Source organism: Barbatula barbatula (assembly GCF_947034865.1).
Source record: "Barbatula barbatula genome assembly, chromosome: 5".
Taxonomy (NCBI): domain Eukaryota; kingdom Metazoa; phylum Chordata; class Actinopteri; order Cypriniformes; family Nemacheilidae; genus Barbatula; species Barbatula barbatula.
In genome coordinates, this window is record NC_136769.1 from 795,821 (window position 1) to 867,369 (window position 71,549).

Consider the following 71,549-nt stretch of genomic DNA (forward strand, 5'->3'; position numbering starts at 1 on the left):
ATAATTAAAAAAAGCTTTATAGGCGCTGTGGAAAGTGCAAGATATCAACATAACATCACTTTACCACAATACCGAGCGGATTTCTGTCGTTTTTGACCTGTTTTAGACGCTCTCATGTCAGTTTCTTTCTCCCTCAGCGGAGCGCGCTCGAGCTCCCCTCCCGGCCCCGCCCCCTCTATCAACAGCTATAAGTGACCCGATCAGAAGACCCGACTGATGTGAACTCCGTCAGATCACGAGACGCTCCTGATGACACTCTGAGGGTCTCGGGTGAGCAGGTGCACGACTTTACAAATCTTATCAGGTGAGCTGTGACAGAGATTTTCTTTTAAGTAGCCTACAGTTTTATTGTTCTGTAACAGCAGTAGTTTGGCAATATAAGATCTTTGGTTAAATGTTGTCTAAACATTTTTTCATAAAACAATATTGTTAATGATGTAGGCTACATCAGTTGTGTCTTTATCAAGTGTATTTGTGTCTTATATGTGACCATGCAAAATGCAAATAAGACAAATACCGTACATTTCTTCAAAGTGTGTCAAAGTGAGATGTGTTCATGAGACGGAAGAACTTTCAACACATAACTGAAACAATGTTTGATCGGGACTTTCTGGAGAAACATGCTTTGACGTTTTTCCCATTGGACCGTAATTTCTCTCTTTATTACTTGATCAATCTATCCATCCATTGATGTTGTGAAGGTCCATTAATAAGGATGATGACGCCATGGACCCTCTTCTGCCTTCTGCTGGCGAGGATTGGAACTGCAGGTACTTGAAGGATTATTTATTATAACAAAATTATGAAAATGCACATTTTTCCTGACAGGTTTTTGTATGCACGTCTGTCTCACGTTTTCATTTAACTAATGTCATTTTTGGGTGTAAAAAATTAAGGTACAAATTTATTTACGTTAGGAATTACTTTACAATTTTAAGTTGTTTATTGCATGTACTTACGATGTAATCACATTAAACACAGTATATACTTTTAACAGTTCTGTTTAAAATAATATTAAATTGCTAAATTAAATAAATATGTTAGAATTTAAAAACAATTTGGACTATGTCATTCATTAATTTTGTGCGTGTCAGTGTCCAGCAGTGAGCTGCAGTGCTTCATGTGGCCAGTGGGGGTGCTGCATCCTGTACAGGCTCAGCTCGAGCGCTTGGAATCAGGGATTGGCTGTGCTGCCAGGGAGGGCGGACCTAAAGAGACCCATGTGATTTCAGTGGCCAAATCCTCAAACACACAGGTACAGGAAGTCTGTGTTTGTGAACTTCCTGTCTGTCTGCACACATCAGACTCAGGTGTTCTGTTTCCTGCCAGGTGACTGTGCTGCTGAGACCTTTGAACCTCTCTCGTCCAGTAAACCGGTCGGTGATTCTGGTTCTGAGTTCCCAGCATGCCGTGCGTTGGGTGGTAGAAAGTGAAGGGCTGCAGGACATTAATCTGGTGGTACAGGTGGGTTCACATTTACACTGAGAGCGGCTTCAAGTTATGTGAGATATAAATCATGCGTCTGTGTTTATCAGGTGTCTCAGAACTCCAGTGTGGTGTCCATGCGTGTGGTGCAGGTGCCGTTTCTACCTCAACGTCCTGAAGTCCTGCTGCTTTGGGTTCTTCGGCGGCACACCTCCATCTCCTCTTTCACACACATCATACATGCCAACCGTGTTTCTCTGAGGCTAGGAGAGGGTGAGAAACACACACGATAAAAAGAGATTTACTGTAACTCAGACCTCTTATTCATGTGTTCATTTGCTCCCACAGATCCCAGCATGCCGAGTGAGTGTCATCTGCAGCCTCGCTTCATGTCTCGGAATTATCAGGTTTCTGAGTTACAGGAGCAGGAGGTGCACGGCTGCGCATCATCCAGTGAGGCCGCAGACATAGAGGTTCATATCATCAGACTGTGGTCCTCCGGCTCCACTCTGTGTGGGTGAGTGATATAGCAATCAAGTGAGTGATCCAGTGAGCAAGTGATTGAGTTGTTTAGCGATCAATTGAGTTGGTGATCAAGTAAGCACGTGATCGAGTGAGTGATCAAGTGAGTGATCAATCGAGTGATTGATCGAGTGATGGATCGAGTGATTGATCGAGTGAGTGAATGAGTGAGTGATCTATTTCAATGAGTGATCAAGTGATTGAGTGATCTCGAGTGAGTTAATAAGTGATCGAGTGAGTGATCGAGTTCAGAGAGTGATCCAGTGAGTGAGCGATCGAGTGATAAATTGAGTGAGTGATCGACTGAGTGAGTGATTGAGCGATCAATCAAGTGATAGAGTGTGTGAGTGATCAAGTGAAGTGAGAGAGTGATCGAGTGAGTGATCAAGTGAGTGATCAATCGAGTGATTGATCGAGTGATGGATCGAGTGATTGATCGAGTGAGTGAATGAGTGAGTGATCTATTTCAATGAGTGATCAAGTGATTGAGTGATCTCGAGTGAGTTTATAAATGATCGAGTGAGTGATCGAGTTCAGAGAGTGATCGAGTGAGTAAGTAAGTGATCGAGCGATCGATCAAATGAGTGATCCAGTGAGTGAGCGATCGAGTGATAAATTGAGTGAGTGATCGACTGAGTGAGTGATTGAGCGATCAATCAAGTGATAGAGTGTGTGAGTGATCAAGTGAGTGAGAGAGTGATCGAGTGAGTGATCAAGTGAGTGATCAATCGAGTGATTGATCGAGTGATGGATCGAGTGATTGATCGAGTGAGTGAATGAGTGAGTGATCTATTTCAATGAGTGATCAAGTGATTGAGTGATCTCGAGTGAGTTTATAAATGATCGAGTGAGTGATCGAGTTCAGAGAGTGATCGAGTGAGTAAGTAAGTGATCGAGCGATCCATCAAATGAGTGATCCAGTGAGTGAGCGATCGAGTGATAAATTGAGTGAGTGATCGACTGAGTGAGTGATTGAGCGATCAATCAAGTGATAGAGTGTGTGAGTGATCAAGTGAGTGAGAGAGTGATCAAGTGAGTGATCAAGTGAAGTGATCAAGTGATTGATCACGTGATTGAGTGATCTCGAGTGAGTAAGTAAGTGATCGAGTGATTGAGTAATCAAGTGAGTGATCATGTGAGTGAGTGATCAAGTGAGTGAGTGATCACGTGAGTGAGAGATCAAGTGAGTGAGAGATCAAGTGAGTGAGTGATCACGTGAGTGAGAGATCAAGTGAGTGAGTGAGTGAGTGAGTGAGTGAGTGAGTGATTGAGTGAGTGAGTGAGTGATTGAGTGAGCGAGCGAGTGAGCGAGTGAGTGAGTGAGCGAGTGAGTGAGTAAGTGAGTGATTGAGTGAGTGATTGAGTGAGCGAGCGAGTGAGCGAGTGAGTGAGTAAGTGAGCAAGTGAGTAAGTGATCGAGTGAGTAAGTGATCGAGCGATCAATCGAGTGAGTGATCGAGTGATCTAGTTCAGTGAGTGAATAAGTGAGCGAGTGTGCGATCGAGTGTGCGATCGAGTGAGCGATCGAGTGAGTGAACTAGTGATCTAGTTCAGTGAGTGAGTGAGTGAGTGAGTGAGTGAGTGAGTGAGTGAGTGAGTGAGTGAGTGAGTGAGTGAGTGAGTGAGTGAGTGAGTGAGTGAGTGAGTGAATGAGTGAGTGAGTGAGTGAGTGAGTAATCGAGTGAGTTAGTAAGTGATCGAGTGATCGATGGAGTGATCAAGTGAGTGAGTGATAGAGCGAGTAAGTGATCAAGTGACCAAACGAGCGAATGAGTGAACAATGAGACACTTGAAACACAACTAACCTTCGCCTGTCTGTGTGTCTGTCAGCTCTGTGCAGGTGAATGTGTCTGTCTCTCTGCTGCCTCCAGTGTCTCATTCAGGACATCACAGAGTGGTTCTCATCCTTAGCAGTGCTGTTTCAGTCAACTGGGCTTTAGAGGCTCCAGAGGTCAAAGGTCACTTCAGGGTTTATGTAAGAGCATACTCAGCATTTGGAATTGTGTATTAAATTAAACGTGTACTTGAAATACACCTTTAACTTAAATGTTTATGTCTTTCTAAAATCGATTGAAGTGTAATGACTTGCTCCTCCTCTGAAACGGTGTTGCTCTTCAGTGGACAACATGTTATTGTCCCCTCTTAACATCTGTCATACGAGACACAATAAAATATATTTTAATGCAATGAATGTCCCTCAGCTCTGGCTAAATGTAATTTCTGACACTGAAATGAAAATAGGTTGTGAATCCAGTTTAAGTTTTTCAGTATTGACCAAAGATTCCTCTTCTTCTCTCAATCATACGTGTTTCTCCAGTTTTTCTCAAACCCCTGTTTTTTGCAGTCGTCCAGCAGTGTAAGTCTTTACTCTGAAAGTCCTGAACTCACCATGAGCAGCACTGTGACATCTGACCTCCTCAACACCCCTGACCTCTTAGAATGGGCCAATCAGAAAAACCTTTCTGAAGTGACCTCATATACCGAGGCTGACCTGGCCAATCGCTTTATCATCAAGTTAAAAGGAAACGGACATGGTAAGTCATGTGACATAAATCAACTGCATGTGTGGAGTAACTGACAGATGCTGTGTAGAGTTGTGTGTGATGAAAGTGTGTGTTGTGTTGACAGATGTGTGTGTGTATTGTAGTGTTGTGCGTGATAACAATGTGTGTTGTGTGTGAAGACACTGTGTGTTGTGTTGACAGATGTTGATGTGTGTGTGTTGTGTTGACAGATGTTGATGCTGATGTGTGTGTGTGTATTGTAGTGTTGTGCGTGATAACAATGTGTGTTGTGTTGTGTGTGAAGACACTGTGTGTTGTGTTGACAGATGTGTGTGTGTGTGTTGTGTTGACAGATGTTGATGCTGATGTGTGTGTGTGTATTGTAGTGTTGTGCGTGATAACAATGTGTGTTGTGTTGTGTGTGAAGACACTGTGTGTTGTGTTGACAGATGTGTGTGTGTGTGTTGTGTTGACAGATGTTGATGCTGATGTGTGTGTGTGTATTGTAGTGTTGTGCGTGATAACAATGTGTGTTGTGTTGTGTGTGAAGACACTGTGTGTTGTGTTGACAGATGTGTGTGTGTTGTGTTGACAGATGTTGATGCTGATGTGTGTGTGTGTATTGTAGTGTTGTGCGTGATAACAATCTGTGTTGTGTTGTGTGTGATGACACTGTGTGTTGTGTTGACAGATGTTGATGTGTGTGTGTGTGTTGTGTGTGATGACACTGTGTGTTGTGTTGACAGATGTGTGTGTGTGTGTTGTGTGTGATGACACTGTGTGTTGTGTTGACAGACGCTGGTGATGATGTGAGTGCTTCAGAGAGCTGGAGGTTTTTTCATGATGATGTAACTGTAGAGAGAATCAGAGAGGCGGTCAGCTGTCAGTGTGAGGGCGGGACTCTTACTGTTACCGTGGATACAAACAAGCTACAGGTGAAACTCACACACATCCATTCTGTTGCAAGTCTTGTTTCTCAATGTTGCACCTTTGGTACTATGACATATCGTTAATTGCTCCCTGAATTCTTTGTAAGTCGCTTTGGATAAAATGTAAATATAAATGTAAAAGGTAGAAACTGTTGAGATATTACCGAGATGTTTTTCCTTGTTTTGGTGTTGATCATACGCACACACACAGCTGATGTCTGTGATGAGCGTGAGTCTGCGCGACCGCCGCTGTAGGGCGGAGTTTAACGGCACTCACTTCCTGTTGGATTTCCCTCTCATTTCCTGTGGCACTGAGGGAGAGATGGATGGGGTGAATGGAAGAGTGCATTACACAAACACGGTGAGACACATATCTTTATTATAAGATAATATTATCTTCTGTTTGTAATATCAGCGTTCATATGATATCACCCTATAAAGAGGTTTAAAAACAACCGTGTGTGCGTGTAGAGGTTTTGAGTTCTGAATGTTTGTTTTGTTTTTATAGTACAAAGAATCTTAAAGATAAATGTGATTTCTCATTACGTGACCCTGTCATCTAACTGTGGAACATCTGACCCGGGTCACACTGTCCGGGCTTTAAGTGTGTGTGTGTGATTTAGGTGTGAAGTCAAACACTCCTCTCGCTGGTTTTATTCACACAGATAGAATCACGCTGAATCTCGTCGATCGAACCACTGAACACACGTACAGTAGTCATGTGTGTGATCTAACCAGTGACCTCTTTTATTTTGAAGGTGTTTCTATGGGAACCATCGGAGAGGTACAATGGGACTAATGAGATGAATCCAGTGGGTGTTCAGGTGTGTGGATGTGTTCAAACGCTCATTTTGTCACTTTTCGCATGAATGTAGCACACATGATGCACACAGATGTGTTGCAGTGCATTATGGGAGATTGGCTTTTCCATGATGGACACATGCAGTGCTGCCTTAGAATGTTGCTTGTTTCTCTTGACTCAGATCAGCTGTGAAGCTCTTCCGTCGAGTCCTGCGAGGCCGGTGGATGTGAATCCAGAAGAGGCGCTGAGGTACCGTCCCGAGCTCCAGAGGTCTCACACGCCTCCGCTGATGTTCATGGAGCTGTTTGTTTCCGACGCGCATGAGAGGAGATCTGTGGGTCCGTGTGTCCTCACAGCACACGAGCGTCTCTATGTTCAGGTCATTATTATCCTCCCGTCATCTGTCAGTTTCTGCTGTTTGTTGTGTGGCGCCTCACGAGGTCACAGCTTATGATAACAGCTGCTGAGAGAGAGAGAGACTTACTGAAGCTGAAGACATTTCATAACAACAACATCCTGAGACTTCAGTAGCAAAATAACACACAACTGAGTTTAACAGCTGTCTATCTCTCTGTTATCTGTCTGTCTCTCCCTGTCTGTGTGTTTGCATATATCTGTCTGCCTCTCTGTCTGTCTGTCTTTTATGCTCATCATCTGTCTTTTGGTTTATCTGTCTGTCTCTCCATCTTTTTGTCTCTCTCTCTCTCTGTGTGTGTCTGTCTGTCTGTCTATATTGGTTTGTTTTTCTTTCAGTCTGCCTTTATGTGTGTGTCTCTTTTGCTCACGGTCTGTTTCTCCCTCTCTCTGAGTCTCTATTTACATCTGAACCCAATGTAAATTCTGTCTGTCTGTCAGATCTCAGTGGTGTCTGGTGCTGGAGAGGCTGTGGAGCTTCAGTCGTGCTGGGTTTCGCCTCTATCAGACCCGCAGGCTCACAGCGACTGGTACATTATCAGACACTCCTGCCCACACGACCCGTCTCTAACACTGACAGACAGACAGACGCCTCACAGACACCACGCTGAAGAAGAGAGACTTGAACCAGGGAATGAAGACAAGACAACACAGAACTATGACAGAAATGAGAGACGTCTGCTGTCGCGCTGGAGAGTGAGACGGTTTGTAGACGTGATGAAGCCTGCAGAACGCAGGAGACGGACGAGAGAAACGAGGGAGAACGAAGGAGAAAACACCCATATGCTGCGTTTCAGTTTCATCCTCAGGCCTGTGTTTAATAACTCCATTCAGTTTCTGCACTGCAGTGTGCGTCTGTGTGTGTCAGGAGAACAAACACACGAAGAGTCCTCGACAAACAGAGACTGTGATCACGGGCCCCGAATACCTGCTCTCACACACACGCCTGCATCGCAACAGGTACACACACACATGTGCATCACAACAGGTTCACATACACATGTGTGCATCACAACAGGTATTCAGACACACACACACACACACACACACACCCACATGTGCATTACAACAGGTACACAAACACACAAGTGCATCACAACAGGTTCACACACACATGTGTGCATCACAACAGGTATACAGACACACACACACACACACACACACATGTGCATTACAACAGGTACACAAACACACAAGTGCATCACAACAGGTTCACACACACATATGTGCATCACAACAGGTATTCACACACACACACACACACACATGCGCATCACAACAGGTACACACACACATTTGACTTAAATGTGGTTGAATGGTTAAATATTTGGTTGAACTTAACTTTAAAAACTTGCTGATGGCTGATAGTTTAGTTTTTACACAATCACAAGATTCTCTCTCTCTCTCTCAGTGTGAGGACAGAAATCTCTCTCGGCCTGTCTTAGTCACATCTCCAGTGGAGTTTTTGGCTCCTCCTGCTGGTTTGTGAAGCTTTTTGACAATCATAAACCTATGTTTAACAAGTACACAGTTGTGCGGGTTTAACTTGTGTTTGTGTCAGGTAAGCGTTCTCAGAAGCCAGCTGAGATGTCGAGACAGACTCCCTCACAGAAGGGTTTGTGTTATTCTGTGTTATTACTCATTCATAGTGTTTGTGTAAAAATATATTGTGTTATTAATGTTGTTCTTTCTGTGCTTGTGTTCAGAATCAGACACGGGTGCAGTGCTGGTGGTTGTGTTTGTTGGGTTTGTGATGGGTTTGGGTCTGATGGGGGCGCTCTGGTGTATCTACAGTCACACTGGTACAAACACACACATACACTCCAAAAACATCAACATTTAACACACTGTTTACTGACATATCTACACAACACAAAACTCACAGATGAGATCTCTTTCTCAATTATTGAGACATGAGAGCAAATGGAAACTTTTGCGTAATGTAAGTCTCATGTGTGTCTCAGATATTTCTCCTGAGAAAAAGAGTCAGATGTGTCTGTCATGAGAGTTTGAGAAGAGATGTCAACTATGTGTCACGTCCGCAATCAAAAGTCAACTTTATTGAAGATCTCAATATCAACTCAAACATTTCTCATCAACATCACCTCTACATTTTACATTAATTTACACCTCCACAATATTCATGGGTAAGCAATTTTAAGAGAAACATCTGAGGCTAAGTTGATACTTCAATGAAACATAATCGAATACTCCGTCAAATCTCCTGAGCTATAAAAGAGAATCATCTGAGCAAAACCATTTGTTTAGCATCATGGTGTATCAATGACACACTTCATCTTTATTGTTCATGTATAACTGTTTGAGAACCTTTCTCCCATAATAACCACAGTCTTGCATCACTGCTGTTGTTGGTTCCCAGGGAGACTCAGAGAAATGCCACAGGAAGATGGTTGCCTATAGACCGTCGAACTGAATGTGACCTCAGAAACCTGACATCACCGCCGGAGGTGAAATAAACACGCAATGTAATTTGTGTGTAGGCATGAATCAACAACAAACAATGAGACAATGTGTGTTTCACGTGTGTAGTTTTATTCACTGTTAATGTAACAACAGAAATAATCTTATTGTCTGATAGATTTGTAAAGTGTGTAAAGGTGAGAGTCTTCAGTGTCATAATACTGCAACTGCATTCTGTCCTTCATGTTACATTACTGTGTTTGCTATTAAAGAGAAGAAAATCACATAATTTCATGCAGTTGTCATAACAGATTCCATAGGTCCTAAAGGTTTTCAGTATAAAAAATACTGCAGAACTTCATATAAAGACAGAGAACTCACAAGTTCATCTATACAGATAATAAAAATAGCAGGAGTAAAAGTGTTCAGGGTGGTGGAGGGATATATGGGATAGCTGGCTTGAGCTGATAGGGTGGAAGCCGTGATTGCTGATGCGGATCTGCCAGGCTTGATTAGATGCTCCGGCTCCTCCTGAACTTTATTATTAAAAATAACGTAATAATAAAACATCATTTGTCAGTGATTGTTGTGCTGGTTTCTCTCGTTCATGTGATAGAAGTTTCCGCCCTGGTCTTGTTGTTGTCGGTGTGTTTCTGTAGGTGTCGCTGTAGCTCCAGGTGCTGATTTTCTTTCTGAGCTCGAGACAGCTTTCAAATGACATGGGTATTTAGCTATGGTTCATATTTGTAGTCAAATACAGATGGTAATGAATACAACAAACAGATGGCCTCCACACTTTACTATATACAAGAACCTTACTACTTACTGGTAAATTTCTGCTAAAACTGGAAAAGGGAATAAACTGAACAAAAAAACACTGCTCATAAATACATAGGCCTAGGGGACTAATGAGGCTAAATGATTATACAGGACCATATCTAAACTAATCATATAAAGCTCATAAAGGAGTAGTTCACTTCCAAATTTGCCCCGTTGACTTTCCCTAGTAGGCATAAACATTACTATTTGAAATCAATGGGGTCAAGTTTTGAAGTGAACTACTCCTTTAAAACCACTGATAATGTGAGCTTCAGTGTATCAGAAGAAGAAGCTATATGACAATAAAACAATGCACCACTGACGTAAAGGAAATTTACTTTTATTACTGGAGTACTTTTAAAAGGACATACTTTTACTTAAGAATCTGTCTCTACAACTTTTACTTGTAGTGGAGTAACCAGTAGTATCTGCACTTTCACTTCATTTGTGTACCTCGTCCACCTCTGACAAACACTGTTTTAATAGTTAGAATGGATGAATGGATAGCTTAGATGGTTGCAGTTTGAACTGTAATAATGTTGTAAATAACATTCAGTTTCTTACACAGTTCGCTAAGACGACTGTCCAAAGTCGTACCTGGAGGGCCAGTGTCCTGCAGTTTAGCTCCAACTTGGCTCAACACAACTGTCTGGAAGTTTCAAGTCTGTCTGGTGTTCAGGTGTGTTTGATTAGGTTTGAAGCTAAACTCTGCAGGACACCGGCCCTTGAGGACTGAGCCCCTGTATCGTCAGGCACACATATTACTGTATTTATATTACTGTTGTGGCCTGTATTTGTATTTTTAAACATGGACCCTGTGGACTTTATGAATGACAATGCCTGGACCACAGCCAACTCTTCTTTAGAAATGTCCACATGATAACCCAATTAAATCTTGGTTAAAACATTTGAAGTTTTTTTGCATGCAGTATTTATGGGATTTATTGATGAATTCCTGCTTACTGGGGCCTAGTACACATGGTTGAACAGAACTTGAGATAAATTGTTAAACTGGAAAACGGACCCCTCATAGTGGATATATTGATTGATAGATATAATTTACTTTGTAGAATTCTTCTGTAATCTTTTCAAAATTAACTTTGAATAAACTGCTAAACCTTTAGAATCAGCTTCTGCTGTAAGTGATCACATTTAAATAAGTGACCCGTCCAAGACATGTTAGCAGCAGTTCACAAAGTTTAAGACCCTTGCACACACAGTTGTTTGTTTGCAGTGCACTGAAAATGTTAAAAAATCGTTTTTAAACGGCAATTTGTGTTATAAATCACCTAAAACAATCATGTAAATAAGATTTATACTTACATAAGAAAAACACAATGAACAACCACGATTTATTGTCTTGTGTCTGTACGTACTGTACTTATTTTTCTTATGTAAATATTCATTAGTTTTTCATTTTATTTTTATGTTTAATATTCTTGTGGTGTTTCTTGTCTTCCGTTGAGCTCTTAATGTTTTTATACTGTGCACATGAGTTTATTAAGTGCTTAGGTAACAAGTATTGTTTTTTTCCCAATGTGTGAGCTTTACATCACCGTCAACTTATTTTGTCTTATTATGAGCGCGTGTGTATAACGATCATTACGGTAATATCATGTAAACACTATCACTGTGTGTTTACGGTAATATCAGTAACATCACAGAGAAGCTGCGCTTACAAAGCGGAAGTTTTCCCGGCAATGTTTGAGGTAATAGTCGAACAAAATTTTACGTTTTCATGTTATTATAAAGCAACAACGAGCCGGTTTGGTGTATGCCCCCCCTCCATTGTGGTTGATGAGCGCAATTGTTGGTTATCAATGTCGTAAACACTGTCGCTGTATAAGCTTCCACGTGGGCAGCGCAATACACGTGAATTTGTTGACCAAGTAGAAACCACTTTTACATCATGTCACTTTATGAACTGTGTGCATGTACCTCACCAATCCCGCTGGTTATACTACTAGCTCAAATTAGATTCTGAGGTAGCAGCTGGTTGTTAGCCGTTAGCACAAAGCGTGCTAGCTACATAGCAACGTCTCATCTGAAAGACTTTGCTTTTTGACAGTAGCCTATAGTAGGTATGATAACAATATTTCCAAACACCCCTAAGCTCAAAATGGATCACATGTCTAGACAGAGCTGAAAATTCCCTTTACGACGACACCCGAATTGTGAAAATCAGTTTAGGATTGCGAAAGTTATGATATTTATTATCGCCGATCCACACAAATCTTCCGAAAGTTGCGGTGATCTGCAATCATCTTAGAAATTAAATGCTGAAGTTTCCAACTCTGCAGGGGTTTGCACTCGATGTAGTTCCCATCGTATTCAGGAAAAACATACTCTCACCATGCGGCCAGGAGTAGATATTAAAAGATGCGCACATTTCAGTACTACGCGGTTTGGAACACATTGTTGAGACAGAATGTTCGCCGCGAGTGGTTGCCATGTCGTCATACCTAAAGTACAGTGTCCTCATCACTATACTGGGGCATTAGGACCCAAACAGACCACAGGTTGAGCACCCCAGCAGCAACCTAGTTTTCCCAGCAGTTCTCCCGTCCAGATACTGACCAGGCTCAGCCCTGCTTAGCTCCAATGGGCAACCATCCTTGGGCTACAGGGTCATGGAGAATGGATATACAACAGCTCTTTCACAAGATGTTTAGAAGATGTTTTTAAACAGGAGATTTTTTCCAGATCTTTAGCAGACATCTAATAGATGTACTTTGGTAGTCATCTTTTACAAGCATAACACAAAATTTGTGACAAGGCTACATAAGCTATTGAGACCCGGTAACATTACATTATCTCGAGTCTAACTGACGGTTATAAATTGTGAACCAGTTAGGTTAGTGCGCCAATAAACAACCTGAGCACAGCCAAATTACTACAGGACAGTTAGAAATGTACATAAGACTTTCACGTTTTGCAGCTCGCCTCACCGAGTGCAAGTCCGTCAGATATTGATTTGTGTTTGGGCTTGTGTCTGATCACTCTCTCTCTTTTCATCTTTGTTTTATTTGCTGAATCTGCCATGGTGATGGTTTGGAGACTTGCGTTGAACTAGACCATTAAGCGTTATTGTTAGATGTTGGCTAACTTCAGTGTTGCCAACTCTTGTCAATGGAAAGTTGCTAAAGCCTATCGGGAAAGTCGCTAAATGTCTCCTGATGACGTCACGCTTAAGATGGCGCTTAAGGTCTGCTTCATTTCTCTACTCTCTGAGCGGTTGTATACAGTATTATATTAAAACAATACACCCAAATGCACAATAAATAGGTTATTAATTACTTATTATTCTGTTTCCGTTGGCAGACAATAAAAACTTTGTAACAGTGAGTGAACTCAACCACTTGAAACTACACACCAGCAGTCACTTTCGTTGAGTAGCTAAAAGCCATCTGTGTTCATGTTTATGAGTCCATACAGTCATCACGTTTTAAATCATAAATGCTCAAATGAGCTCAATAAGTGATTAGTTCTTGTTTGTACATGCGTTTCTCATTCTGGCTTCAGTGTGGTTTGAACTGAATGTGCTGCTACTTCCTGCCGCTCACTGAAAAGAGTAGACAGAGAGAGGTTGAGCTGCACTGGGAAGGCAAAAACTCACTCTCGCAGGGCAGTAGAAGTGAAGCAGAATGTTCCGCTAAGTCGCCAAGGCTTATTGAGAAAGTAGCTAGATTTGTCCCTAGTAGCTTTTTGAAAAATAAGTCGCTAAAGGGGTCTAAAAAGTTATTAAATCTCATGAAAAAATAGCCAAGTTGGCAACACTAGCTAACTTCACACAGGCTATGAGTAAAACGTAAAGCAGGTGATAGGCGGGGCTTTTGAACCTATCCGCCCACCAAAGTTAGAAAAGTGTGATTTCAGCCGATAGAGGGCTGCTTAGGTAGCAGCGGCAGTAAAATACGACCAGTTAAGAGTTGTCCTACACCTAAAATTATGTTAAAAGAGATTATTTTAAGGGAAAAAAATGCTCGTTGTTGCTTTAACTGGTAGGGTTGAGACTGAATCATCGTCAAATGATTTTCAGTTATATCTATCTTTAAAGACCTCTTCAAGCGATCTGTGGATGTGATTTATAATGACAAAGTTATTAGCTAAAGTTAGCCAAATTATTTTAAGGTAAATTTTTTGGTGTTTTTGCCTTAAACGGAAAACTCAGACCCTGCTGCCTAATTTGCATATCTGTCCTAATTAATCGCTTATTCAACCGTTTTGTTCAAATATTTGGTTAAAAGTTGTTAATGTGAAAATTAATGTCTTTATTTATTTAGGAAGGTCTGTTCCACCATACCTGATGTTCAGTGAAGCCATGAATGAAGTTCAGGAGAAACATCAGACTCTTGTAGAGCTAGAAATGTCTTCTAGTAGTTTGCAGAATAACAAGATTTTCTCTCAAAAAAGGAAGCAAAGAACAGAAGCAGACGAGCCTTTCACCTGCTCTCAGTGTGGAAAGAGTTTCAAACAGAAATGTCATCTTCAGGTCCACATGAGAATTCACAATGAAGAGCGCCCATACGAGTGTACTATTTGTGGAAAGAGTTTCAAACAGAAATGTCATCTTAAGAGACACATTAGATTTCACAATGAAGAGCGCCCATACGCATGTACTATGTGTGGAAAGAGTTTCAAACTGAAATGTCATCTTCAGAGACACATTAGATTTCACAATGAAGAGCGCCCATACGCATGTACTATGTGTGGAAAGAGTTTTAAAGAGATATCAACGCTTAAGGGGCACATGAAAATTCACACTGAAGAGCGACCATGCACATGTCCTCAGTGTGGAAAGAGTTTCAAACATAAATTAACGCTAAAGGGGCACATGGGAATTCACACTGGAGTGCGTCCATACGCATGTACTCAGTGTGGAAAAAGTTTCAAAAGCAAATCAACGCTTAAGGATCACATGAGAATTCACACTGGAGAACGACCACACACATGTACTCAGTGTGGAAAGAGTTTCAACCACAAATCAACGCTCAAGGATCACATGAGAATTCACACTGGAGAGCGACCGTACGTGTGTCCTCAGTGTGAGAAGAGTTTCAACCGCAAATCAAATCTTGACGAGCACATTAAAATTCACAGTGAAGAACGACCATATACATGTCCTCAGTGTGAAAAGAGTTTTAAGCAGAGATCAAATCTTGAGGTGCACATTAGAATTCACACTGAAGTGCGTCCATACACGTGTCCTCAATGTGGAAAGAGTTTCAGACAGAAATCAGCGCTTGAGAGGCACATTAGAATTCACACTGGAGAGCGGCCATGAACATGTCTTCAGTGTGGAAAGAGTTCTCACCATAAATTATAGATTTGCTGTTAATTTACTCAAGATGTTTTTTGCTGTTACCCTTGGTATCAAGACAAGTAAAAATGTGTACAATTACAAAGATATAAATCAGTTTATTTTTTTAAATTAAATTGACAATAATTTCTCTAAAAATGTCTCTTGTTGTTGTCAGTTAGTGTCTGTATGTTACTGTAGCTCCAGCTGACGGTTTTCTCTCTAAGATTGAGACAGGTTTCAAATGACATTATTATTTAGCTATGGTTTATGTTTGTAGTCAAACTATGGTAATATTTACGTACTTACTCCTCTTCACCCCCTATGGGACAAAAGGCTTTAATGAGCTCTCTCCATTGTATGCAGTCGTTGACAGCATGCTGTGCTCTTCCCCATGACACGCGGGTCCTTTGGACCTCCTGTACCACAGTTCTACGCCAAGTGTTTTTAGGTCTCCTAGGTTTTCTTTTGCCAGGTTGTGTCCATCTTAAGGCAACTCTTGGGAGCCGCTCTTACTCCATCCTTAACACATGTCAAAGCTATCTCCACCATCTTAACATGATGTCCTTGGTAATGTTTTGATTGCTGATTTTCTTACACGGTTGTTCATTTGATATTTTTTTGGGCCAAAGTATCTGGCATATACAGTGGGTACAGAATGTATTCAGACCCCCATACATTTTTCACTCTGTTATATTGCAGCCATTTGCTAAAATCATTTTAAGTTTATTTTTTCTCATTAATGTACACACAGCAGCCCATATTGAGAGAAAAACACAGAATTGTTGACATTTTTGCAGATTTATTAAAATAGAAAAACTGAACTATCACATGGTCCTAAGTATTCAGACCATTTGCTCAGTGTTTAGTAGAAGCACCCTTTTGATCTAATACAGCCATGAGTCTTTTTGGGAAGGATGCAACAAGTTTGTCACAACTGGATTTGGGGATCCTCCGCCATTCCTCCTTTGCAGATCTTCTCCTGTTCTGTCAGGTTGGATGGTAAAAGTTGGTGGACAGCCATTTTCAGGTCTCTCCAGAGATGCTCAATTGGGTTAAGTCAGGGCTCTGTCTGGGCCATTCAAGAACAGTCACAGAGTTGTTGTGAAGCCACTCCTTCGTTATTGTAGCTGTGTGCTTAGGGTCATTGTCTTGTTGGAAGGTGAACCTTCGGCCCAGTCTGAGGTCTTGAGCACTCTAGAGAAGGTTTTCGTCCAGGATATCCCTGTACTTGTCCGCATTCCTCTTTCCCTCGATTGCAACCAGTCTTCCTGTCCCTGCAGCTGAAAAACACCCCCACAGCATGATGCTGCCACCACCATGCTTCACTGTTGAGACTGTATTGGAAAGGTGATGAGCAGTGCCTGGTTCTCCACACATACCGCTTAGAATTAAGGCCAAAAAGTTCTATCATGGTCTCATCAGACCAGAGAATCTTATTTCTCACCATCTTGGAGTCCTTCGGGGGTTTTTAGCAAACTCCATGCAGGCTTTCATGTGTCTTGCACTTAGGAGAGGCTTCAGTCGGACAACTCTGCCATAAAGCCCAGACTGGTGAAGGGCTGCAGTGATGGTTGACTTTCTACAACTTTCTCGCATCTCCGGACTGCATCTCTGGAGCTCAGCCACAGTGATCTTTGGGTTCTTCTTAACCTCTCTCACCAAGGCTCTTCTCCCCTGATAGCTCAGTTGAGCTCTAGGAAGGGTTCTGGTCGTCCCAAACGTCTTCCATTGAAGGATTATGGATGCCACTGTGCTCTTAGGAACCTTAAAAAATGAACTTAAATGATTTTAGCAAATGGCTGCAATATAATTAAGAGTGAAAAATGTAAGGGGTCTGAATACTTTACGTACCCGCTGTACATCTGAGACATCTGTTATGGAAGACTTCAAGTCTCCTCATATCTGTACTGACTACTTGCCAACACTCTGAACCATACAGGAGGAAAGACTTGACATTACTGTTATACAGGAGCATCTTTGTTTTGAGGCTGCATTGTTTAGAACTCCAGATGGAACGGAGTTGGGAGAAGACACCCTAACTGTGTGTTCACACCAAGCGCGACTTGCGCAAATAAAACGCGATATTCGCGAGTAGTTGTAAGCTTGAACATTTAGATTTTACTCGCTTCATTCGCTCGTGAAATTCGCGTCATGGGAGTGGCTTCTGCCAGGCGGCTCCCGTCTAATTGCGAAATGGCGGACATGTATTTTGTTGAAAGGGTAGCTGCGCATTACGTGCTATGAAAGGCTGAAGATAGACATATAGACTCGTTCGGCACCGTGTCTGGGTCCTTCGGAGGCGCAGTCCTTCATTGTTGTTTCAGATTTCTGCCTCCACTCGCTATGTCATAATCACGTCACTACGAGAGCAGGCTCCTGATTGGTTAACGCGGCGCGAATTTTCGCCAAAGATCTGCTTTTTCAACTCAAGCGAATAACGCTCATTTCGCGCAGATCGCGTCATTCGCGCCGACTCATTCGCGTGGATCGCGTCATTAGCGCGGATCGCGTCATTCGCGCATCTATCGGGTCTTTGCATTGACTTAACATGTAAATCACTCGCGCTTAATGCTTCATTCGCGCTTGGTCTGAACACACAGTAAGCTTTTCCCAGCCTTGCTCTTATGTTCTTTTGCAATGTGCTGTCCTTGCTGACAAGGCTGCCGAGGTAGATGAAGTCTTCCACAAAAATGGTGCTCCATTCATAAATATGTGTGCTGTGGGGGTGGAGTTTATGTACATCACTTGAGTTTTTGACGTGTTGATGTTAAGTCCCACTTGTTTGGCATATTTGATGAGCCTGTCAGTTTTTGATTGCATCTTGTACTGTTTTGTTGAAAGGAGAGCCAAATCGTGTGCAAAGTCAAGGTCTTCCAGCTGTGATGACAGGGTCCATTGGATGCCTCTAGGTTTGTCTGCTATTGTGTTTGTTGTGATCCAGTCTATTGCAAGTAAGAAGAGGATGGGAGAGATGGTGCACCCCTGTCTCACTCCGGACTGTATTGGGAACCAGTCATTGAGAGTGGTGCCCATAAGGTTATGACACTCAAACTTTTCGTCAAAGACATTTATGATTGTAATTATCTTGGGTGAAATTCCATATATGTGAAGTGTCTTCCAGAGGGTGTTCCGATGGAAACTGTAAAAGGCTTTCTTGAAATCTACAAAGTTAATGTACAGGGGTGTGAAGCATTCTAAACACTGCTCCAGGATGTTTCGCAGTGCAAAGATCTGGTCCATACACTCTCTTCCTTTCCTGAAGCCTGCTTGTTCTTGTCTGAGCCTGCTGCCAATGGCTAGCTCTATCCTGTGGAGAATGACTCTGCAGAACACTTCGCTTGAAATAGAAAGAAGGCTGATTCCACTCCAGTTATCAATTTTTGGTATCACCTTTCTGTGGGATTTTGTCTATAAAACCTTTGGACAAATCTTCAGGGATTATGTCACTGTTCCAGATGTTTTGGAAGAGGTCAGTAAGGACTTTAGTTGATGTTAAGATGTCGGCCTTTAGAATCTGTGCATGGGTAGCATGCAGACCACATGCCATGCCAGACTTTAGGGATAGGAGGGCGGTTTTAACCTGAGCATGATCATAGGGGCTGATGTTAATATCCAGGATGTCATCTGTTGTTATGATGTTGTCAGGTTGGTCTGGTTCAGGATGGTTGAGAACTTCCTGGAAATGTTGGACCCTCCTGGCTGCTTGCTCGTGTCCTAATGAACAGATGTTGCCATTCTTATCCGTAATGTGGGTATTTTGGCTTTTGTGATTTTTGTGGTTTTATACTGTTCCCACAGGCTGCGGCCTTCTCTGCCGCCTTTGCCAGGTTTTCTAAAACACCCTCTTGTCTCTTCTTCACTTCTCTGTTCTTGTTTTTATAGGCCAGCTTGGCTTTTCAATTATCCGTTTCGACTTGAGGTTCAGTAGCCTTGGTTTTAGGTGTGTCCTCTACTTAAATTTCTGCCAGGTGTTGGCTGATATCCATTCCTTGGCCTCTCTTTGTTTAATGCCAAGGATCTTTTCTGCTATTTCGGACTATGTATTCTTGATGATATTCCATTTAATTCTAACAGTCCGCACTTCTGTTTCAGATTTAGCAACTAGTGTGCGGTTTCTCAGTTCCAGCACAAATACCTTTTTTATTGGATACTGGAGCTTTGCAATATCTAGCATCTTCTGCCATTGGTATGGCGCACCAACCTCTTAAATATTAGTTTAATGGTGGCAACGAGCAAGTAGTGGTCGCTGTAGGCGTCTGCACTAGTGTTGTTTTTGGCGGCCAGTTTTAATTGTAGTTTTAGTCTAGTCTTTGTGTCAAGCAGTCATTTTAGTTTTTATTAGTTTAGGTCACGTTCATTCTCTTTTTAGTCTAGTTTTTGTCAAACGAAAACTGACGACATTTACTCTAGTTTTAGTCAATGAATATTGTATTTTAGTCTCTTTTTAGTAATGCTATTTAACCCAGTCAATATAGTATCTAGTAGTACCTAGTAGTATAGATTAAACCAAAATTTTCTTTAGCCAAACCTTTTTCAAACAAATTTATGTTATTATATTATAGTTACCTTATTGACTAGTTATAAGTCTGTAAACATTTTGGATGCGCACAGATCTTGGTTGCAGACAAACCCGGAAGAAATAGCCTTTATAACTTAATGTATATGATGTATTATATGACTAGAGAATTACACGGATACGGTATACATTTACATATAAATTTAGTCATTTAGCAGACGCTTTTATCCAAAGCGACTTACAGATCAGGAAACATTGGAAGCAATTATAACAACATAGGCCACAAAATACATAAGTGCATCAAAACTAGTCCATTAAAGCCTAGCACAGTATACAAAGCTAAGAATAGTGAGGTTAGTAATTTAATTTTAAATTGTATTTATTTATGTTGAATAAGCAGGAAAGGGAAAATAATTAGGTTAAATCAATCAGCGACGTCTTGACGGAAGAGATGCGTTTTCAGGCGTTTTTTAAAGATGGCAACAGAGTCTGCTGATCTTGTAACAGCAGGTAGATCATTCCACCAATGTGGAACAGATCCAGGGCAGGTACGGGTGAGTGACTTTTTTCCGATCCGTTTGCCATTGCACCTTGTCAATGGTCAAAAGATGAAACGAAATGGCCAAGCATCTCTGGCTAGAGATAAAATTACCTGATACCGGATATTTTTTGCAACCAACATGCGTAGTTGAACATGATAGGAGTGTTTGATCAAGGTTGATGCTATGTGTTAAACCATGCAGGACACCGACCCTCCAGGACTGGCCCCATATGGAAGTGACCTATTTGTCAGTTATGGTGACCCATACCCGAAATGTGACCTCTGCATTTAACCCATCCAGAGAGTAGTGAACACATGTACGCCCAGAGCAGTGGGCAGCTATCACCGCAGCGCCATGGTCACAAGTCCGACTCTCTTACCATTAGGCCATGACACACATAGACATATGTGTTTTTTGCATGCAGTATTTATGGGATTTATTGATGAATTCCTGCTTACTGGGGCCTAGTACACATGGTTGAACAGAACTTGAGATAAATTGTTTAACTGGAAAACGGACCCCTCATAGTGGATATATTGATTGATAGATATAATTTACTTTGTAGAATTCTTCTGTAATCTTTTCAAAGGAAACTTTTAATAAACTGCTAAACCTGTAAAATCAGCTTCTGCTGTAAGTGATCACATTTAAATAAGTGACCCGTCCAAGACATGTTAGCAGAATGTCCAAAAGTTTAAGACCCTTGCACACACAGTTGTTTGTTTGCAGTGCACTGAAAATGTTGTTTTGTGTTTTAAATAACCTCATACAACAGGAATTTATATTTTTATGTAATTTATTTTAATTAAGGTAAGTTTTATACCTCTATACCGTTATAAATGATAAAATATCCTAGTAAAAACATTACTGGTGTGGAAACAAATGGCACTGACATATTTTAAGATGTTATTTTCAGTTAAGACAGCTCAAACATTAATTTTAGTCTGGGAAAACATAAAGAACAACCACGATTTCATGTGTCTGAGATTATGCTGAAAGTGTGTTTAAATGTTGAGATTAATTTTTGTTTTTTCTTATTACTTTTGTCATTTTCTTTTTATGTTTCATATTCTTGTGGTTTTTGTTGCCTTCTGTTGAGCTCTATGCGTCATTATACTGTTCGAAGGGTTAATTATGTGGTTAGTAGACAAGTATTGTTTTTCTGTGATTTTTGTGTGAGTTTTACTACCGTGTTCAATTTATTTTGTCTTATTGTAAGTGCGCGAGTATAAGAATCATTACGGTAATATCTTGTCAGCTGAAGAGTGTGCGGCAGTTTCACTGTGTTTACGGTAATATCAGCACCAACACAGAAGCAGCGCTAACAAAAGCGGACTGTTTTCTCTTCAATGTTTGAGGTAATATCAGAACAAAATGTCTTGTTTTCAGTTTATTATAACTGTCAGGGTTCAGACTGAATCATGATCTTATGTGTTTCAGTCATATATATCTTTAAAGAACTCTTCAAGCGATCTGTAGATGTGATTTATAATGAAGAGGTTATTCGCTAATGCTAGCCACATTTGACTTACTGCTTAGCCTATTTATGTTTATTTGAAAGTCAGTTTTTCTTAAACGGAAAACTGAGACCCTGCTGCCCAATTTGCATATTATATTTCCTTATTAATCGCCTATTCAACAGTTTTGTTCAAATATGTTGTTCATAGTTTTTAATGTGAAAATTCATGTTTTATTTTCTTTTTGAAGGTCTGTTCCATCATACCACACAGTGATGTTCAGTGAAGCCATGAATGAAGTTGAGGAGAAACATCAGTGTCAGAAACCTCAGAATCTTGCAGAGCTAGAAATGTCTTCTAGTAGTTTGCAGAAGAACAAGATTTTCTCTCCAATAAGGAAACAAATAACAGAAGCAGACGAGCCTTTCACCTGCTCTCAGTGTGGAAAGACTTTCATACAAAAAATTCATCTTCAGGTCCACATGAGAATTCACAATGAAGAGCGTCCATACGAGTGTACTCAGTGTGGAAAGAGATTCCACCGCAAATCAACACTTGAGAACCACATTAGAACTCACACTGGAGAGCGTCCATACACGTGTCCTCAATGTGGAAAGAGTTTCAGACAGAAATCAAATCTTGTTGAGCATGTGAAAATTCACAGTGAAGAGCGTCCATACACGTGTCCTCAGTGTGAAAAGAGTTTCAAACGCAAATCAATGCTTGAGAGGCACATTAGAAGTCACACTGAAGAGCGTCCATACGAGTGTCCTCAATGTGGAAAGAGTTTCAACCGCAAATCAACGCTTGATGAGCACATTAGAATTCACATTGGAGAGCGACCATACACATGTACTCAGTGTGGAAAGAGTTTCACACAGAGATCTACACTTGATGAGCATGTGAAAACTCACACTGAAGACCGCCGACACAAATGTCCTCAGTGTGGAAATAGTTTCAGACAGAAATCAACGCTTGAGAACCACATTCGAAATCACAGTGAAGAGCGTCCATACACATGTCCTCAGTGTGAAAATAGTTTTAAACGCAAATCAACACTTGAGAAGCACATTAGAATTCACACTGAAGATCGTCCATAGACGTGTCTTCAGTGAGGAAAGAGTTTAACAGTAAGGGTTTTTAGCTGCTACTTGTAGTATCAACCAGTAAAAATGTGTACAGTAACAAATACATAATTTACATCATTGATTTAAATAAAATTGAAAATGTCTCTAAAAGTTAACAGAAAGTATTGATTCTCAACATACATTGTTGACATCAGGGTCAGAAATTAAAAGAGGCATAGGAAAATAATTGACATCAAGGTCAACAAAACTGCTCCAAATTCAAGATAAAAGAGTAAAAGCAGTCCCTGGATAATAAAATGCTAGCTATGAAAGTCACAATCTAAATTAGATGAGAGGAAAATGAACAAATGTGGATGACAGCGTCTTTGGTCTGATACAGCTTTGGGCATAACAGCCCGTCAAGTTCATGGTATGAATATACTGGCCAATCAGACACGCTTGAATGATTCACCGGTGAAGAAGAGCTGTGCTGAAGTGCTCCAAGCTAAAAAAGTTTATCGTTAACAACCGCGCACAGATACAATGTAGAAAGAGATGAATTAGAGTAGTCAGATTCTTTGTGTATAACTTGAAGCCTTAGAGTTTTAGTGATGTTGGATGTTCTTTTTTTTGTTTTATATATATTTCGTCTTTGAATAACTGATTTTTATGTTCCTTACAGAATTGATACAGCAATAAAATAATTCATAAATGCTTCTCAGCTTGTTTTTCAGAATGTAAAAAGTGTTCCTGTATTCTAATATCTGAAAGTAATAATCAAGATTACAACATCAAGGGCAATAATCAGCATCAGTGATTTTTGTTATCAGAATTAAATTATGTTTTCAACATTTTCATTATATTTGATAATTTATTTAATCTGCATTCTTTTAGAATTAATTTAATCTCATTACATTGTTTTGTATTTGTATTGTGAATTATAATTTATACCTCTAATCAGAAATCCTAGGATTTATTTATATATAATTCGATGCCAGTTCTGGGCCTGACAGGAAAGTAGACGCTCTTGTGGTCGAATGCATTTAACAGCCACAAAAGACTGCCTGCGGACATAATGTGTAAACGAGAGGAAAAGAGTCAGGATTTAAACTTTGGCTGAAGTTTGGTTTAATAACGAAAAACGTAAAAGGCAAGCAGAATGTTTTCTCTCTATTTTTAGATTTCTAACACGCACTTTACAGTGTGTTTCGCGGCTGTCAGAGCTGAAAAAACGCTTCTCTCTGTATGTTTATATGTAAATTGTGTGCACTTATTTTGTCTTTTTGATTGAAAGATCTACTAAAATGCATCTTCATGGCAAGTAGGCTACAGAGTCCGACCCACAGGCACATTTAAGCCGGAAAGGCTGTCGAATGTGAGTTGCTCCGTCTAACAGAGGGAGATACATTTATAACACCGCGGTCAAGCCAGCCGCAGTTCGAAAATACACGGTCAAGCCAGCCGCCGTTTAGATTCATTATGCGCCCATACTTCGTAAACTACGGTACTTTCTAGAAACACCGCTTTAAAAGCTTTATTTAAATGCGGATCGTCTGTGTGTCTCCTCAATATTATATATTGCGTTTTACGTTTAGAATATGTCGTTTTTGTAGTAATTTATGTATTTTTTCGGAATGTTTGCATTATAATTTCTGTAGGCTAAAGTAGGCCTACTTTATTGTAAAAACAATGTGTTCAAAACAAGTTTAGTGGTTTTAATACACGATTTCTAATAAGTTTCACAAACGGATGGTCTCTTCCTGTTGGGGGCATCCCACACTATGTGCACACCATATATGGTCTCATTTTACTGAAGCATTTGGGAGAAATGGTCATTTTTTCACTTTAAATGCCTATAGAAACTTGATTTCTAATAAGTTTTACAAACGGATGGTCGGACTCTGTAGGGGGCATCCCACAGTATATGCACACCATATATGGACTCATTTTACTGTAGCATTTGAGAGAAATTGTATTTTTTTCACTTTAAATGCCTATAGAAACATGATTTCTAATAAGTTTCACAAACGGATGGTCGGATCCTGTAGGGGGCATCCCACACTATATGCACACCATATATGGACTCATTTTACTGTAGCATTTGAGAGAAATTGTCATTTTTCCACTTTAAATGCCTATAGAAAGATGATTTCTTATAAGTTTCGCAAGCGGATGGTCGGATCCTGTAGGGGGCATCCCACAGTATATGCACACCATATATGGACTCATTCTACTGTAGCATTTGGGAGAAATTGTCATTTTTCCACTTTAAATGCCTATAGAAACATGATTTCCAATAAGCTTCACAAACGGATGGTCGGATCCTGTAGGGGGCATCCCACAGTATATGCACACCATATATGGACTCATTTTACTGTAGCATTTGGGAGAAATGGCGATTTCCCCAATTTAAATGCCTATAGAAACATGATTTCTAATAAGTTTCACAAACGGATGGTCTCTTCCTGTAGGGGGCATCCCACCGTATATGCACACCATATATGGACTCATTTTACTGTAGCATTTGGGAGAAATGGCGATTTCCCCAATTTAAATGCCTATAGAAACATGATTTCTAATAAGTTTTACAAACGGATGGTCGGACTCTGTAGGGGGCATCCCACAGTATATGCACACCATATATGGACTCATTTTACTGTAGCATTTGAGAGAAATTGTATTTTTTTCACTTTAAATGCCTATAGAAACATGATTTCTAATAAGTTTCACAAACGGATGGTCGGATCCTGTAGGGGGCATCCCACACTATATGCACACCATATATGGACTCATTTTACTGTAGCATTTGAGAGAAATTGTCATTTTTCCACTTTAAATGCCTATAGAAAGATGATTTCTTATAAGTTTCGCAAGCGGATGGTCGGATCCTGTAGGGGGCATCCCACAGTATATGCACACCATATATGGACTCATTCTACTGTAGCATTTGGGAGAAATTGTCATTTTTCCACTTTAAATGCCTATAGAAACATGATTTCCAATAAGCTTCACAAACGGATGGTCGGATCCTGTAGGGGGCATCCCACAGTATATGCACACCATATATGGACTCATTTTACTGTAGCATTTGGGAGAAATGGCGATTTCCCCAATTTAAATGCCTATAGAAACATGATTTCTAATAAGTTTCACAAACGGATGGTCTCTTCCTGTAGGGGGCATCCCACCGTATATGCACACCATATATGGACTCATTTTACTGTAGCATTTGGGAGAAATGGCGATTTCCCCAATTTAAATGCCTATAGAAACATGATTTCTAATAAGTTTCAAAAACGGATGGCCAAAATTGTCATTTTTCTGCTTCAAAAGTTATAGACACATTAATTATAAATTGAAAGGTACATTCTCTGAAGAAATTGTAAAGTGGTGCTAATGTGGCAAAATGCTGGTGTTGGGCTAGGGGGATGACCCTTCAAACCACTAGTGAAACAGCCAACCCCCATGTCTCTACGATGTTCTGATGCAAAGATGAAGGTTTTGCTATTGGCCCTAACGGTTGCGTGGCTTGGCATTAAAATTTTTTTTTTAAAACTCTGAGGTATAAGTGAAATGAACCAACTCCCATGTCTCTACGATGTTCTGATGCAGAGATATACATCTTGTAAAATAAGTAAACCTATTTGGTTGCAATGGGCGTGGATTAAAAGCTTCACAATGATCCTGTGACAGATTAATTGAATGCCTGAGTCAAATGAGACCACCCCTTGTCTCTACGACACTGTGTGGACAAGATATCAATGTGGGCCATTTATAATGGAAGTCTATAGGATCGGTTGCTAAGTCCATGTAAATGGTTGCTATGGGCGTGGCTTCATATCTTTTTGAAGTTCCTGGGATGCTGATTCGTTGCCTGGTACTGCTAAGTTATATCATGCGGGACATTTTAACTCCTTATATGGGCATCCATTATAGTCAGTGGGGCTTTTTGGGGGTGCTCCTACGCCCCAGGGGTGCAACTTACACCCCATTGTGAGGTATGTTCTTACAGGGCCTGCCAGCCTCTTCAAATGTCGTTACCAGCATGTATCTCAACGAAATTCTCGCTCGGAGCTACGACCCGCTGAAATTTGTCGTAAAGTTAAGTCAATGGGATTTTTGGGGCGAGTTTTTGCCCCCCTATCATACCCCCAACGCCTGATCGCTTATAAAGGTCATAGCTCACCATTCCTCAATAAGCCAGACGATTTGTTACGACTAGTTACGGGCCGAAAAAAAGTCACAATAATAATTATTTGTGCATATAGTGTGGAATGCCCCCTACAGGAACCGACCATCCGTTTGTGAAACTTATTAGAAATCAAGTTTCTATAGGCATTTAAATAGGATAAATTACAATTTCCCCCGAATGCTACAGTAAAATGACTTCATATATTGTGTGCATATAGTATGGGATGCCCCCTACAGGAAGAGACCATCTGTTTGTGAAACTTATTAGAAATCACGTTTCTATAGGCATTTAAATTGAGAAAATCGCCATTTCTCCCAAATGCTACAGTAAAATGAGTCCATATATGGTGTGCATATACTGTGGGATGCCCCCTACAGGATCCGACCATCCGTTTGTGAAACTTATTAGGAATCATGTTTCTATAGGCATTTAAAATGGAAAAATTACAATTTCTCTCAAATGCTACAGTAAAATGAGTCCATATATGGTGTGCATATACTGTGGGATGCCCCCTACAGGATCCGACCATCCGTTTGTGAAACTTATTAGAAATCATGTTTCTATAGGTATTTAAAGTGGAAAAATTACAATTTCTCTCAAATGCTACAGTAAAATTAGTCCATATATGGTGTGCATATACTGTGGGATGCCCCCTACAGGAAGAGACCATCCGTTTGTCAAACTTATTAGAAATCATGTTTCTATAGGCATTTAAAGTGGAAAAATTGCAATTTCTCTCAAATGCTACAGTAAAATGAGTCCATATATGGTGTGCATATACTGTGGGATGCCCCCTACAGAGTCCGACCATCCGTTTGTGAAACTTATTGGAAATCATGTTTCTATAGGCATTTAAAGTGGAAAAATTGCAATTTCTCTCAAATGCTACAGTAAAATGAGTCCATATATGGTGTGCATATACTGTGGGATGCCCCCTACAGAGTCCGACCATCCGTTTGTGAAACTTATTGGAAATCATGTTTCTATAGGCATTTAAAGTGGAAAAATGACAATTTCTCCCAAATGCTACAGTAAAATGAGGCCATATATGGTGTGCATATAGTGTGGGATGCCCCCTACAGGATCCGACCATCCGTTTGTGAAACTTATTGGAAATCATGTTTCTATAGGCATTTAAAGTGGAAAAATGACAATTTCTCCCAAATGCTACAGTAAAATGAGTCCATATATGGTGTGTATATAGTGTGGGATGCCCCCTACAGGAAGAGACCATCCGTTTGTGAAACTTATTAGGAATCATGTTTCTATAGGCATTTAAAATGAAAAAAATTACAATTTCTCTCAAATGCTACAGTAAAATGAGGCCATATATTGTGTGCATATACTGTGGGATGCCCCCTACAGGATCCGAACATCCGCTTGCGAAACTTATTAGAAATCATCTTTCTATAGGCATTTAAAGTGGAAAAATGACAATTTCTCTGAAATGCTACAGTAAAATGAGTCCATATATGGTGTGCATATAGTGTGGGATGCCCCCTACAGGAAGAGACCATCCGTTTGTGAAACTTATTGGAAATCATGTTTCTATAGGCATTTAAATTGGAAAAATGACAATTTCTCCCAAATGCTACAGTATAATAAGTCCATATATGGTGTGCATATAGTGTGGGATTCCCCCTACAGGATCCGACCATCCGCTTGCGAAACTTATTAGAAATCATATTTCTATAGGCATTTAAAGTGGAAAAATTACAATTTCTCTCAAATGCTACAGTAAAATGAGGCCATATATTGTGTGCATATACTGTGGGATGCCCCCTGCAGGATCCGACCATCCGTTTGTGAAACTTATTGGAAATCATGTTTCTATAGGCATTTAAAGTGGAAAAATGACCATTTCTCTCAAATGCTACAGTAAAATGAGTCCATATATGGTGTGCATATACTGTGGGATGCCCCCTACAGGAAGAGACCATCCGTTTGTGAAACTTATTAGGAATCATGTTTCTATAGGCATTTAAAGTGGAAAAATGACAATTTCTCTCAAATGCTACAGTAAAATGAGTCCATATATGGTGTGCATATAGTGTGGGATGCCCCCTACAGGATCCGACCATCCGTTTGTGAAACTTATTAGGAATCATGTTTCTATAGGCATTTAAAGTGGAAAAATGACAATTTCTCTCAAATGCTACAGTAAAATGAGTCCATATATGGTGTGCATATAGTGTGGGATGCCCCCTACAGGATCCGACCATCCGTTTGTGAAACTTATTAGAAATCAAGTTTCTATAGGCATTTAAAGTGAAAAAATGACCATTTCTCCCAAATGCTTCAGTAAAATGAGACCATATATGGTGTGCACATAGTGTGGGATGCCCCCAACAGGAAGAGACCATCCGTTTGTGAAACTTATTAGAAATCGTGTATTAAAACCACTAAACTTGTTTTGAACAAATTGTTTTTACAATAAAGTAGGCCTACTTTAGCCTACAGAAATTATAATGCAAACATTCCGAAAAAATACATAAATTACTACAAAAACGACATATTCTAAACGTAAAACGCAATATATAATATTGAGGAGACACACAGACGATCCGCATTTAAATAAAGCTTTTAAAGCGGTGTTTCTAGAAAGTACCGTAGTTTACGAAGTATGGGCGCATAATTAATCTAAACGGCGGCTGGCTTGACCGTGTATTTTCGAACTGCGGCTGGCTTGACCGCGGTGTGCATACATGTAACCTAAACTATGTGGTTGATTAATACTTTTAGAATTGGAATTGGACAAGTATGATGCGCGAGTATAAGTATTATTACGGTAATATCATGTCAACGGAAGAGTACGCGTCACTATCACTGTGTTTACGGTAACATCCGCAACAACACATAAGCAGCGCTAACAAAAGCCGATGGCGGTAATGCGCCTCTTAATTTGAGCCATTAAACAATAGAAGGAAGAAGAATGAGAAGAAGAGGAAATCGGATATTTTCCACTGCAATGTTTGAGGTAATATCAGAACAAAATATCACGTTTTCTTGTTATTTTAAATGTCACGGTTGAGACTGAATCATGGTCGTATGTTTTTCTGTTTTATCTATCTTTAAAGACCTCTTCAAGCGATCTGTTGACGTGATTTATAATCGCTAAAGTTATATTTGTCCTACTTTGTAGAATATTTTAGTTACTTTAATGCATTAACACTTTTGAAAGCTCGATCTGCAGCCGTGCAACTCATGTTGTGTCCCATCTTGACTTATTTGAATATGCTGATTATGACTTTCTTCTTGAAAGTAATTCAGCCGGAGTTATATTACCACATATTGTTTTACTTCCAATTGGAAGAATAGGAGTGGGGGCCAATTTTCTGAAGCTCCTAAAAGTGCATCCATCGATCAAAGAACGTCTTGACACGGATCCTTGGTCTCAACAAAGGTCTTCTGAAGTGAATCGATGCTTGATGTTTAAGATAAATTTCTAGATAATGTCTAGCTTCTGTTATCCCTGAGGCTTGTTTTCCCAGCAAATGACGCAGTAAGTTCCGGTGAGAACACGCAGCCTTTTTTTCAAGATGAAAGCCATATTCAGTCAGGATGCCATGAGGGTGAGTCAAACATGGGGAAATGTAGTTGCTTGTCTGAAATATCCCTGTAAACCGGAAAATTCAGACCCTGTGCTCCAATTAGCATATTATCTCTACTTCATATTTGTTTTGTTCAAATATTTTGTTAAGAGTTGTTAATTTGCAAATTAATTATTTTGGAAGGTCTGTTCCACCTTACCTGATGTTCATTGAAGCCATGAATGAAGTTGAGGAGAAACATCAGTGTCAGAAACCTCAGAATCCTGTAAACAAGATTTTCTCTCCAAAAAGGAAACAAATAACAGTAGCAGACGAGCCTTTCACCTGCTCTCAGTGTGGAAAGAGTTTCAAATACAAATGTCTTCTTCAGAGACACATGAGAGTTCACACTGGAGAGCGTCCATACACGTGTCCTCAGTGTGGCAAGAGTTTCAAACGCAAATCAACGCTTGAGAAGCACATTAGAATTCACACTGGAGAGCGTCCATACGAGTGTACTCAGTGTGGACGGAGTTTCAAACGCAAATCAACACTTCATGAGCACATGAAAATTCACAGTGAAGAGCGTCCATACACGTGTCCTCAGTGTGAAAAGAGTTTCAATCGCAAATCAACGCTTAAGGACCATGTGAGAATTCACACTGGAGAGCGTCCATACACATGTCCTCAGTGTGGGAAGAGTTTTACACAGAAATCAACGCTTGATGAGCACATGAGAATTCACAGTGAAGAGCGTCCATACACATGTCCACAGTGTGGAAAGAGTTTCAACCGCAAATCAACGCTTGATGACCATGTGAGAAATCACACTGGAGAGCTACCATACGTTTGTCCTCAGTGTGAAAAGAGTTTCTACCGCAAATCAACACTTGAGCATCACGTGAGAATTCACACTGGAGAGCGACCATAGGCATCTAGTGTGGCCTTAGTGTGAAAAATCTGAAATCAGATTTTGAGGTTCACATGAATCAACACTGTAGAGTGTCCATGAACATGATTTCATTATTGAAATAATTTTCACCATAAATTGTAGATTTGCTGTTGATTTACTCATCGAGATGTTTTTGCTGTAAATCGTTGTATCAAGACCAGTAAAAATGTATACAATTACAAAGACATAAATGAGATCATTGTTTTAAATTAAATTCACAATAAAGAAACACAACACATGACCATGTTGAAGACTTTAGGAATATATATTAGATATATGTTCTAGTAGTACATTTACCCAATGCGCGATATTAAAATTTGATATGACAGTTACATCTACTGATTTTAAGTAGCGTGATGGAAAGTAATGATCCTAAAATTAGTTTTATAAACAGGCAATGAGGAAATAGTATTTTAATCTAAAAAACAGTGTTCAGTTTGTTGGAAAGTGTGTATGTTGTAACATTGTCATAATGAATGGAGGAATGTTTTTAGTTGTTGTTTTTTAAATTGATGCACCAAAATGTATTCAGAGATTTTTTGCCCATTGTTTGAAATTTTTGTACATCCCCGTGGTCAATTTATTTTTTCTTATTATGTGCTTTATAAGTAAATTTAAGTGAGAACCCGTGTATAACTATCATTACGGTAATATGTCAACGAAGAGTATGCGACTCTATCTCGGTGTTTACGGTAATATCAGCAACAACAGAGAAGCTACGCTAACAACCACGTCCTACATATGATACAGAAAGGATGTTTATGAAATAAGAACTTAATCAAATAGAATTCATGGAATTTTCCTGAAATTATATTTTGTATGATGCAAGTAGATTAGTGAATGCAGTGTGGAACAGTATACATAGAATCTAAGGAAACACTCCATCACAGCAGGTGGCGGTGTTTCAACCTTTAATTTGGTTCGCGCAACCCGCCATGAAACCAGAAGAAGAACAAAGCGGACTTTTTACCCTGCAGTGTTTGAGGTAATAGCGTCACAAAATGTCATGTTTTCAGGATATTCTAACTGTTAGGATTGAGAATTAATCATTGTATGTTTTTCAGTTATATCTTTAAAGATTTTTTCAAGCAATCTGTATTGCAGCAATAGTTTACGTTCTCTCTTTTAGAAGGTTGTGGTGGGAAGTCACAATGTTGCCAACTGCACTGAACTAACTGATCGAATGCTAATTGCAGTCACACATGAGTATTTTCTAGACACACAAGCTTCTGTTTTGGTCCACAAATCCATCTACTCGTAGATAAATGCGTAATGGTCCCGCCCCCAATACCATCGTGTGTTGGCAAACCACAGGCTGGCGATGACAATAGAGAATATCGGCCAACACTAACGTCTACTATTTAAGACAAGTATGCAAATTGGGATGCAGGGTGAGATTCATCTTACTAAGAGTTGAACGAAAACTCAGACCCTGTGGCCTAATTTGCATATCATCTGTCCTAATTAATATTTTAACCGTTTTGTTCAAATATTTTGAGTTGTTAATGTGAACATGTCATTTATTTAGGAAGGACTGTTCCACCATACCTGGTGTTCGGTGAAGCCACCTATGAAGTTGATGAGCAACAGCACTATCAGAAACCTCAGAATCTTGTGAAGCTAGAAATGTCTTCTAGTAGTTTGCAGAAGAACAAGATTTTCTTTCCAAAAAGGAAACAAAGAGCAGAAACAGACAAGCCTTTCACCTGCTCTCAGTGTGGAAAGAGTTTCAAACAGAAATCAACACTTGAGGAGCACATTAGAATTCACACTGGAGAGCGTCCATACACATGTACTCAGTGTGAAAAGAGTTTCAAACGCAAATCAACGCTTGAAGAGCACATGAAAATTCACAGTGAAGATCGTCCATTCACATGTCCTCAGTGTGGAAAGAGTTTTAAACAGAAATCAAATCTTGAGGTGCACATTAGAATTCACACTGAAGAACGGCCATACACGTGTCCTCAATGTGGAAAGAGTTTCAAACATAAATCAACGTTTGAGGAGCACATTAGAATTCACAGTGAAGAACGTCCATACACGTGTCCTCAGTGTGGAAAGAGTTTTAAACACAAATCAACGCTAAAGGATCACATGAGAATTCACACTGGAGAGCGTCCATACACGTGTCCTCAGTGTGAGAAGAGTTTTAAACACAAATCAACGCATAAGGAGCACATGAGAATTCACACTGGAGAGCGACCCTATGCTTGTCCTCAGTGTGAGAAGAGTTTCAACCGCAAATCAAATCTTGATGAGCACATTAGAATTCACAGTGAAGAACGACCATACAAATGTCCTCAGTGTGAAAAGAGTTTTAAACAGAGATCAAATCTTGAGGTGCACATTAGAATTCACACTGAAGAGCGTCCATACACGTGTCCTGAGTGTGGAAAGAGTTTCAGACAGAAATCAGCGCTTGAGAAGCACATGAAAATTCACACTGAAGAGCGTCCATACACATGTCCACAGTGTGGAAAGAGTTTCAAACACAAATCAAATCTTGAGGACCATGTGAGAGGACACACTGGAGCTCGCCGATACACGTGTACTCAGTGTGGAAGGAAGAGTTTCGAACAGAAATCAGATTTTGAGGTCCACATGAGAATTCACACTGGAGAGTGTCCATGAACATGATCTTCAGTGTGGAAAGAGTTTTCAACATAAATTGTAGAAGTAATGTAAATTACTCATCAAGATGTTTTTTGCTGTAACCCGTGGTTTCAAGACCAGTATAATGCGTAGAATTACAGATACATAATTTAGGTTATTGTTTTTAAATAATCACCATAATGTCTCTAAAAGCTTTGCCCAGACTTTGAATTTATATTTTAATGGTTACATATGTTGATATATATTGTACAGAAACATTGTAAGGATATATCAGAGTCTGAGACGCAACTAAGATAATCCATACAGGAGTTTAATTACAAATATATATATCGGCTCGGCATAATTTAAGTAATTCCCAAAAGTCTAGCTTTAATAATGCAAGAAATTCCCGCAGACATCTTCAAAAAGCGATCGTGTTCCCCTCATACCTGCTCAATATAAGCATATAACATGATGTGTTTCAAGGTTTACCTGTTTTTCTGTATGCTATGACTGATTTCCTCTCACATCTCTAATTTAAGATGCCGTTTCATGATTTAAAATATGATTTCAGGAAATCATGAAGCCATTGTGACTATGTAAACACAGCAGACATCACATGCATGTTTTAATGGTAAAAGTGTTTTGTATTCAACTATTCAGACAGATAGTATTAATGTTTGTGTGGGTGCACATTCTGTTGAAGTTGGGAGCACCAGTGCTACCCATATATATGGTGCAACCAAGGAAAAAGTTAATTTTAAGCGCTTTTTCTCTATTTATTGGCTTAAATATTATGTATGCAAGTTACCTTTGCGTACTATTCAGTTTTTAATGTAGTCACAACTTTGCAGTTATAACAGGGGAAGGTGATTGTTTACATTGTGTAGTTACAAGTTGTTTGCGAAATTTGCACAATTAAAAGGTTCTGTATTTTGACTGCAACTGTCATGTATCTTGATTCCTTCCCTTCGTCGTGAGTGACACCTCTTTATAAACACCATCATTTTGTGGGACTTGCTAACCTATACAATACTAGTGTGGCATTTTTCTACAATATCCATTCACCATATGACAGTATGAAAGGCCATTTCCTCTCTCAATCAGTATAAAAAGTGGTAAAAAAGAAATCTGGAAAATAGTGTTATATGCATTAATGGTTATACCACCCAGGCTCAAAAGGAATAAAGGGCACTTCTCATACATTCATCTGATCATGTCATTATTTAACTTGACACGGCTGTTATGACTGTACTGCTTTTGCAAATGTCGGCTAATCGGTCTCGTCCGGAGGCGTAACATTTCCGCCACACACGCTTGAGTTATTCAGCCAATCACAACCCAATGGACAACTGGCAAATCAGAGCACGCCGCACTTTGCAATGAGTTTTGTCAAAATCCAAGCATTTTAGAAAGGCGGGGCATAGAGCAGCCACAATAATGTACAGTATGTCAAAGATAATGAGTTTTTTCCAACGTAAAAGTTATTACACCATAAACACAAGGTAATCATGTTTTTATTCTTGACCCTTAAAGGCAGGACACTTCATAGTGTTCAGTTTTGCTATACATTGACTAACTTGTTAGTCTTGTTAGTTCTTCTTTTTCAAAATTACAAAAACACAAATTAGATGTTTGACCTGTTCATCTGCAACGCCTTGCATCAAATGTATGAAAATTAGCTTGTTTTAATTACTTAACGCCTGATATGCATGATATATACAGTGTATGTATGTGTCGATTTTGATGAATGGGAACATAACAGCACGCGCCTCCCGCGTTTGGCTCAACAGAACAGCGCGCGCAGCAAAACTGCATCTGACAGGACCAATCGCTTCTGTCTCTGCTGCTTCAATTAAATTCGGCTATAAGAGTTAAAATAACATTAAACCAATCAAATATTTACTTGTAGTCCGACAGATTGTCGTCTGACAGCCGTAACAACGCGTTTTTGAAGTGCCTTATCATATATCAATAAACGTTGTGAACTTTGAAATGATGTAAACTAAGGATTTAAGCTAAGTGGTATGTTTTTTTGCACTTTGTGTGAACTTTCTGTTCAGCACTGTGGTCAATTTATTTTGTATTATGGTTTATAAATGATATTGGATTTGAAATTGACTGCGGATAAGTGAAAATGCGCGTGTATAATTACGGTAATATCAAAATGTCAGCGGAAGAGTAGTATGCGGCACTATCATTGTGTTTACGGTAATATCAGCAACAGCACAGAAGCTGCGCTAACAAAGCAGAGGTAATATAATAACAAAATGTAATGTTTTCAGGTCATTTTAGCTGTTAAAATGGTTTTAAGGGTTCATACTGAATCGTGGTCTTATGCTTTATCCTTTCTATATCTTTAAAGACCCCTTCAAGCGATCTGTAGATGTGATTTATAGTGACATGGCTATTCGCTAAAGTTAGCCAAATTTGTTTTACTGTTTAGCCTATTTTAGTTGGAAGTCAGTAGTTCTTAAAACATGCCCAATTTGGATATTATCGGTCCTAACAAGTATTTTAACCGTTTTGTTCAAATACAGAAGCAGGCGAGACTTTCACCTGTTCTCAGTGTGGAAACTTGAGGAACACATGAAAACTGACAATGAAGAGCACCAATATGAGTGTCCTCAGTGTGGAAAGAGTTTCAAACAGAGATCAACACTTGAGGAGCACATTAGAGTTCACACTGGAGAGCGTCCATACACATGTACTCAGTGTGGAAAGAGTTTCAGACAGAAATCAACTCTTAAGGATCACATGAGAATTCACACTGAAGAACGACCGCACACATGTACTCAGTGTGGAAAGAGTTTCATACAGAAATCAACACTTAAGGATCACATGAGAATTCACACTGGAGAGCGTCCATATGCTTGTCATCAGTGTGGAAAGGGTTTCAAACGCAAAACAACGCTTAAGGAGCACATGGGAATTCACACTGGAGAGCGACCATACCCGTGTCCTCAGTGTGGAAAAGGTTTCAACCTCAAATCAATGCTTGAGAGGCACATTAGAATTCACACTGGAGAGCGTCCATACACATGTACTCAGTGTGGAAAGAGTTTCATACAGAAATCAACGCTTAAGGATCACATGAGAATTCACACTGGAGAGCGTCCATACACGTGTACTCACTGTGGAAAGAGTTTCAAACACAAAACAACACTTAAGGATCACATGAGAATTCACACTGGAGAGCGACCATACACATGTCCTCAGTGTGGAAAAGGTTTCAAACGCAAAACAACGCTTAAGGATCACATGAGAGTTCACACTGGAGAGCGTTCATACACGTGTCCTCACTGTGGAAACTGTTTCAAACGCAAACTAATGCTAGATGAGCACATGAGAATTCACACTGGAGAGTGTCAATGAACATGCCTTCAGTGTGGCAGAGTTCTCAAAATAAATTTGCTGTTAATTCATCAAGATGTTTCATCAGTATAACCGTATGGGCTTTTAGCTGCTGTGGTATCAAGATCAGTAAAAATGTGTACACTTACAAAACCATAAATTGAGATCAATGTTTTAAATTAAATGATCAATAAAGTTGCTAATAATTTTTCATATACTCTTGTTATTTTTTCTTTATGATTCATATTCTTGAGGTGTTTGAAGTTGTCTATTAAGCTCTATACAGTAAAGTCAGCTGAAGGATCATCAAACTATGTGATGATGTGTGTTTTTTGGAGGGTGTGTAGCTCTGGTGTGTGTTACACTCAATTCAAACTCATAGAAAATGTGTATAGATGTGGTGAGATCTCTCTTCTGTAGACATACGAGGATTGTGATGTGATCATTTAATTATTCTGAGCATTTTGAATCAGGCGCATCTGAAGAGACCTTTAGATGGCGGATATTTAAAGCAGGCGGGTGAATTTGAAAAAGCTACTTAGAAGTGTTTTTCAGTCATTTCAGTGTGTTTGTTTCGATAGTTTTCTTTAAAGATAGCCTGCATGTAAATGATGTGTCTGTTGTTTTGTTTATTTGAATTGATCATTGTTGTGTTGTATTTCTCTGGTTGGTTGCTCTCTGTTGCTGTTGGTTCTGTAAGGCTGTGTCCGAAATAGCCCCCTTTAGGCCTACCCTAATATAGTGCACTAATTGAGGAGACATCCACTTTAAGTGGTGTACAAATTCATAGTGGACATTATTCAGTGCACTCATTCAATCCTATGATGCATCATATTAACGAGTGTACAACTGATGTATGCTAGCTGCTTGCCTTATATCGTGATGCTCGTGCTGAATGAATTCCTGCGTCTCAGTCGAAGATGGCGCCCGCAGCATATCAAGAGCACCGAGTGTCAGAATTTACTCACTCGTTTTCACCTGCTCTTTAAACTGGACTACATTAGTGAACTAATTTAGGGAATAGTGAATGAGGGTCTAAGGGGCGATTTCATTCATGTTTTTTAAGTACTTTGTTGACTTCTGGACTGTTATATTTTTAGTCAAGTCAGCTTTATTTATATAGTGCTTTTACAATTTTCATTGTTACAAAGCAGCTGTACAAGAAATCATTGACTATAAGCAAAACATATGAGGTAATGCGAGTCAAAACACAGGTCAAATATCAGACACACTATAAATTACTATACGCAGTGTTAATTAAAAAACACTATTAAATTCTAGCAGCCCCCCCCCCCCCCCCCCGCCAGGCAAACAGTGCAAAACAGTATGAAAACGGTGGCGAGGAACCCAAAACTCCATTGGAGAAGAAAAAAAACCTCAGATCGAAACCAGGCCTAACCAGGGGATTCCAGTTCTCCTCTGGCAAGAGCTGCAGCCTCTGCACAAGCTCGACAGTGCTGTACAACAAGGCAAAATAAAATAAAATACAATTTTGATTCAAGATTATCATTAATAATCTAATAGCGGCTTAAATTTTTTAGCTCTATCATCACAGCTTTTGTCAGGTCTGGGCATGGACTGCGTCCTGCTCGCTCTAGTAACCTTGAACTGCGTCCTACCTGCTCTGGTAACCTTGGAACAATGAGAGGAGACTGGCTGAAAGTAGAGTATTGTTCTGCACTCTTTGATGCCCGATAATTTTAGGTGTGTTTGACTTCAAGCAACGTTGCGCAGATGATCAGCGTACTGATGTCATACGCTGATGAAATAAGCAGGCTTACGCCTGTGTCCGATATGGACGGGGGGGGGGGATTTCTGGACCCGCCAAGTGCCAGACAAACACGCACGCGTGCACACACTAACAGACACGCCACATGCATAAACCAGTGTTGCAGTGAATTCTTTCATTAGGTAAAATGCTTAGATAAACTATAGCTTTTATGCAGTAGAAAACTCTTGCCAGTACAGCCCCCTGAGCTTGAGGTTTTGCTTTGCCGACGCAGCTTGACGCAATTTGAATTCCTATCAATTGCCCAAAGATCATTTCATTATGCTGTCCTGGCCAGAGCTGCAGTGTAACAAACGGGTTTGGGTCTTCAAACACAGTCCCATCATAAATGTGACTGAAGATTGTTGATTGGTAATTTTGCTTCAGTACTTGTGATTCTGCAAGTGCACGTTAGGTCACACACCATCTAATAGATTTAGTCTGTCAACTTCCTTATTGATTTAATTCATTTTTGCTTAATACTATAACTAGTATAAACATTTTAATTACATGCAAATATTATAATTTATTTTCAGAAAATAACCTGAGGCCTATGTTACAAGCCGGGGTCTTAAGAGACTGAAATACCACAAATTTGCAAAAGGCTGGACGGACTGCATTGTTTGTATATTCCCTGCATCATATATATATATATATCATATGAAGGTCCAAAAAATTCATATTGAAAATATCTCCCTCACAAGAAAAAAATATGTTTCATTTATTTATTCATTGATTTCGGTCCTTACCGAAGACTTTTCACAGTAAATAAACATTAAAATTGCCTATATATATATATATATATATATGTAAGCGTGCTCGCGTATAAGAATCATTACGGTAATATCTTGTCAGCTGAAGAGTGTGCGGCAGTTTCACTGTGTTTACGGTAATATCAGCACCAACACAGAAGCAGCGCTAACAAAAGCGGACTGTTTTCTCTTCAATGTTTGAGGTAATATCAGAACAAAATGTCTTGTTTTCAGTTTATTATAACTGTCAGGGTTCAGACTGAATCATGATCTTATGTGTTTCAGTCATATATATCTTTAAAGAACTCTTCAAGCGATCTGTAGATGTGATTTATAATGACAGGGTTATTCGCTAATGTTAGCCAAGTTTAGCCTATTTTATTTACTTGAATGCATTTACACAATTAATGAAGTGTAACTTTTAAAGGACGTTCTGCAGCCGTGCAACTGATGCTGTGTCCCATTTTGACTTCTTTGAATATGCCCGAAAAGTTTGCGTTTTTTTCTGTTATGGAACGTATATGTTGTGCAACTAAGTAGTATACACGTAGATCAATTGTTTCTTAATTAATTATTTAAACATACTATGATCTGGGCCATAGCCTCCTATTTTTATGTCCAATACTATTTAGGAAAGGTAGTATGGAATTGGAATGCAGTGTAAATGTCAGACCACAGTTGATTAAACTTGCGTCAGTTGTTCTTAAACCCTAAAACTCAGACCCTGCGGCCCGATTTGCAAATAATCTGTCCGAATTAATATTTGAACCATTTTTCTCATAGTTGTTACTGTATGTATTTTGTTATTTTTGAAGGTCTGTTCCATCATACCACACAGTGATGTTCAGTGAAGCCATGAATGAAGTTGAGGAGAAACATCAGTGTCAGAAACCTCAGAATCTTGTAGAGCTAGAAATGTCTTCTAGTAGTTTGCATAAGAACAAGATTTTCTCTCCAATAAGGAAACAAATAACAGAAGCAGACGAGCCTTTCACCTGCTCTCAGTGTGGAAAGACTTTCAAATACAAATCAACACTTGAGCAGCACATTAGAGTTCACACTGGAGAGCGTCCATACGAGTGTACTCAGTGTGAAAAGAGTTTTAAACAGAGATCAACACTTGACGAGCACATAAGAATTCACACTGAAGAGCGTCCATACACATGTTCACAGTGTGAAAAGAGTTTTAAACAGAGATCAACGCTTGAGAACCACATTAGAATTCACACTGAAGAGCGCCGATACGTGTGTCCTCAGTGTGGAAAGAGTTTCACACAGAAAAATTATCTTGGGGAGCACATAAGAATTCACACTGGAGAGCGACCATACACATGTCCTCAGTGTGGAAAGAGATTCAGACAGCAAAATCATCTTAAGGTGCACATTAAAATTCACACTGAAGAGCAATCATACGTATGTCCTCAGTGTGAGAAGAGTTTCAGAGAAAAATCAACGCTTGAGAGGCACATGATAATTCACACTGAAGAGCGTCCATACCCATGTCCTCAGTGTGGAAAGAGTTTTAAGGAGAGATCAACGCTTGAGGTCCACATGAGAATTCACACTGAAGAGCGTCCATACGTATGTCCTCAGTGTGGAAAGACATTTAGGCAGAAACCCACGATTAAGGTACACATGAGAATTCACACTGGAGAGCGCCGATACACGTGTCCTCAGTGTGGAAAGAGTTTCAGACAGAAAACTCATCTTAATGTCCACATGAGAGTTCACACTGGAGAGCGCCCATACACGTGTACTCAGTGTGGAAAGAGATTCAAGCAGAAAACCCGTCTGGAGGTACACAAGAAAATTCACACCAGAAAATCCACGAACATGCCCTCACCATAAAATGAAGATTTGCTCTTAAAGGAACACTTCATCTGAAACATTAAGTTATCCTATATTTTACTCTCTCTCATGCTGTCCCAGGTGTATTCAACTGTGGTTCGCCTAAAGAAGAAGGTCAGAGTTATACTGAATAATAACCTAGCTCTTCCCAGTTGGGAATAGTGGTGGATGGCAGCCATTGTTTTGAAACTCAAAATGCACATACATCCATCTTAAAACTAATTCACACGCCTCCAGAGGGTATCACATCTCTTCTGAAGTGGATCGATCAGTTTTTGTAACAACAGAAATATTTGTATTTCAACAATTATAAACTAAACTTGAAAGAAAGACTTGAAAGTCACTGCAGGAAAGAACGCGAAGGTTCGTCTGATATAAACAGAAATCTGTGTTTATACGGGGCAGTCGTGGCCTAATGGTTAGAGAGTCGGACTCGTGACCAGAAAGTTGCCAGTTGGATCCTCAGGGCCGGCAGGTAATGACTGAGGTGCCCTTGAGCAAGGCACCTGACCCCTACTTGCTCCACGAGCGCTGCAGTGATAGCTGCCCACTGCTCCGGGTGTACATGTGTTCACAACTTGCTGTGCGTGTGTTCACTACTCTCTGGATGGGTTAAATGCAGCGGTCACATTTCAGGTTTGGTTCACCATAACTGACGAATAGGTCACTTTAACTTTTTTTTTTCATTCGTCATATTTAATCCAAAATGGCTTTATTATGAGGTAAATTGTCCATCTCAAGAGATGACAACAAAATAAAAAAAAATATTAAAAATTCCGAAAACATTGTGGTCTCCTCCTACCTTTTTCGTGAATGTCCACATTTAATGTATTTGTTGTATATTTAATGTTGAAAGGAAGTGGAACTAGAATTTGGCAAGATAACCACACAATGTGTGCTACCAATGCCAAATAAAAAGCATGTACACATGAAAGAGTGGCATACATTATTGTTTGTTAAAAGACAGGATAAATCAAATTAAAGGGGTCATATGACACGGCTAAAAAAAATTATAATTAGTTTTCGATGTAATGCAACATGTATACACGGTTCAAAAACAGTGTATTTTCCACATACCATGCATGTTTGTATCTCCTCTTTGCACCGCCTCTCTGAAACGTATGTTTCGCCTCTTACCATATTTGGAACATCAGCTTCCAAAGCAATTGTACTGACAGGTACTTGCGTATACATTTGGGCGGTCTTAGTCGAATCACACCCCGAACTGATGTAGATTTCAGGCAGGTCTGGGTGAGCATTCGCTTTAAGATAGAATGCATCTTTTGTTCCAACACTTACATTTTTGCAATTTTACGTGTCTAATACGTGCATGGGCACCTTATAACACACCAAAGACACGTATTCGCGCAATATGACCCCTTTAACTGAAATTATTTGCTATATATTGTTCTCTGACCAGTTCACCATTTCTATTATCTGGAAAGATTGCAGCATTGTCCCAGTAAATATCTAAAGCAACTCTGTGAGCCCTTTGTTTTCTTAGTCTGGCAATGTTATGCAGTACACGTCACAAGCCCTGTCTTGGGAGACCCTCGGGTGGTGCAGGGACTGAAATCGTGATTTCAGGAAGCCAACACTCATGATGTCCAAGGTGCTTAGAAAATTGACCAAACAAATATGCCTATGCTGGGTTACTACAGCACAAATCTATTTTAACCAAATAAATTGCTGTGAATTATTTTTGTCCATCTTATTTATTTATATTTTATTGCAAGTATCAAATAAATAAACAGAATAGAGGCTAGTCTAGCTTATAATTATAAACTACCTTAATAAAAGCTACCAAACAGCAACACCAACAAGCTTAGCATACTCCAAATGTAAATAAGCAACACGTATCAACTGCTTGTAAAAGACGGTTTTACTCCAGCATCATGCTTCCCACAATAATGAAGACTTAAGAGGAACTGGTTTCCTTCCCAAGATGTAGTACATGATGGTCTTCCATTGCTCCTCTACTGAGTGATGTTTTTTCCAACCTATGATCAGATATCCCTTTTGTAAATATGCACACATACACAGAATTATTATTAAAATAATTGTTTATGATTAAAAACTATTGTCAAAAATGATGTAAAGTCATGTGGGAAAAAGTCACACTTCAATGTGATGAAGAATACATAGGTCTTTCAATCTTAGCCTGATGACATGTATGGTCACATCTTTCCTATTGAGGTTAATTGTGAAAATAAGTACACAATGTGTGTAACGCCTTTACCGCACATATGACCCCCCACCCCCTTCCTGATTAAAAAACATTTAATATATATTAAAATATATATATCCGGGATAAAGATTTAAAAATGGTTCTCTTCAAACTACGCAGAACAATAATAATTAATAATTTAGCATGAGAAGATCATGTTTAACACCCCTTTAAAGCCGTATCTGGGGAAGAGGATACTACGGCAGCAATATGAGATATACGTGAGAATCTCATGTCTGCCTATTGTGTTTTTTTCACCGATTTATGTGTTTTTCAGTTTTGGCTTGTTCCTCTACATTTGTTTTAACCTGTTGAGATTCCGTTATTTCACTTGACTCACCGGCTGTATGCTTTGATCTTGATGTAGAAGTTCAGAAGTCCCTCAGTACAGTAATGGACTGTATGTGGCATTACGTAAATACATTTAAAGGGTTAAAAATCAAAAGAATGAATAATTGTTTGGTATTTATTATTTATTTCTGTGAGCGTAATAACACTCTGAACTGTCTGTTGGTCTGTGCGCTGAGAAAGATAACCGCATCCCCACGAGTGATATCTAATAGCGAGTGGTGGTCCGGTCTGAAGCGGCACTGTCTGCAACACGAGAAGCAATGTGCTGTTGAGTATAATGCTGACGAACAGACACGGCTGGCTTTATTGTATGTCATAAACATAGAGCAATGAAAAAACACTTTAATGTGCCAAGCCATCAGAACTGTAGATAAATGATGATATGCAATCTAGTTGCATATAGGCTGTGTATTAGAAAGCCATGTTCATATGTGGTTCTGGAGTGCCCCCTGGTGGTAATACACATTTTGTATACTGGAGGCACGTGCTGTTAAGTTGCTCCCGTTGTGAGATAATAAACAAGTTGTTTCTCAGCATCCAAACGTCTCTATTTCTATAACGAACTACAAGAACCGAACAGAAACCCTTGGGTGGGAAACCGAAGTTCTAATTGAACCGTGGGGGAGCTGTACAGTTAGCACAAGTGAAATGCGCGAGTATAAGAATCATTACGGTAATATCTTGTCAGCTGAAGAGTTTGCGGCAGTTTCACTGTGTTTACGGTAATATCAGCACCAACACAGAAGCAGCGCTAACAAAAGCGGACTGTTTTCTCTTCAATGTTTGAGGTAATATCAGAACAAAATGTCTTGTTTTCAGTTTATTATAACTGTCAGGGTTCAGACTAAATTATGACCTTATGTTCTTCTCTTTAAAGACCTCTCAAGCGATCTGTATTTGTGATTTATAACGACGAGGTTATTCGCTAAAGTTAGCCAAATGTGTCTTACTGATTATCCTAAAGTTGTTCTTAAACTGAAAACTTAAACCCTGGGTCTCAAATAGCATATTATATGTCCTAATTCATTTTTCGTTTTGTTCTAATACAGAAGCAGGCGAGACTTTCACCTGCTCTCCGTGTGGAAACTTGAGGAACACATGAAAACTGATAATGAAGAACACCAATATGAGTGTCCTCAGTGTGGAAAGAGTTTCAAACAGAGATCAACACTTGAGGTGCACATTAGAGTTCACACTGGAGAGCGTCCATACACATGTACTCAGTGTGAAAAGAGTTTCAGACAGAAATGTCATCTTCAGGTACATATGAGAATTCACACAGAAGAGCGTCCATACACATGTACTCAGTGTGAGAAGAGTTTCAACCTCAAATCAACGCTTCAGAGGCACATGAGAATTCATACAGAAGAGCGTCCATATGCTTGTCCTCAGTGTGGAAAGAGTTTCAAACGCAAATCGACGCTTGAGGATCACATGGGAATTCACACTGGAGAGCGTCCATACACGTGTTTTCAGTGTGGGAAGAGTTTTAAACGCAAAACAACGCTTAAGGATCACACGAGAATTCACACTGGAGAGCGTCCATACACACGTCATCAGCGTGGAAAGAGTTTCAGACAGAAAACTAGTCTTGAGACGCACAAGAAAATTCACACTGGAGAGTGTCAATGAACATGTCTTCAGTGTGGAAAGAGTTTTCACCATAAATTGTAGATTTGCTGTTAATTTATTTATCAAGATGCTTCTTCAGTAGAGTAATAATGGTTTTTAGAGATCAGTAAAATATGTACAATTACATAGACATAAATTAGATCAATGTTTTAAATTAAATTCACAGTAATGTCTCAAAAGCTTTGCCCGGACCTTTTTCTCAGATTCAGTGTGAATGATGTCAGAGGCGATTTCATGTTCAGTGTCTCAACATTGATCTGACACTAAAAGAACAATCGTGATTTTGTGTTTTGTGTCTGTAAGTTAAGTAAGAGGAGGTCATCCTGAAAGTGTGTTTGAATTATGAGATTATTTAGATTTTATTTCTTATGCAAATACTTATATCATTTTCTCCTAATGTTTCATATTCTTGAAGTGTGTGTTGTCTTCTCTTGAGCTCTATATGTTATTATACAGTAAAGTCAGCTGCAGGATCATCAATATATGTGGTGTTGTGTGTTTTTGGAGGGTGTGTAACACTCTGGTGTGTGTCACACTAATTTTAAACTCATAGAAAATATATTTGATTGTTATAGACGTGGTGAGATTCTCTTCTGGTTTAGACATATAAGCATTGTGATGTGATCGTTTTATCATTCTGAGCATTTTAATCAGGCACCTCAGAAGAGACCTGGGGCCCGTTTTAGAAAACGAGGTATGTCAAACCAGAAAAATATAAACTCTTATTTATTAACACCTAATTTATGAATATATAAACGTATAAACTCAACCCCAATTCTAAAAGACAGGTCGGGAGCAGGTTTTCTTTGGTAAACCCAGAGTTTCTTTCCATCTCCTACCCTTTTTAAAGCGCAAGTGGTATAACTCATTAATTCATTAATACAGTCATTCGTGGCACACATTAGATCACACAGAGACCAACTCAGTGACTTAAATGTAATATGTGCTTTTATAGAGGATCCTGTATGTGAAGAGGCTGCATTCATTCATCGGGATGTGCTTTGATTTCAGGAGAACAGTTTAGGACCAGGGTGGAATTTAGCCATTTTTCTGTGCAATTTTATTTAAACTGTACCATTTTTCTGTGCAGTGAATTAGATACATCAAAATATATCTCATCCCTCCTTACATCAATAACATCAGCCATCATGGCTGTGTAATAACATTAGAGTATTTTTTCCCTAGATGTTCTCACAAATGTTGGTTTTCTATAGAGGATAAGAACTGACTTAATAAAGTGTATAAATAAAGTGCAAAAATACAGAAATTAATAAATATAGAAAAAACATGTGCCCATTATGTGAACTTTCTTTACAGCACTGTTGTCCATTTATTTTGTCTAATGGTTTTTAATATTCGGATTGATTGTGGCGTGCGTGTATTTAATAATCATTACGGTAATATCTTGTCAGCTGAAGAGTTTGCGTCACTATCACTGTGTTTACGGTAATATCTTGTCAGCTGAAGAGTTTGCGGCAGTTTCACTGTGTTACGGTAATATCTTGTCAGCTGAAGAGTGTGCGGCAGTTTCACTGTGTTTACGGTAATATCAGCATCAACACAGAAGCAGCGCTAACAAAAGCGGACTGTTTACTCTTCAATGTTTGAGGTAATATCAGAACAAAATGTCTTGTTTTCAGTTTATTATAACTGTCAGGGTTCAGACTGAATCATGATCTTATGTGTTTCAGTCATATATATCTTTAAAGAACTCTTCAAGCGATCTGTAGATGTGATTTATAATGACAGGGTTATTGGCTAATGTTAGCCACATTGGTCTTACTGATTATAGTTACTTTATTGCTTTACACTTTCTAGCTTTAAAAGCACGTTTTGCAGTCGTGCAACTAATTTTGAGTCTCATTTTGACTTTTAAAGTATGCATTTTTTTGATATGGAAAAGTACATGTTTTTTAATGTGCAGAAAAGCAGTATAGACTGTAGGGTTTTTATTGTGATTTATATTGTGGTTTAAACGTGCTTTTACATTTAAAATGCTTTATGATTTCATTATTGATTACTAACCGTGCATAATATGTTGAAAATATAACCAGTGTGTGAGTTGGGCTAACCAAGAGTTAGGATGATATTGAGTGTGTTTCCACAGGAAACGGTATGTGTGTGTGTAAAGATTAGATTACACACGGAGCCCCATGGAATGTGGTGGATTGTGGGGGCCTCTATATAATGTGTTGCAGATGATTCAAGAGCAAAGCAGTGTGACCTGGTTGGTTGAGACAGGACAAAGAAGAGAAAGCTGATTGGATGAGTCCTAACCCCCAACTGGAGAAGAGACCCGTCGTGAAATATTATAAAAAGCTGTGAAACTGTTTTTCGTGGTCGGTTCTTTCTGTAAGACTTTGCGTCTGAGAACTCACCCAGCAGCTCTATTGTTTGAGACTTCTGATCAATAAATTTCAACATTTTCTTAACTGGCCTCTCTCCAATTTTGAACACGCAGAACATTGTTTTAATGTTCATCAAGACGCAGATCAATTATTATTTCTTTATTATTATTTAAACACATACTAATCTTTATTTCCAATACTATTGAGGACGTGTAGAATGGAAATGCTCGGTGAGAGTCAGACTGCTCAGAGTTGATTAAACTTCAGTTGTTCTTAAACCTGCAGCCCAATTAGCATATTATCTGTCTTAATTTAACAGTTTTGTTCAAATATTTTATTAAGTTGTTAATGTGAAAATTCATGTTTTTATTTCTTTTTGAAGGTCTGTTCCATCATACCACACAGTGATGTTCAGTGAAGCCATGAATGAAGTTGAGGAGAAACATCATTGTCAGAAACCTCAGAATCTTGCAGAGCTAGAAATGTCTTCTAGTAGTTTGCAGAAGAACAAGATTTTCTCTCCAATAAGGAAACAAATAACAGAAGCAGACGAGCCTTTCACCTGCTCTCAGTGTGGAAAGAGTTTCATACAGAAAAATAATCTTGATGAGCACATGAAAACTCACACTGGAGAGCGACCATACACATGTCCTCAATGTGAAAAGAGTTTTAAACAGAAGTCTATGCTTGAGGAGCACATTAGAGTTCACACTGGAGAGCGACCATACACATGTCCTCAGTGTGGAAATAGATTTAAACAGAGATCAACGCTTAATAAGCACATAAAAATTCACAGTGAAGAGCGTCCATACGCATGTCCTCAGTGTGAAAAGGGATTTAAACAGAGATCAAAGCTTGAGGATCACATGAGAATTCACAGTGAAGAGCGTCCATACGAGTGTACTCAGTGTGAAAAGAGATTTAAACAGAAAAATTATCTCAGGGATCACATGAGAATTCACAGTGAAGAGCGACCATACGCATGTCCTCAGTGTGAAAAGAGATTTAAACAGAGATCAACGCTTGAGGATCACATGAGAATTCACAGTGAAGAGCGTCCATACGAGTGTACTCAGTGTGAAAAGAGATTTAAACAGAAAAATTATCTCAGGGATCACATGAGAATTCACAGTGAAGAGCGACCATACGCATGTCATCAGTGTGAAAAGAGTTTTAAACAGAAAAATTATCTCAGGGATCACATGAGAATTCACAGTGAAGAGCGACCATACGCATGTCATCAGTGTGAAAAGAGTTTTAAACAGAAAAATTATCTCAGGGATCACATGAGAATTCACAGTGAAGAGCGACCATACACATGTCATCAGTGTGAAAAGAGATTTAAGGAGAGATCAACACTTGAGGTCCACATGAGAATTCACAGTGAAGAGCATCCATACGTATGTCCTCAGTGTGGAAAGAGTTTCAGAAACAAAACATCGCTTGATGAGCACTTGACAACTCACAGTGAAGAGCGTCCATACCCATGTCTTCAGTGTGGAAAGAGTTTTAAGGAGAGATCAACGCTTGAGGTCCACATGAGAATTCACACTGAAGAGCGTCCATACGCATGTCCTCAGTGTGAGAAGAGTTTTAAACTGAAAAATAATCTCAAGGAGCACATAACAATTCACACTGGAGAGCGACCATACACATGTCCTCAGTGTGGAAAGAGATTCAGACAGAAAAATATTCTCAAGGAGCACATTAAAATTCACACTGGAGAGCGACCGCACACATGTCATCAGTGTGGAAAGAGTTTTAAACAGAAAACAACACTTGAGAGGCACATGATAATTCACAGTGAAGAGCGTCCTTATCCCTGTCTTCAGTGTGAAAAGAGTTTTAAGGAGAGATCAACGCTTGAGGTCCACATGAGAATTCACACTGAAGAGCTTCCATACCCATGTCCTCAGTGTGGAAAGAGATTTAGGCAGAAATCAACGCTTAAGGCTCACATGAGAACTCACACTGGAGAGCGACCATACGTATGTCCTCAGTGTGGAAAGAGATTAAGGCAGAAATCAACGCTTAAGGCTCACATGAGAATTCACACTGGAGAGCTTCCATACGTATGTCCTCAGTGTGGAAAGAGATTAAGGCAGAAATCAACCCTTAAGGCTCACATGAGAATTCACACTGGAGAGCACCGATACACATGTCCTCAGTGTGGAAAGAGTTTCAGAAACAAAACATCGCTTGATGAGCACTTGACAATTCACAGTGAAGAGCGTCCATACCCATGTCCTCAGTGTGAAAAGAGCTTTAAGGAGAGATCAACGCTTGAGGTCCACATGAGAATTCACACTGGAGAGTGTCCATACGTATGTCCTCAGTGTGGAAAGAGTTTCAGACAGAAAACTCATCTTAATGTCCACATGAGAGTTCACACTGGAGAGCGTCCATACATGTGTCCTCAGTGTGGAGAAAGTTTCAAACAGAAAACCCGTCTGGAGGTACACAAGAAAATTCACCCTGAAGTGCGACCATGAACATGCCCTCACCATATAATGAAGATTTTCTCTTAAAGAAACACCTCAGTTGAGAAATAAAATGAGCCTATATTTTACTCGCTCTTTTAGATGAATTAGAAAAAAGAATTAGGGCCGGACTTTTTTTTGCTCTTCCCTTTTTGATTTGTTTGTTATTTGGGCCTGGAGGGGAGGGCTAAAAATGCCTCACTGTTGGACAGTCAGTATAGTCATACCACTTTTTAGTTGCTGACATCATGTGGTGTACAGTTGTTGTTGAGAGAGGGAGAGGAGCTTAATGTTTTTATAAAGATTACAAGTTCAAATGAATTTGGAAAAAGAAAAAGTTTATATTAATCACTGCATCACTCATATTCCCGTTTGATGTCATGGTGACTTTAAGCTCACCATACGGAGAGTTATACTAAATGATATCCTAGCTTTTCCCAGCTTGGTAATAGTGGGGGATGGCAGCCATTATTTCAAAACTCAAAAGTACATAGATCCATCATAAAACTAATACACACAACAATTGTGACACACTTTTCACTCATGCAAAGATGCAAGTCATTTAATGAATAAGAAATTAAGAAAATAAAGCATTTAAATGATCTTTCAGCTTGTTATTGTACTGGTGCTTGTCTTCTGTTGAGCTCTATATGATATGACAGTAAAGTCAGGAGAAGTCTGTAGATATGACGGTCATCAAACTATGTGGTGTTGAAGGATTTATATTGTGGTTTAAACGTGCCTTTACATTTAATATGCTTTATGATTTCATTATTGATTACTAATTGTGCATAATATGTTGAAAATATAACCAGTGTGTGAGTTGAGTTAACCAAGAGTTAAGAGCTGATATTAAGTGTACCAGAATTGTATGTGTGTGTGTAAAGATCAGATTACACACAAGGAGCTCGTTGGAATGTGGTGGGGTGTTTTCATGTGATGTTTTGCAGAAGGTCAGAGAGCAAAGGAGTGTGAGCTGGTTGGCTGAGGCAGAACAAAAGAGAGAAAGCTGATTGGACGAGTCCCAAGCGTCCCCAACCCCCATCTGAAACCAGAGACACGTCGTGAAATATTATAAAAAGGCTGTGAATTAGTTTTTCTGGGTCGGTCCTTTGTGTAAGACTTTGCGTCTGAGGACTCACCCAGCAGCTGTATTTTTTGAGACTTCTGATCAATAAATTTCAACATTTTCTTAACTGGCCTCTCTCCAATTTTGAACGCGCCGAACATGGTTTTAATGTTCAGCAGTGTTGACAAAGACATTAATTTACTTCCGGACTTTCTTTCATTTATTTACATTGATTATATGTTGAGTTCTAGACTGTTACCTGTATATTTTACTGCCCTCTAGTGTCTTCTTCCAGGTACATCATACATTAGTATATCTCTTAATATTCCGTTTGTCTCATGGTGTTCTGCTACTATTAGGTGTTTGTCTGGTTTAATCGTCATATATGATCATTACAAGTGACATCAATAATCTTTGTGGTGACACTTCATACACTCTTTCAAGGAGTAGTTCACCATCAAAAAGAAAATTCTGTCATCATTTACACACTGCTTATTTCTGCAGAACACAAAAGTAATAATTGTGAAAAATGTTCAGCCTCCGTTCACTTCTATTGTAACCAGTGCAAGTGAGTGGAGGGCTGTTAACAACATTCTTCAAAATATCTTCTTTTGTGTTCTGCGGCAGAAACAGTCATGCTGGTTTGAAATGACAAGAGGGCGAGTAAAATATGACAGAATTCAAATTTTAAAGGTGAAATACTCTTTTCATAAACATACACCTGACATTTCTCAGAGTCAAACACCTTGTGTCTTTTTTTCTTTTTGGACACAGCAGTACAGCCACAGCGGCAAATACATTTTGACAGAAATGTGCACCAGTCGTTGTTTAGGTTTGTAAAGTCGTTTTAGAAATTTAATTGGAAACTGATATCCCGAATTCTGACAACATTGAAACTTCGTCACAGTCCGTTCTTCTTTCTCTTGCACTATTAATAATATGTATATATATATATTAATATATAAATTTTGTTTTCTCCAGTCGTTGTTTAGGTTTGTAAAGTCGTTTTAGAAATTAAATTGGTATCTAATATCCCGAATTCTGACAACATCGAAAGTTCGTCACAGTGTAGCCTTGCATTCTTCTTTCTCTTGCACTATTATTAATAAAGATTTACATTTGGATTTTTTATTTTCACTTTTTTGTTCATTTAATAAAAGAAAGAAAGAAAGAAAGAAAGAAAGAAAGAAAGCATAAAAATACAGCATGTCATGAGCACAAATTGACGTCTGGTAGGCCAACATGTTGTCCGTCTGTTCCTCTGGTTGTGTCATGTTGACACGAGAGCAAAATAGTATCTTAACCTTAAGAACAGTGTTCAGTTTCACATTAGGTTTGTATGTTGTAAAGCAGTACATTGTCATAATGAATGGAGGTATGTATATGAGCTTTTGACATTACATTGACAACACATCACTTAGTTACACAAGCCCTTCTCAAGCAGTACAGATCTCAATGAACAAAATATCCAGGTTAAATCTCTTCACTTACATACTTTGCATAACTTGCAAGAACACAATAATGTGACAGTGGTCAATGAAAGCCAAAATTATAAACACATTCAGGGCAGGAATTACAGTAAAATCACTGTAAAAAATGGAAATATTGGTTCATTCAACTTTTAAAGTTTTACCACAGTAACTCATAATGTTAGTCATTAATGTGCAGTGCCCTTCGTGCCTAAATGAACTCCCTGCAATGTCTGGGCGTACCCCTGATGAGATGGCACATGGTCTCCTGTGGAATCTCCTCTCAGACCTGGACCAGAGCATCAGTGAGCTCCTGGGCAGTCTATGGTGCTAATTAATGGCTTTGGATACATGAGATCCCAGAGGTTCTCAACTGGTTTTAGGTCTGGGGAAAGTGAGGGGCTAGTCAATGTCATCAATGCCTTCATGTAATAGTGTGTACATTGTGTTTCACGTTTTGAGGTAAAGGTAATAACATTCTTAGGAGATCATGTCAGGCAGCCCAGGTGTCTGAGACATTACCCTTTTGTCTTTCTGCACGTCCTGACCATTTGGTAGGATCCCAAGTTAAAGGTGAATGCAAAGCTCAAGGCACAGCTGTGTATTGGTCTCTATGATAATGTGAAGTAATGTCAGGCAGATCGGAGTAGCACCTATGCATTTAAATGACACTGTTATGCTGATGAGATCAGAGCTGGGGAAAATTCAGGTGGGAATGGGCTGATTCCTGAACTGCGTTTGCATGCTTTGTTTAAATTGTCTCCACCTCTATGTATCCCTCCCCCTTGAAAGGTATAAGCTCTACTGTGCTGAGCTATAGTCAGACTTGGATGACTGCAGAAACTCACAGCGAGTCCTCAATGAAGAGTAACTTCCTTATGAAAGATATCCCAACGTCTCCTGGTCTCTGCAGAAAAAAGTTTCCTACATTACATAAAGGGTGGATATAACGCTGGATTTGAAGATCGTTTGATACTGATAGATGGTGCAGTCCCAGTGCTAATAAACTGCACGCAGTAAGTAAAACTAAGTCATACGTTTGTGTTTTGTTGGCAATCAGCATGTACTGGCATAATGTACAAAACACAAAGGGATGCTAGTGTTGTAGTATTGGTGCATCCCTATTGTATAGGCACTCAAGATTAATATGTTATTGGCAGAACTGCCCGTCATTGCAAATCATTGTATCGGCTCATCACTGCGTGCACACATAGACCAGAGTGAACTGTTACGGCGGTCTGAGATTACAGGGGCCAATGAAAAAGTCATTTTGGTTGCTGTCACCTAGGGCTGGGTATTGTTAAATTGGTTTCAATATCGATGCCCATGTTAATACCTTGACTTCAGTACCGGTTCCTGAACGATACTCTTTGATAGACTACCAATTTCATGAAATGTTACGAAAGACTACAAAACAAATTACTTAACATAAAGATTCAGTTTTATATTTTCAGTTTAGTAACTCTTTACAGACTCAAAGATAAAAACACAAAATTGAGTTCAAATAGTGCAACGTTTCAAGTCATGTACAGTATGTGCAACAGCAAAACAATTTCCAGGCCATTCAATTTTTCCACTGCGTGTTCCCCTAGACTAGTTAGAAAAATCATAACACTTTATATGTAAATTTGAGTTGAGTGACGTATTACTGTTTTAAACTGAAACAAGAAACATTTGGGGTCATTGTTTAATAACTTTACAGTAAGTTAAGTATTTCACAAACTAGTTAGCAATTTACCATTAAGACCAGGCTTGACTGCTTGTCTGCCGCTGCCTGAACAACATTTGGTTGATCGGATCACTAGTGGACGAAGGAGGCACATACCCATCTACACTTGGTGTTTTGTGATTTGGACACTTCTGTCCTGATTTCTTTGACGGGAGGGTTCATGGGCAGATTAATGACCTTACATATGGTATTCAACCACAATAATGCCCTTAATGGGTTTGCTATTGTTTATCAGTAAGTAATGGTCTATTCTTTCGCTCGGCACAAGCTGACACATCAAGCTCGTTGTCTTAAATTATGTTTTATTAACAAAGTTCGGGAGGAACCTAAGCATATAAATCAGCCCAATGTTCCATCAGAACCTGATAACCTTCATATGCTTTACCATCTATCCCAACAAGGAGCTGTTTATCGGCGAGGGCGAACTCGTGAACTGCACCTTAACTACATCGCTAGAGTTGAGAGATTCAGGCGTAAAAAGACAATCGCTGTCTACAACATCATGGCTAAAATAACTTAAATCCACAGACTCAAGTAATCATATGTAATTCTAGTCATAAATACATATGCTTGAATGTTTTTCTTAACAAGGAATGCATTTCAATTTGTCCCATGCATTGTGTGTGTGTGTGTGTGTTCAAAATGTAGGTCCCTGCACGGGCAGAAAAGCTTATAAATCGCACAGGACTATATTTTTTGAAAATCTAAAAATGCAAAGAGATTTATATGATCTTTGGGTTTAGGGGTAAAATTTACTGCTGTACTGTTTAAAAATCATTACGCCCATGGACTGTCCTCACGGAGATAATAAACCATAGATGTGTGTTTATTTTATTCTTACTTAGTTTTTAATGATCATTACGGTAATATCTTGTCAGCTGAAGAGTTTGCGTCACTATCACTGTGTTTACGGTAATATCTTGTCAGCTGAAGAGTTTGCGGCAGTTTCACTGTGTTTACGGTAATATCTTGTCAGCTGAAGAGTTTGCGGCAGTTTCACTGTGTTACGGTAATATCTTGTCAGCTGAAGAGTTTGCGGCAGTTTCACTGTGTTTACGGTAATATCAGCACCAACACAGAAGCAGCGCTAACAAAAGCGGACTGTTTTCTCTTCAATGTTTGAGGTAATATCAGAACAAAATGTCTTGTTTTCAGTTTATTATAACTGTCAGGGTTCAGACTGAATCATGATCTTATGTGTTTCAGTCATATATATCTTTAAAGAGCTCTTCAAGCGATCTGTAGATGTGATTTATAATGACAGGGTTATTCGCTAATGTTAGCCATTGGTTTAACTGTTCAGCCTATTTTGGATGAAAGTCAGTCGTTCTTAGGCCCAATTTCCATATTTTCTGTCCTAATTAATATTTTAACCGTTTTGTTCAAATATTTTGTTCAGAGTTGTTAATCTGAATTTTTAATTTTATTTTGGAAGGTCTGTTCCACCTTACCTGGTGTTCAGTGAAGTTGAGGAGAAACATCAGTGTCAGAAACCTCAGAATCTTCTTTGAAAGAAGATTTTCTCTCCAATAAGGAAACAAATAACAGAAGCAGACGAGCCTTTCACCTGCTCTCAGTGTGGAAAGAGTTTCAAACAGAAATGTCATCTTCAGGTCCACATGAGAATTCACACTGGAGAGCGTCCGTACGAGTGTACTCAGTGCTGAAAGAGTTTCAGACACAAATCAAATCTTGATGAGCATTTGAGAGTTCACACTGGAGAGCGTCCATACACATGTACTCTGTGTGGAAAGAGTTTCATACAGAAATCAACGCTTGAGAATCACATTAGAATTCACACTGGAGAGCACCGATACACATGTACTCAGTGTGGAAGGAAGAGTTTCAGACTGAAATCAGATTTTGAGGTCCACATGATAATTCACACTGGAGAGTGTCCACGAACATGTTTTCATTGTGGAAGTTTTCAGAGTTTTCCGCATAAATCGTAGATTTGATGTTAATTTACTCATCAAGATGTTTTTTGCTACAACCTTTGGTATCACTTTTCCCAGACTTTACATTTATCTGATAACAATAATATAGTCTAGATATATCAGACTCTGAGAAACAACTAATCTAAAAGATGACTGAAGTGACTTTTTAGTTTAGGTCATCACTGGGGGCCCTGAGGGTTTACTGCACCCTCAGTGGATTTAGTTACATTTACATCATTTGGCAGACTCCAAAGCGACTTACAAGTAGTTTTTTACAGTGGCACATTACTGCAGCGCCAAGTAGGGGTCGGGGACCCGTTTCAGAAAGCAGGGTAAGTGCAAACTCAGTGTAAGTTAACCCCAGAAAACGGGATACTCTGGGTTTTCAGTTTCAGAACGCGAGGTATATCAAACCTGTGACCGTGGGGTAAGTCAAGCCCGTTTCAGAAATCAAGGTATCTTATACTTAGAGTGAGTAACCATAGGAACCTACTCTGTGAACCTAACCTGGTCGGCAGCAGGTTTTATTCCACTAACCCGAGGTTTGTTACAATCTCCGCCCCTTTTAGAAGCTCGAGCGGTGTTGAACTTGCCGTTTGTTTTTTCAATCGTTTTCCTTAATCGCGCACAAGTTCATAACACAGACATTAAAATGGCATGTCCGTTTATTCAATACCCGTAGATGAGGAAGCTGCATCATTCAGAGAGAGTTAAATTTACGTCGGTAGAGAATATATGGTGAAGCACAGTTGGATGTTTTTTCATATCCGGAGGATGTTTTATTTGAGCGATACCGTTTTTCTTTACAGTCCATTAAATATATCCACAATCTGCTTCATCCTTACATCACAAACCTCACTCGTCGGGGCCGCGCTCTTACATCTGAGCAGATTCTCTGGCTTTACGTTTCTTTGCTAATGGAAGCTTTCTATAGGCCTATAACACGGGGATGCAGAACACGTTAGCAAGGCAACTGTGTGCAGAGCAGTAAGAAAAGTGTGCATCGCTCTCAAGCACTTTTATACATTTGTGTTAAGTTTCCTGTGAGAGCCATCAAAGAGGAGTTTCATAGGATTACAGGTGAATGGTGAACGTCTTTCTGAATTAGGCTGATCAAATAAATGTGGTCTTGCTGCCACCTCTAATAATTCAAATACCCTTTAGGATTTCCCATTGTGATTGGGTGCCCATTTAAAAGGTCCCACTCGCCCCGTTCTGCGCGGGCTTCGAACAGATGTCGGTCAGAATGAGAGACGGGCGCTCTAACGACGAGCCTAAAGACTACAGTCCCTATAGCGTATATATATATATATATATAGTGCCTCCAATTCGACTGGCGAGAAATAAACGGAGCGCTTTTGTCACGTGGTGTTGCCATGGTGAATCGTGTTATCTTCACTCAATTGATGATGGCTTTTTAATTCCGCGGTGAACACGCGTAACCTCGAGTGAACTTACTCAGAGTGGATTGAACTCATTGAAACCAGCTGTTCTGAAACAGAAAACTCAGAGTAGTGATTATCTGAGTAAATCAACTCAGAGTTCATATTTTAACTCAGTGTTGCTTGAACCTCCTTATTGAAACGGGTCCCAGGTGTCTTGCTCAAGGGCACCTCAGTGGTTCTCCACCGGCCCTGAGAATCCAACCAGCAACCTACTGGTCACGAGTCCGACTCTCTAATGATTAGACCGTTATGATCTTAAAATCTGCATTAAAGAAATCTGTTGAAGTCAGGAAAAGTGGAAAACGTTTGAATATAATATCATTGGACATGGACGTCCATTTGTGAGTTTTATTTAAGCAAAAGGATTTATTAAGTGGTTAGGTATAACAAGTATTCTTTTTCACATTGTGTGAGCTTTCTCTGAATCATGGTGGTCAATTTATTTGGTCTTATTATGTGCTTTAAAAATAAAGTTGACTGTGGACAAGTGAGAACGCGCGAGTATAAGAATCATTACGGTAATATCTTGTCAGCTGAAGAGTGTGCGGCAGTTTCACAGTGTTTACGGTAATATCAGCAACAACACAGAAGCAGCGCTAACAAAAGCGGACTGTTTTCTCTTCAATGTTTGAGGTAATATCAGAACAAAATGTCTTGTTTTCAGTTTATTGTAACTGTCAGGGTTCAGACTAAATTATGACCTTATGTTCTTCTCTTTAAAGACCTCTCAAGCGATCTGTATTTGTGATTTATAACGACGAGGTTATTCGCTAAAGTTAGCCAAATGTGTCTTACTGATTATCCTAAAGTTGTTCTTAAACTGAAAACTTAAACCCTGGGTCTCAAATAGCATATTATATGTCCTAATTCATTTTTCGTTTTGTTCAAATACAGAAGCAGGCGAGACTTTCACCTGCTCTCAGTGTGGAAACTTGAGGAACACATGAAAACTGATAATGAAGAACACCAATATGAGTGTCCTCAGTGTGGAAAGAGTTTCAAACAGAGATCAACACTTGAGGTGCACATTAGAGTTCACACTGGAGAGCGTCCATACACATGTACTCAGTGTGGAAAGAGTTTCAGACAGAAATGTCATCTTCAGGTACATATGAGAATTCACACTGAAGAGCGTCCATACACGTGTCCTCAGTGTGGAAAGAGTTTCAACCTCAAATCAACGCTTCAGAGGCACATGAGAATTCATACAGAAGAGCGTCCATATGCTTGTCCTCAGTGTGGAAAGAGTTTCAAACGCAAATCGACGCTTGAGGATCACATGGGAATTCACACTGGAGAGCGTCCATACACGTGTTTTCAGTGTGGGAAGAGTTTTAAACGCAAAACAACGCTTAAGGATCACACGAGAATTCACACTGGAGAGCGTCCATACACACGTCGTCAGCGTGGAAAGAGTTTCAGACAGAAAACTAGTCTTGAGACGCACAAGAAAATTCACACTGGAGAGTGTCAATGAACATGCCTTAAGTGTGGAAAGAGTTTTCACCATTAATTGTAGATTTGCTGTTAATTTATTTATCAAGATGCTTCTTCAGTAGAGTAATAATGTTTTTTAGAGATCAGTAAAATATGTACAATTACATAGACATAAATTAGATCAATGTTTTAAATTAAATTATCAGTAATGTCTCAAAAGCTTTGCCCGGACCTTTTTTCTCCTCAGATTCAGTGTGAATGATGTCAGAGGCCATTTCATGTTCAGTGTCTCAACATTGATCTGACACTAAAAGAACAATCGTGATTTTGTGTTTTGTGTCTGTAAGTTAAGTAAGAGGAGGTCATCCTGAAAGTGTGTTTGAATTATGAGATGAATTTGAATGAATTTATTTCTTATGCAAATACTTAATTCATTCAGGTGTGTGTTGTCTTCTCTTGAGCTCTATATGTTATTATACAGTAAAGTCAGCTGAAGGATCATCAAACTATGTGGTGTTGTGTTTTATGGAGGGTCTGAAGTCTCAGCCTCTGATGTCACGCCCATGGACCGTTGGTTAGATGTCTGATGCATAAGGCACACTTTTCTGGAAACCCTTTAGGAGGTTCGAAGTGATTGGTTCAATTTCATAGGACTGCCAAGAGTAAAGTCGAGACTGTTTCATTTCGTTCTGTGGCTAGTTAGCGCAGAGATTGTTGATATATCTTATCATGTTCTATAATTAAAAAATATCAGCAAGATGTAGTGACATTTCATTACATGGTCGATCTGTAGTCCTGATTTAAGTCAAGTCAGCTTTATTTATATAGCGCTTTCCACTATTTTTATTGTTACAAAGCAGCTGTACAAGAAAACATTGACTATAAGATTATGCGAGTCAAAACACAGGTCAAATATCAGACTGACTATAAATTCCTATATGCAGTGTTTATTAAATAAAACTATACAATTCTAGCAGCCCCCCCCGGCCAGTGGCTTTTTCCCATGCCTTAAGTTGAAACCCAGTTACATGATGACAGACATAAGGAAAATTATATTTACATTTAGTCATTAAGCAGATGCTTTTATCCAAAGCTACTTACAAATTATTACAATATTCTGAACAGTACAACGGTATATTGATCATGTTTATTATAGTACAATACAGATTTTCACTGATGGATCGAGACCCAAATTCTGGTATTACATCTGCAGCTGTATTTATTTCCCCTTTTAAACTCAGAAATCAGAAAAGAACTTCAAATTATATGTTTGTATTTACTTCTGAATTAATAGCAATATCATTAGCGCTTCAGTGGGTTGAAAAAGTTCAAGGAATTAGGTGAGTGATTTGCACATATTCTTTATCTGCTCTTTACAGTAAATTAAGTGGAACCTCCACAGCTAGACAAGATTTGATTAATGAAATATAACAGAATCTTTTCAGAGCTAGACAAGCTGGAAGTTTCATCAACTTTCTTTGCATTCCTGCACATCTGGGGGTTTCAGGTAATGAAGAGGTGGATAGTTTGGCTAAACGAGTTCTAAAATTTCGGAAATTGATTTTCAAATTGCATTAAGTAAGAATTTAAATGTCTAACTACAAATGAAATATGAAGGAGTGGTAAAACGGAAACAAAGGTAGACATTTATTTCATATTCAAGATAGAATCAAATTTGGTATCAGAAAAAAGGACGTAGGCCTATTCATTTCTTGAATGCCTATTGGTCATTGTTTATTAAATCAATGTTTATTCAGAATAAGGAAACATGAATCCGGTTTATGTCACAAGTGTGTTTTTGCTGAAACCATCGAACATGTGTTAATAATATGTGAGGCATATATTAGACATAGATTTCAGTTTTTTCCCCAATTTTTGTGTGTTTGGTTTTGATTGCTTTCCTCGCTGTGCATTTGACAATAAACATTAGGAAATTAACATTTTTATCCAAAGCGACTTACAAAGAGTTCAGGGAGCAATAACATTATGTCATACAAGAGCAATAGTATGATAGGTGCTAATAAAAAGTTTTTACTAGTATTACTTTGTTCCCGATTGTGTGAATTTTCTGAACAGTACTGTGGTCAATTTATTTCGTCTTATTGCTGTATAAATACATTTAGAATTGGATTTGACTGTGGACACACCCACATACACCAATATCATGTTAACGGAAGGGTGTGCGTCACTAGTTTGCGGCAGTTTCACAGTGTTTACGGTAATATCAGCATCAACACAGAAGCAGCGCTAACAAAAGCGGACTGTTTTCTCTTCAATGTTTGAGGTAATATCAGAACAAAATGTCTTGTTTTCAGTTTATTATAACCGTCAGGGTTCAGACTGAATCATGATCTTATGTGTTTCAGTCATATATATCTTTAAAGAACTCTTCAAGCGATCTGTAGATGTGATTTATAATGAAGAGGTTATTGGCTAATGTTAGCCACATTGGTCTTACTGATTTTAGTTACTTTATTGCTTTACACTTTCTAGCTTTAAAAGCACGTTTTGCAGTCGTGCAACTCATTTTGAGTCTCATTTTGACTTTTAAAGTATGCATTTTTTTGATATGGAAAAGTATATGTTTTTTAGTGTGCAGAAAAGCATTATAGACGCAGATCAATTATTATTTCTTTATTATTATTTAAACACATACTAATCTTTATTTCCAATACTATTGAGGACGTGTAGAATGGAAATGCTCGGTGAGAGTCAGACTGCTCAGAGTTGATTAAACTTCAGTTGTTCTTAAACCTGCAGCCCAATTAGCATATTATCTGTCTTAATTTAACAGTTTTGTTCAAATATTTTATTAAGTTGTTAATGTGAAAATTCATGTTTTTATTTCTTTTTGAAGGTCTGTTCCAGCATACCACACAGTGATGATCAGTGAAGCCATGAATGAAGTTGAGGAGAAACATCAGTGTCAGAAACCTCAGAATCTTGTAAAGCTAGAAATGTCTTCTAGTAGTTTGCAGAAGAACAAGATTTTCTCTCCAATACGGAAACAAATAACAGAAGCAGACGAGCCTTTCACCTGCTCTCAGTGTGGAAAGACTTTCAAACAGAAAAATAATCTTGATGAGCACATGAAAACTCACACTGGAGAGCGACCATACACATGTCCTCAATGTGGAAAGAGTTTTAAACAGAAGTCTATGCTTGAGGAGCACATTAGAGTTCACACTGGAGAGCGTCCATACACGTGTCCTAGGTGTGGAAAGTGTTTCAACCGCAAAGCAACGCTTGATGAGCACATTAGGACTCACACTGGAGAGCGTCCATACACGTGTACTCAGTGTGGAAATAGATTTAAACAGAGATCAACTCTTGATAAGCACATAAAAATTCACACTGAAGAGCGCAGATACGCGTGTCCTCAGTGTGAAAAGAGTTTTAAACAGAGATCAACGCTTGAGGTGCATATGAAAATTCACAGTGAAGAGCGCAGCTACGCATGTCCTCAGTGTGAAAAGAGTTTCACACAGAAAAATAATCTCAGAGAGCACATAAGAATTCACACTGGAGAGCGACCATACTCATGTCCTCAGTGTGGAAAGAGATTCACACAGCAAAATCATCTTAAGGTGCATATTAAAATTCACACTGGAGAGCGACCGCACACATGTCATCAGTGTGGAAAGAGTTTCACACACAAAACAACGCTTGATGAGCACTTGACAACTCACACTGTAGAGCGTCCATACCCATGTCTTCAGTGTGGAAAGAGTTTTAAGGAGAGATCAACGCTTGAGGTCCACATGAGGATTCACAGTGAAGAGCATCCATACGTATGTCCTCAGTGTGAAAAGACATTTAGACAGAAATCAACATTTAAGGTTCACATGAGAATCCACAGCGAAGAGCGTCCATACACGTGTCCTCAGTGTGGAAAGAGTTTCAGACAGAAAACTCATCTTAATGTCCACATGAGAGTTCACACTGGAGAGCGCCCATACATGTGTACTCAGTGTGGAAAGAGATTCATACAGAAAACCCGTCTGGAGGTGCACAAGAAAATTCACCCTGAAGTGCGACCATGAACATGCCCTCACCATATAATGAAGATTTTCTCTTCAGGAAACACTTCAGTTGAGAAATAAAATGAGCCTATATTTTACTCGCTCTCTTAGAGGAATTTAAAAAAAAATGTAGGGCGGGGCTTTATTTTGCGATCCTGACTTCTGACAACATCGCAAGTTCGTCACAGTCCGTTCTTTTTCTTGCACTATTATTAATGATGATTTATTATATTTGGATTTTGTCTTTTCACTTTTTATATAAAAAAAATAAGAATAATCTTTATTAATCAAAATTTCGTTTACTCGATGTTGTCAGAAGTTTTGCGATGCAAAAATGTGATATTTTACGATATGATGTTCTTTTAACTCTATTCGTTGAGCGGTCAAGACGCTACCTACTCTGTGGCAGCGTGTCACTTGTGCTAATCTCACATATGCGATAGAGAGAGAAGTAGCCTATCTGGGAGCACTGCTACCCCGCGAGTGCAAGGCCTCGCTTTCCCAGACAAGGGATCACCTCTCAGCATCTACCTTACTACTCTGCGAAGGGAGAAGCCAAACTCACTAGATGTTAAACCTACAAAAAGCAGAGCGAGGAATTGCCACCCAATCTACAGTTGGATTCACGGACGTCGCAGCCTCTTGATGACCGAATTCACTGCTGTCTTATCCACTGGATAAAAGACTTTAGTGTTTGTATGAGCCCGTTGGACACATGGTGTGCACCAGGTTGCTGCTCTTGGCACAGCGCTGTTATATAGTTGAATAAACAATGGTGCAAGATAGCGTTTGTATGCTTTTCGGATTAAATAACGCATTTTCTTAATGTGATTACTAAAAACCAACAATGGTGAAAAACAGAAATTTTCTCAATTTGCGGCGTGCGGTACATCGCAATGTGGGACGGGTGGTGATGTCCTTATGGTCTAATATTTTCTGTGTTGCAGAGTAGTTACTGAACTTTTCTGAAATTAAAAGGATGTGACCTGGCTTAATTTAATTCCAAGGTAAAGTAAATTATGTTTTACAGTTCAATCTTTGAATGGCACATGTAATTACACCAATTAAATTAGCTAAACCAGTTAGATTTTAGTTTACTAAATATAATGTACATTTATGGACTACAACTAGACTAAAACTTAAATGATGCGCAAACTTGCAGTAAATATGGTTAATTTAAGCCTTGAACAGTAAAGATTATTTATTAAGTTGTATGTGCAACAAAAAAAGTTACTGAAGTTGTTAATTTTCTTAAATAAATATTTTATTTTGTTTAAAATATCGTGATGTGTATCGTGAGTCCAGCATCAAGATGTGTACCGAATTGTGAGCCGAGTGTATCATTACAGGTGTAATGTCTCTACATACAACAGACATTGTTTCCAAAGTAGACCAGTAAAGAAATTAATTAGATGAAATCGTGTGCTTTGGTAATTCATACAATGTCTGTTGTATGTCTTTTGTATGAGGCAGTCGTGGCCTAATGGTTATAGAGTCGAATCGTGACTAGAAAGTTGCCAGTTGGATCCTCAGGGCCGGCAGGTAATGACTGAGGTGCCCTTGAGCAAGGCACCTGACCCCTACTTGCTCCCTACTGCAGTGATAGCTGCCCACTGCTCCGGGTGTACGTGTGTTCACGACTTGCTGTGCGTGTGTTCACTACTCTCTGGATGGGTTAAATGCAGAGGGCACATTTCAGGTATGGTTCACCATAATTGACAAATAGGTCACTTTCACTTTACAGTGTCTTTGAAAGTTCACAAAGCAGACATGGGGAACACAAACGCAATCCCTGCACCTCCTGGTGTAATTTTAATGTCTTATGAAGCGAATCGCAAGATTTATAAGAAATTGAACACTGCCCTTCTTAGTGAGAAGGAAAATCATCTGATGTTTCAGACTCGCCAAGTTTGGGAGACTGTAGATCACCAGTCATAATGTTGTTCAGTTTCTTGAACAGATCGATCAGTTTGCTTAATAAGACGTTAATAAATCACCAGGAGACGCACATATTACTTTTATGTTGCCTGTATGTGTATTTTCAATTTGAAAAACATTGAACCTGTGGACTTTCATTTAATGAATGACCATGCAGGATTTCAGGTCGTTTGTTTCAAGCAGAACAGTAAAGATTCTTACAATGTCACATAAATCATGGATGGCCTGAAGTTGAATACATTAACAGCCAACAACAACAATGAACAATTTTCTTGTAATCTGGCAGATTGTCGACTGACACTTGTTCTTATGTTTGAAGTGCTGAAGTTTTAGGTTAGACATATTACAACATACGGCTTTTATGTAAACGGTATAGGAAAGTGCAAATGTGATTTAAGCTTTATTCTTTTCCATCTTATTGTATTATTATATGATATTATGTTGCTTTTTATAAGCTTTTATTATTTTTATTATAATCAGCAGGAAGTCTCACTCGTGCTTAGATTTGATGTGTCATTGTTGAACGTCCCGATGCCACACCTGCTGAAAAACACAAGAATAAGATTAGATCAGTCTGATACTGAAAGTAAACGCCGCCATTTAGAGACTCAAACTGTCGTCAAACAAACACACTCTTCACGGTAAGAACTTAACAATACACTTCCCTCCAGCGTCTGAAATAATGTCTTTATATCTTATCTTGTTTGTGATACACTTGCTGTCGTGTAAATGATCTTAAAGCGTCATTCTAAATTCATTGTGAAACGACTTGTGGTCACGTGATTACAGGTGTAAAGAGAGGGTTGATCAGGTAAGATGTTTTACTGTCAGACGCGTGTTTGATATCTGTTATGTTTCTATTTAGATCTACTTGAATCCAGCAATACATACACAACAGCGTCGTGTTTTTATGTAGGCTACACAACAACCTAAATTCACTAGAAATACAGACACTTTCACTTTCACATGTCAGGACTGGACTGCTCTCTTCTCACATTGATACAAAAAAGAGACTAAAGAAATACAAACACACAGCAGACTGTCTATAGCATAGAGTTAATTTATTTCGTTAACGAAAATAATAACGAAAAATATTCGTCAACGACAATTTTCCCAGAACGAAGACGTGACGAGACGAAAAGTAAGGCCATTCAACGACAAGACTTTATCAGCACGCAATGTCGTTGACGAAAAATGATGAGATTATTATCTAGTTATAAAAATAAAACTTACCCAAAAACTCGTTTTGGTCTTGTCGAGAAATAATTGAAGATAAATATTACAGATTTTGTGCGAGCGTTCATGTTTGCGGCGGTCGCCAGATAACAGGAGCTCAGATCCCCAAACAGGGATGAAAGGTTTAAAAAGTATACGTTTTGTGCCAGTGGGTGACATAAGTTCTGCAATCTGGCAACCATAAGAAAGTGCTCTCACTGTGGATCTCAAGTCAATAAACAAGAGTTTATCGATCTTCAGTCGGTCAGACAGTCAGTCAGTATTTTGCAAACATCAGGAAGACGCTAATAATTTGCGGGAGAAATTAAGGGAGATGTTGGATGTCTATGAATAGGTGTATGCCCTTAACATATCTCTGTGGAAATACTTGTTATGAACTTTAATAAACTATGCAGATGATTTGATATTCTCTTGATTTGTGCTAATTGTACTAATTAAGTGATACTTAAAATTAAATCTAAAAACTAATTTCTCAAACGACAACGATCACTGTGATTGTAATTTTTGTCATTTTAACCATAAAGCAAGACGAAAATGTGACTAAGTTTGTATTGACTAAAACGAGACGAAAATGAATAGACATTTAGTCGACTAAACTGGACTAAACAAAAACAGGACAAGAATGACTAAATAAGATAAAAACTAAAAAGTGTATTCGTTGTGGGACTAAAATTTATACCAAAATAAAAAATAGCTGACAACACCCTGATATAAAGTCATAGCTGTTTAATTGAGTGTTTTCTGTGTTTCTGTACACAGATCTGAGGTCAGTTTTTCATTATGGAGAATACGGAGAGCGGTTCTGAAATAAAACATTCAGAAAGAAAGAGACAGAATACATCATCATCATCTCCAGAACCCAGTGTTGTGTCCCTGAAGAGTGACGTGTCCTTGAATATCCCACCTGAACTCAGTGATGGATCAGTACCGTCTGACTCTCTGTGAGTATCTCTTCAAAATATTATTAATTGTATTATTAATAGAATTTTATAGTTTTATTTCATTTACACCGCATATAGGAATTTATAGTCTGTCTGATATCTGACCTGTATTTTGACTTGTATAACCTCATATGTTTTGCTTATAGTTAATGTTTTCTTGTACAGCTGCTTTATATTAATGAAAATAGTAAAAAGCGCTATATAAATAAAGCTGACTTGACTTGTCTATAAATCACTCAGTGGTCTAGAACCTAAATACATTTCAGATATGCTTATTGAGTATAAACCAAACAGACTTCTCAGATCATTAGGATCAAGTCAGTTAGAGATAACAAGAGTTCAACTCAAGAAAGAAAAGTATTTAAGAAGATTTTATACAATTATTATATTCAACGAAATATTTTTAGATTAAAGCGTCAGAGAAGAGCTCATCCAGAACCCAGTGTTGTGTCCCTGAAGAGTGACGTGTCCTTGAATATCCCACCTGAACTCAGTGATGGATCAGTACCGTCTGACTCTCTGTGAGAACTAAAAATACACTATTACATTCAAATGTAATAAATCCTTTACATTCACAGATGTTTTTGTCGTTTGTTTACTTTCTCTTGTTAATTTATCTGTAGGTCAAACATTAGATGTAAACATGATGGTCCGTCTGAATATATGCATCAGGTTTGTCATGATAAATCAGTGGATGATGTTCTTCAAAGAGTCAAAGACAAACACAAAAGCATCATGAAGAACAAGTATGAGAGTTTATTTGAGGGAATCAAACAACAAGAGAATCAAACCCTCCTGAAGATAATTTACACACAGCTGTACATCATAGAGGGAGAGAGTGAAGGAGTGAATGAAGAACATGAGGTTTTACACATGGAGAAACAGCCCAGAAGAACACAAGACTTACAAGACACTCCAATCTACTGCAATGACATCTTTAAACCTCAATCACATCAAAGACACAAAATCAAGAGTGTTCTTACTAAAGGCATTGCTGGGATTGGAAAAACCGTCTCTGTGCACAAGTTCATTGTGGATTGGGCCGAGGGAACAGCCAATCAGGACGTAGATTTCATGTTCCTGCTTCCGTTTCGAGAGCTGAACTTGATTCAAGAGCATCGCTACAGTCTTCACAATCTTCTGCTGGACTTTCATCCTGAACTTCAAGATGTGGACTCGCAGATTTATAAGGAGTGTAAAGTTGTGTTCATCTTTGATGGTCTGGATGAAAACAGAATGACTGTGATGTTCTCAAACAACAGTGAGAAAGTTTCTGATGTGACTGACACTTCATCAGTGGCTGTGTTGATGTCAAACCTCATGAGAGGAGATCTGCTTCCCTCCGCTCTCATCTGGATCACCTCCAGACCAGCAGCAGCCGATCAGATCCCCTCCAAATACATCACGCGTGTGACAGAGATCCAGGGATTCAACGACGCTCAGAAGGAGGAATATTTCAGGAAGAGAATCAGCGAAGAGCATCAGTTCAGCAGAATCATGTCCCACATTAGAAGAGCGAGAAGCCTCCACATCATGTGTCACATACCCGTCTTCTGTTGGATCTCATCCACTGTGCTTCAGAACATCCTGACACAAGATCACACTGAAGAAATCCCCAAAACTCTGAGTGAAATGTACATCCACTTCCTGCTGATTCAGATGAAGAGGAGGAATGAGAAGTTTGATCCAGAGAGAGATCCAGAGATCAACAGAGATGTGATTGTGAAACTGGCTGAAGTGGCTTTCAAACAGCTGATGAAGGGCAATGTGATGTTCTATGAGGAGGATCTGAGAGAGTGTGGGATCAACATCACTGACGCGTCGCTGTATTCTGGCATCTGTACTGAGATCTTTAAGGAGGAATCTGTCAGTCATCAGAGGAAAATCTACAGCTTCATACATCTCAGCTTTCAAGAGTTCCTCGCTGCGTTCTACGTGTTTTACTATTATGCCATCAAACATACAGACACTTTACAGTTTTTTGATGTAGTTCACACTATGCACAGAGAGACAGTAGATAAAGCTCTCGAGAGTAAAATTGGTCATCTGGATCTTTTCTTGAGATTTCTGCTGGGCATCTCACTGGAGTCCAATCAGAGACTCTTACAGGATCTACTGACACACACGGTGGACACATCACAAACCATCAAGAAAACTAGTATATATATAAAAGAGAAAATCAAAGAAGGACATGATTTCTCAGCTGAAAGATCCATCAATCTGTTCTTGTGTCTGTTTGAAGTGAAAGATCAGACTCTGTACAGAGAGATCGAGGAGTTTGTGAGATCAGACAAACACTCAGAGAAGAAACTCTCTGCCGCTCACTGTTCAGCAATAGCCTACATGCTTCAGATGTCAGAGGAGGTGATGGATGAGTTTGATCTGAAGAAATACAACACAACACAGGAGGGGAGAAGAAGACTCATACCAGCTGTCAACAACTGCACAAGAGCTCTGTGAGTCTTCTGTTAGAATAAGTCATACAAACAAACGGTTTGTATCGTCGGTTTATTGTATATTCCACCAGTAAAGTTAAAGGTTTAATGTAAATGTATTGTTTGTGTTGTTCAGTCTGCAGAACTGTGATCTCACAAGAGGGTGTTGTGAAGCTTTGTCTTCATGTCTACAATCCTCAAACTGTCTGAGAGAGCTGGACCTGAGCAACAATGATCTGAAGGATTCAGGAGTGAAGCTGATCTCTGATGCTCTCAAGAGTAAACTAAACACACTGAGGTCAGACATTCTCACTGAAAATACTTTAACATTAGAAATGAATGTGACTGTTATAGCTATAGTCCTAATTATACAAATTCTAATTTTAGAATTTTAGGATTTTTCTATAAGATCTAATTCTAAATAGTCTTTCTAATTAAAACATGAAACAAAACATTAACATGCTGATTATTCATGCTATTAATATCATAAATGCTATATTGCTCGTGCCCCCTCAGATTTTTGAATAGGCAATTTTGCGTGCAACCTCCAAATGTTGAGTTAGACATCCACTTATCAGTTGGACAATTCTATAGGAGGAAACTGTATCAGTTATGAGCGGCACCCATGTCCTCTTTTGGAGATTTTCACCATTTCTATCACATACAGGAGCTTAACATTTATCAATCCGACAGTAGCAACAGCGCTGGCTTATGATGGACAAAATTGGCATTGTCTATCGGCCCAACCCTATCAACCATAAATCCCCCTTATAGAATTAATTTGACTACAAACATAGCACTGCGTTTCTCTGCTGTTAACCCAGGATTGAGATTATTATAAACATTCATGACCGTTCAAGTTATAAATCAAGAAATATCTCTACTTTGGCTTTATTCATAATGTGAAGCTTTTAAGTTTTTAAATGTGGCAGTGAGTGTGCATAACTCGGACACAAACTCTGTTCGTGAATTGTATTGTCATGAAAGCGTGGTCAAAACGGTTGATATTAAAACATTTAATAAATTAAACTATTGACCCAGTTTAATAAATGAAAGCATGTTGTGAAATATATGTCTTGGCATTAAACACAACTTTGTTTATACTGCAATTTGTCCCTGAAGTTTTCAAATCCTAGAAACACTGC

At 39.0% G+C, this 71,549-nt stretch overlaps 7 protein-coding genes and 2 long non-coding RNA genes across 10 annotated transcripts in view; all 9 read left to right on the forward strand.

Annotated features, from left to right (window-relative positions):
- Positions 1–718: 718 nt before the first annotated feature.
- Positions 719–9,574, forward strand: engl (endoglin, like; the record flags this gene model as incomplete). The annotated part of the gene is made up of 16 exons (XM_079457698.1): positions 719–770; positions 1,095–1,255; positions 1,330–1,464; positions 1,536–1,698; positions 1,774–1,942; positions 3,778–3,922; positions 4,292–4,481; positions 5,247–5,386; positions 5,592–5,741; positions 6,139–6,204; positions 6,364–6,561; positions 7,038–7,556; positions 8,008–8,077; positions 8,158–8,211; positions 8,303–8,398; positions 8,977–9,574. 16 exons carry the CDS (start codon positions 719–721, stop codon positions 9,015–9,017), a joined length of 2,349 nt encoding a protein of 782 aa, XP_079313824.1. The 3' UTR covers positions 9,018–9,574.
- A 20,180-nt stretch (positions 9,575–29,754) lies between these two features.
- On the forward strand, positions 29,755–31,634 carry LOC306893630. Its single transcript, XR_013786601.1, has 3 exons — positions 29,755–29,889; positions 30,231–30,484; positions 30,647–31,634. It is a non-coding gene; the product is annotated as an uncharacterized lncRNA (long non-coding RNA).
- A 646-nt stretch (positions 31,635–32,280) lies between these two features.
- LOC306894843 (uncharacterized protein) lies at positions 32,281–35,190 on the forward strand. Its single transcript, XM_079457680.1, has 2 exons — positions 32,281–32,379; positions 32,923–35,190. Exon 2 carries the CDS (start codon positions 33,021–33,023, stop codon positions 34,023–34,025), a length of 1,005 nt encoding a protein of 334 aa, XP_079313806.1. The 5' UTR covers positions 32,281–32,379; positions 32,923–33,020; the 3' UTR covers positions 34,026–35,190.
- A 995-nt stretch (positions 35,191–36,185) lies between these two features.
- LOC306893757 (uncharacterized protein) lies at positions 36,186–37,997 on the forward strand. The gene is made up of 2 exons (XM_079455784.1): positions 36,186–36,240; positions 36,527–37,997. The coding sequence occupies exon 2, from the start codon at positions 36,576–36,578 to the stop codon at positions 37,359–37,361; it is 786 nt and encodes a 261-aa protein (XP_079311910.1). The 5' UTR covers positions 36,186–36,240; positions 36,527–36,575; the 3' UTR covers positions 37,362–37,997.
- A 1,993-nt stretch (positions 37,998–39,990) lies between these two features.
- On the forward strand, positions 39,991–42,456 carry LOC306894343 (uncharacterized protein). The gene is made up of 2 exons (XM_079456813.1): positions 39,991–40,063; positions 40,676–42,456. The coding sequence occupies exon 2, from the start codon at positions 40,701–40,703 to the stop codon at positions 41,706–41,708; it is 1,008 nt and encodes a 335-aa protein (XP_079312939.1). The 5' UTR covers positions 39,991–40,063; positions 40,676–40,700; the 3' UTR covers positions 41,709–42,456.
- A 2,576-nt stretch (positions 42,457–45,032) lies between these two features.
- LOC306894342 (uncharacterized protein) lies at positions 45,033–51,935 on the forward strand. The gene is made up of 2 exons (XM_079456812.1): positions 45,033–45,074; positions 48,649–51,935. The coding sequence occupies exon 2, from the start codon at positions 48,674–48,676 to the stop codon at positions 50,756–50,758; it is 2,085 nt and encodes a 694-aa protein (XP_079312938.1). The 5' UTR covers positions 45,033–45,074; positions 48,649–48,673; the 3' UTR covers positions 50,759–51,935.
- Positions 51,936–56,053: 4,118 nt separating this feature from the next.
- Positions 56,054–60,335, forward strand: LOC306893662. Its single transcript, XR_013786604.1, has 3 exons — positions 56,054–56,137; positions 56,449–57,282; positions 59,290–60,335. It is a non-coding gene; the product is annotated as an uncharacterized lncRNA (long non-coding RNA).
- A 1,692-nt stretch (positions 60,336–62,027) lies between these two features.
- LOC306893823 (uncharacterized protein) lies at positions 62,028–65,129 on the forward strand. Its single transcript, XM_079455880.1, has 2 exons — positions 62,028–62,116; positions 62,690–65,129. Exon 2 carries the CDS (start codon positions 62,715–62,717, stop codon positions 63,873–63,875), a length of 1,161 nt encoding a protein of 386 aa, XP_079312006.1. The 5' UTR covers positions 62,028–62,116; positions 62,690–62,714; the 3' UTR covers positions 63,876–65,129.
- A 1,196-nt stretch (positions 65,130–66,325) lies between these two features.
- LOC306894524 (NACHT, LRR and PYD domains-containing protein 3-like) overlaps positions 66,326–71,549 on the forward strand; it is a 9,498-nt gene continuing 4,274 nt past the window's right edge. For both annotated transcript variants that reach the window (XM_079457154.1, XM_079457155.1), the window contains exons 1-5: positions 66,326–66,433; positions 67,788–67,969; positions 68,377–68,490; positions 68,593–70,425; positions 70,541–70,702. In XM_079457154.1, the coding sequence (XP_079313280.1) occupies positions 67,809–67,969; positions 68,377–68,490; positions 68,593–70,425; positions 70,541–70,702 (2,270 nt within the window). In that variant the 5' untranslated portion in view covers positions 66,326–66,433; positions 67,788–67,808. The remainder of the gene's footprint in view (positions 66,434–67,787; positions 67,970–68,376; positions 68,491–68,592; positions 70,426–70,540; positions 70,703–71,549) is intronic.

What these genes read in the sequence shown, in the direction of transcription:
- LOC306894843 (XM_079457680.1), top strand. Translation starts at nt 33,021, where the DNA reads ATGTCTTCTAGTAGTTTGCAGAAGAACAAGATTTTCTTTCCAAAAAGG.
- LOC306894342 (XM_079456812.1), top strand. Translation starts at nt 48,674, where the DNA reads ATGTTCAGTGAAGCCATGAATGAAGTTGAGGAGAAACATCATTGTCAG.
- LOC306893823 (XM_079455880.1), top strand. Translation starts at nt 62,715, where the DNA reads ATGATCAGTGAAGCCATGAATGAAGTTGAGGAGAAACATCAGTGTCAG.
- LOC306894343 (XM_079456813.1), top strand. Translation starts at nt 40,701, where the DNA reads ATGTTCAGTGAAGCCATGAATGAAGTTGAGGAGAAACATCAGTGTCAG.
- LOC306893757 (XM_079455784.1), top strand. Translation starts at nt 36,576, where the DNA reads ATGAAAACTGACAATGAAGAGCACCAATATGAGTGTCCTCAGTGTGGA.